Here is a 72,089-nt window from a genome sequence, read left to right as displayed (position 1 = left end):
TTGATCAAAGTATGCCTTGGTTATTCTCTGCAATCATATGAAATGAAGAAAAATGGGGATTATTGATATATTGGCTGATCATTGGTTTCGAGTGGTCATCTGATGACCCACCGAATTTTCGTCTGCATTTATATGCTAAAGCCCGATTCAAAGCAAATTTGGACGCATTCAAGTGATTATAACTCAAGAATTAAACAACATACACGGTTGATCAAAACGTCAAACAAAAGGGTATTTATTCAACTTTTAAACGATGTATAACAAGTTATTACATTTTACCGTTTCAAACGAACTGTCGCACTTTACTTGTGATCGATGCCATCATGATCTGCACAGTCGCTGGTGACACTGTACCGGCGAACTTAACCGCTTTAAACGCATTTGTTGTGCATTTGTCACTTCTTAACCGCAGTCTCAAAGTTTTCGCTTGACAATTGCACAATATTTTTCGATCGGTTTGAACTCAGGGCAATTCAGAGGATTAATCTCTTTGGCGACTAAATTAACATTGTTTGCAGCATACCATTCTAGTACCTCCTTAGAGTAGTGGCAGCTGGCTAGATCCGGCCAAAACATAACGTTGGTCTTGTGTTGCCGAATGAAGGGTAAAATCCGCATTTTCACACACTCTTTATTGTAAACCTTCGACGTCATTGTGTGAGATGTGATGAAAACCTTGGTTTTAAGGCCACAACTGCAGATTCCTTGCCAAATCATTAGTTTCCGAGCAAACTTATCAGCAAAAACAAATTTATACATGAAAGGGACATCCCCACGACCGGTTGCCAGGTAAAATTTTCGTCCGAGGATTTGTTTATAATCCATTTTGACATATGTTTCGTCATCCATTAAAATACAGCCAAATATCGTCAAAACTCGTTCGTATAGTAATCGTGCTGGCTTTTTGGCCACTAAATTTTGTTTCAGGGAGCTATTCGGGTGTTTACTGGCACAAAAAGACATATATCCTTCTCTTGAAAGGATGTTACTCACGGTGGAAAAGTTGGAGTCGTATTTCTTTGCCAAATCACGTATGGATACACCTGGGTTGCTTTTCACATACCTCAACACCTTTCTCCTCAGCTCTTTGTCCCTAGTGTCCCCACTTTCATGATAGATGCGCTGTGCTCTATCCACACTCAAGGCCGGCGCACAATAGATACGTTTTCAGGTTTTTTGACAGTTAGCCCATGCATTATCTGTCAAAAAACCCGAAAACGTATCTATTGTGCACCGGCCTTCAGAGTATCCTTGTAACGTTTGATTACAGGACTCACCGTTGACTTTGGAATTTTAACACTTTTGCTATTTTTGAGACAGACCACGAAAGGTTCTCTAGATGTTTGTGCACAATTAATTCTCTTTTCTCAAGTTCCATGATCCGTAATTTCGGGATACGACGATCAATCGAGAAAAACTTTTCACCAATTTTTTCGTCAATGAAACATCAACAAATGCCTGTCAAACGTTTTTTGTTTCAACCACCAGAGGCGCGGTGGTGTATTAAACCGTGCGTCCAGATTTACTTTGAATCGAGCTTTATTGTTTTTGAAAAAAAAAAGAAACAAACTAGCGTATTTCTATAAATTAGCTTTAACTTCATATTTGGAACAAAATTCTGAAATTTATATTATTAAATGCTACTCGTACAGCTGTTTTTCTAAAAGATAAGGACAGCGATACGCTCATTTTTTTAGATACACTGTACCTGGACACATAACATATGTGGAACTCGATCATCAATCAATCGACCCCATTTCAGTGACTTCAAGTGGTATAGAAGGACATCGATCTGTCAAATTAATTATACCAGCTGTGAAATGAGAAAAGGGTTCAAGGGGCTTGTCAATTCTTTTAAATGATTCTACCGTGGCTTATAATTTTATGTGTTCCTAGTACTCCTTAACATATGTCTTACTATTTCCTTAACCATTTATGTGCTTTATTGATAATTATATAGCTAACTTTACCAGATTCATCACCTTGATTCACACAACAAAACTGTGGTAAACTTAGAAGAAACATGTATGTAACATTTTCTTCTTTGAACACTTTCTAATTTTTTGGAACCAATTGCATCAAACTTTGATTTCATTAGGTTTCGTAGGAAGAAAAACACGACCGCGTAAGTTTGGATTTTGAAGTCCAGAGAGGAGCAGCAAAACAGCAAACAAGAGTCAGAAGTACCATTTGAAAAATATGCAGTGTTTTTAGCTAACTTTGCATGGTTCCATTCGCAAGAATTTTGCAAGCAGGACGATAAATGAATTCGGGCGCATATGGATACCTGCAATATCCAAGATTTCAACACTTCTTATGTTTCTCAATTGCCGTCAATTGAAAAATTCTTCAAAAAATTGTGTTGGGATTTACTCCAATTACTTTGTAACAAAAAACATGGTAAGGTTTATTCTTGTTGATCGAAAAGGCAAAAGAGGGGCTAAACACAATCATAACCAACTTTTTATCGACCACTATGGCTAAGGTTCCAGGGTGGGACTCCTAGCTAGCTGTATCAAAGTTAACCACTATTTACTAACGAAAATAATCGTTAATATGCATCAACTGGATATTTCGTGACGTAATTATAAGTTGACTCACTAAAAGCATAGTTAACAATATTTCAACATACCACAGACAAAATGACCTATTCGACGTAATCCTCAAATTTTCCATTGTTTGCATTAAATTATATTCAATTAACATAATTTCCGTCATGAATCCAATGCAAACCAATAAGATCGAAGAAATAATGCATCTGTAAATAGGCAATATTACTGAATACCAACGCTCTTGATTGGCTTCTGACCGGCTTGAAAATACTAATAAAAAATCCTTTGAAAAGCCCCCTGTGGAGCTAGTCGAAAAAAGAATGCCCACACGTCAAACTCCGTCAAGTCACCCTGTAGCTCTTCACTCCTATGGTAAAATCTCATAAGCAAACATCAGTCTGTGCGTGAACCTTGGTGAACATTTCCTTACCCTTGCACTCGTATGAAAATCCCATATGATTCTGTCAATCTCTGAGTGAAGAAACGGCAGCTTGCTGGAAGAATGAAAAGATAAGACAAAGTCTGCTAGATTTTATGCACAGATTATCAGATGCTTATGGGATTTTACCAGGAGTAAAGAGTTGCAGAGTCGTCGTCAACGTCAATGCTTACTTTCGTAAGGGCCAATGCTGTAAACGTAAACAATTACTTTTTGTGTGAATTTCTCGAAAATGAAAACTCCTTCAAGAAAAACCAACACCATGATTGTGCAGAGAAAGAGTCCTCCTATCCGATAAAATTAGTGGCTTATGCGAGGGCTTATGTTTGTTTTGATTCGCTTTGAAAGTTTGACAGATAAAATTAGGGGTTCGTGGATTTTCCTATGTTTCGAGGGGTGCATCGATTAGCTTGGGACCGAAGAGAGTACCAGAGCTGAACCAAAAAGTTGAGCACGTTTCTTCGGGACCTTCTGGTCTGAGAGTTACCTCTATGGTTATACCATTGAGACAAAACAAAAAAGGGGTCAGATTTGAGTCAGATTTTTGCATGAAGTTCCACATATCAGGCATAACATTTGATAACGGCACAAAAGCATTTGTTAACATAATTTCTAAGGCCCTTTACACGCGAACCAAAGTACGCCCACGCAAACTAACGACATCATCGGATAGGGACAACTATCACCTTTCCGAAAGTGGTATTGGTTTGCGTGGGCGTACTTTGGTTCGCGTGTAAAGGGCCTTAGAAAGTTTGTTTACAAATGCTTTTGTGCCGTTATCAAATGTTATGCCTGATATGTTATGTGATCTTGGGGAACAGTGTATTGAGCATGGTAGACCTTCTAACTTGGTTGACAATGCCAGTTGTCACGAAAATCTCGCTTTTCAGCCCACAGGTGCAAATTGGCTGCCAAACCTATTATTTTTCGGGAACTTTAACAACTTTTTCTGCTTAAACTTATGTCATGTGAGGTTCCTATTTATAGACTGGGACTATTATCCGAATAGCGACAGTTGGAAGCCTCCCTTAGATCAGTTGGTAAAGAGGCGGCTACAAAGCAAGACCATACTGGAGGTGGTTGCTGCAAATTATCGTTTAGTTTCTCCTCAAAATTCCATAGGAAAGATTTTTTCTATATTCAGAAAGTCGCCAAAGCTACAAGAGCGTAGTAGGTGGGACATATTGTAAGAATGCCAGATAACAATACCACAAAAACACTCACAGCCGGTCGGTACAAAATATCGAGCTAGGAGATAGCAAATAATGATTTAAATTATCGGCAAAATGTTGTAAAATTTCTACTTATGATGCTATTAGATCTAGTGATGCGTGGAATATTCGGCTGCCATAGTATTCGGCTTTGGGGCTTAAAAAATTTTGCTCGTGAACCCATTTGTTAGGTGGGAAATGACTGAATATCAGTTAACATTTTGGTGTAAACGTCGAATATCTGGCGGAATAGCAATATTCACCGCATCATTAATTAGATCCACCTTGGATGTTTCAACAGAATACGCCTTTTTAATAGACACTTAGCGATCAATTCGACCTCTGGTGATGAATAGGAGAACGTCAAAAAGAGTGTGGTGAGCAGAATTTGTTGCCGCGAGACACAGGAGGTGAAACACTTTTTAACTTTTCCTCATAAATATATTCATCCGAGATGCTTCAAAACTTGATCTGCAGTCGAAAAATGTAATTCAGTATCGTTTTTTCAAGGATCCTGCTCGCTTGTTCAAGAATATTTGTGTTGAGAAAAATGTAAAATTAGAATAGTAAATGTTAAATTAGAATGATCTTCCGGATTTCTAGTGTGTGAATAGTTGAAGCACAAATCAGTTCACATCGGTGTAAAATCGTAAAGTAAGACAATTATCGATGGAAATTGGCAAGATGTTCAATTTTTTTTTATATTAATTTATTTGTACAGGCTCAATCGAATAAACTTTACAGAGCCGAGTTATCATTTGCATTATACATGAATAATGTCTTAAATCTAGAGTTAAAGGAATTGAACCGATTACTCGCGGTCGTCTCGAGGTTAGTGGAGATTTACAATTTTTTGGATGGGGAAAGGGAGAAGGAGGTTTGAAATATGATTTATTAAACAAATATTTAATTAATCCTACAACATGAACTTATTTCTATTCATCTTGAAGACAAACATTAAAAAAAAACTACACGCACAATACACAAACTAAACACAAGGTTAATCAAACTTACAATCTAAGGTTAGTAATCTTAAAGTAAACATATATGAGTTTCATAAACTCCAGATCACGTCTAGCCAAAATATCCCGAACTGGAACATTAGGTTGTCTACCTCGAGCCCGAAGGGAATCGCACAGCTCAGATCTGACTCCACGATGCTCAGCACAAGACCAAAGGATGTGATCGGCGTCTTGGTAACCTTGTCCACATTCACAGAGATTGCTGTCTCCCAGCCCAACACGAAACAAGTGAGCGTTTAACGAATAGTGATTGGACATGAGGCGAGACATCAGACGAATGAAGTCTCGACCCACATCCAACCCCTTGAACCAAGGACTCTTCGACACCTTAGGGATGATCGAGAATAGCCATCGTCCCAAACTTCCTTCACTCCATTTATTTTGCCAGCTGGCGAGCGACTGTTGACGATAAATGAAGAAAAATTCATTGTAGGCGATTTGTCGATCGTAAATATCGCCTTGCATAGCGCCCACCTTAGCAAGTGAGTCCGCCTTCTCATTGCCCGGAATCGAGCAATGAGATGGGACCCATGCAAAGGTGATGACAAAAGATCTTAAAGATAAAGCACTCAGAAGCTCTCGTATTTTCATGAGAAAATACGAGGAGTGCTTTACAGGCCTCATGGATCGAATAGCCTCGACAGAACTGAGACTATCCGTAAAAATAAAATAGTGATCTGGTTCAAGTGAGGCGATCGTTTCTAGCGTATAGTGTATTGCCGCCAGTTCAGCAACATATACGGAACAAGGAGCTTGAAGCATTCGAGAGGCGCTATGAAATTCGTTAAAAATACCAAAACCAGCGGACGACTCTATTAGTGATCCATCTGTGAAGAACGATCTTGCGGAATCAACTTGGCCAAACTTTGCAGCGTAAATTGACGGAACAATCATGGAACGATGATGTTCTGGGATTCCACGAATCTCCCGCGTCATAGATAAATCAAAACTAACTGAATTGCCGAAGTCGGAGAAGCATACACGATGGGGATTATGCTGTGAAGGGCTGACATCCTGAGTTATGTACACGTAGTACAATGATATACAACGAGTTTGAGGGTTTAGCTCAAGAAGCTTCTCAAAGTTTTCGATTACCAGTGGGTTCATAACTTCACAACGGGTGAGGAGCCTGAGGGACAATTCCGAAAACCGATCCGATAGTGGCAACATGCCCGCCAACACTTCGAGACTCATCGTATGAGTCGAGTGCATGCATCCTAACGCGATACGAAGACAACGATACTGGATCCGTTCCAGTTTGATGATGTGAGTTTTAGCCGCCGACTGGAAGCAAAAACTACCGTACTCTAAAACCGATAAAATCGTTGTCCGGTACAACGTTAGAAGATCTTGCGGATGAGCTCCCCACCACGTTCCGGTAATTGTTCGGAGAAAATTGATCCTTTGTTGGCATTTTCGTCTCAGATACTCAATGTGGGATCTCCAGGTGCATTTGGAATCGAACCAGACCCCAAGATATTTGAAAGACATGGAATGAAAGATGTTCAATGAAAAATGCTTTAATTTGCGTTTTGAACAATTGATGTAAACAAACGGTTTGATGGCGGTTCCTCTTGAACTCGCCCGGCTCCCTCTAGTTGGTGGTGCATTAAAAGAGCCTATTAGTTTTAAGCTTCAATAGCATTTTTTTTTAATTTTCTTTAAAACTAACATAGAAATCATTTCAGAATTGCCTTGGCATTATTCTTAAGATTCACCAGGAATTAGCCAGCATTTCTTAGATTTCGCTTACAATTGGCTGTAGGACAAAAGGTAAAATGGACAAAAGTTTGAAATAGTTTTTGTCGAAGGGTCAAAAGGTCGAAATGTTCAAAAGTTCGAATTGAACTTAGATGGACACATTGTCTAATGAACAAAATGTCGAAATGGACAATTGGTCGACTGGATAAATGGTCGTTATGAACAAAACGTCGAAATATATAAACTGTTCAAATTTTTGGATTTTTAAAATGGGTGACTACTCTCAAATATTTTTCAATCTTTTTAATCATGAGCAGTTCTGTGGAAAATTAAGGTACCAAACAGTTTCAATTCAACGCTTTGCTTGCCTCTTTGCTTCTCTTCGCTCTCACTATGCCATCGGCATAACTAACTTATCAAGAATATTTCCAGTTCCAGTTTTTGGGGAGTATTTGCATAGTATTTTTTTAAAGTTCTTTTAAACACTTAGCAAAAATTGTCTAAAACATTTTGTCAATTTTGAGGTTGGTTTTATGAAGTTTTGTCCATTCGACATTTGTGCATTCGACCTATAGACCCTCTAAGTTAAATTTGACATTTTGTCCACTCGACCTTTTGTCCATTCGATCTTTTGTCCCTCTAAGTTCAATTCAACCTTTTGTTCATACGACCTTTTGTCCATTCAACTTTTTGTCCCTCTAAGTTCAATTCGACCTTTTATTCCTTCGACCCTTTATCCCTCTAGGTTTAATTCTTCCTTTTGTCCATTCGACCATTTATTCTTCAACTTTTTGTCCTTAGACCTTTTGTCCTTCGTCCTTATGTCTTCGACCTTTTATCCTTCAACCTTTTGTCCTTCGACTTTCTTTCCTTCGACCTGTTGTCGTTCGACCATTTGTCCTTCTCAGTTTAATTCGACCTTTTGTCCATTCGACCATTTATTCTTCAACTTTTTGTCCATTGACCTTTTGTTCATCGACCGTTCGACCCTTCGAACATTTGTTCTTCGACCTTTTGTCCTTCAACCTTTTGTCCTTTCACCTTGACCTTTTGTCCTTCGAATTTCTTTCCTTCGAATTTCTTTCCTTCGACCTTTTGTCGTTCGACTTTTTGTCCTTCTAAGTTTATTTCGACCTTTTGTCCATTCGACCATTCACTCTTCAATTTTTTTTGTCATTCGCCCTTTTGTTCTTCGACCTTTTTTTCTTCGACCTTTTGTCCTTCAACCTTTTGTTCATCGACCCTTGGTTCTCAGACCTTTTTGAAGTCCTCAGAAATAATATGGAATTTCACTAAGAACTCCTAAAAAATTCTGTGAATAGTCTGAGAAATTTTTTGATTTTTTTATGAAGAATTTCTAACCATAATTTTTTTTTATATTTACCCCAAAATTAATCATAAATATTCACTGTAGTTCCACAGTCTTAATGATTACACTTAATTAAAAATATCAAAAAATGATCCAAGAACACCATTAAATCAAGTTAAAAGTTTCTAAAATGGGTTAAAAGTTCATTATTTCTTCTTTTAAAATTCAACTTAAGGGCCAATTTATGATTATGTTACTTGATAAAATTTAAATCTATCTGAGACATAAAAATATCCAAATTTTACAACTCAAATAAAAGTCTAAGAAACCCTGCATGGCATGCAGTGGTCATATTAAAGTCTGGTCCATTTAGAATCCGTACACTTTATTTATTCTATAGCAGCGTCTCTAGTGGTAATATTAGGAATTTTATGACAGCGATTTGTTCAGACAGTACACGTGTTTCAGTGGTGAAAGTTTCGTCTGGAATTTCGTCACAATTAAAAAAGTTGTACTATATGGAAGACCAGAAAAGAAAATTGATCCTGCACATGGCTTTGTTGGTGATGAAAAGCTTGGTTTTGAGTCTGCAGCTGCAAATTCCTTACCAGATCATCAGTTTCCTGGTGAATTTATTGGCTGCAATTTTAATTTGCTGAGGACATCACCCAGTGCTGTACCCAGATAAAACTTTTGTCCGGGAACCTGCCATATTTGACATAGATTTCCTCGTCCATGAGAAGACATTACCAACCGGTAAAAACTAACGATTTTAAATTGGCTCACTACTTGACTAGCCTATTGGTCCCAAGCAAATCGATCAACCTACCCCATTCTAGTCGAAATTGTAGTCCTGCACTATGTTTGTTTTGATTCGCTATGAAAGTTTGACAGATGAAATGGGGGTTTCGTGGATTTTCCTATGCTTCCAGGGGTGCATCGATTAGCTTGGGACCGAAGAGAGAACCAGAGCTGAGCCGAAAAGTTGAGCACGTTTCTTCGGGACCATCTAGTCTTAGAGTTACCTCTATGGCATTACTTCGTCAGAACCCGGTCGTACAACTTCCGGGCGCGTGTTCTGGCCACTAGATTTTGTCTCTTCGTCCAATTCGGTTGCTTGGAGACACGGAATAGACAGTAACTTACTCGCAGACAGATCCTCCGGACGGTACTACCGCTGGTACCGTATTTTTTGGCGACATGCCGATCCGAGAATCTGTTCAGCTGTCGATCCAAATTTCCAGCACGACGTTTGCTTTGAACCTTTTATACCCTTGCGGTCACAGAACCGCTTGAGAACATCTCCCACGGTAGAGACGGCAGTTTTCATCTTTTTCACTATATTTCGTTTGCTTTTCGACGTGGCTGTGCAGGATCAATTTTCTTTTCTCATCTTCCATCTAGTACAACTTTTTTAATACTGCACGTATCGATACGAAACTTGCACCACTTAAAAACGTCTACATTCAAAATAAATCGCTGTCAAAACATTTCAAATCCAACCCCTAGAAGCACTGCTATAGAATAAATAAAATATTGTCCGGATTTTAAGTGGACCAGGCTTTATAATAGACAAATGGTGATTGTCATCAATGAAGTGAAAATTGTCATCACTATCAACAATAGAATGATTCATACGATATCGCGCATAAATTCGCATAAAATATCGTGAAAATTTACGCCAAATCCAACGTTGTCAACGTCAACGTGTGCGCTAGATATCGCAGAAATTTACATGATTTTTTTTCTTCAAACGGTGTAGACATGTTTAAAATCAGCTTAAATCATTTCTAATTTCTTTGCATCTCGATCACGTTTTTGCGGGCTTAAACCAACCGGTGAACACTCGTGTTTATTTCAGTTACCGTGAGGACGTAATTTGTGATGAGCCCCGTTCCCTTTCAAATTGTATCATTATTTATGTACAGTTCATATATTTGAAATGACGTTTCACATTAATCTAGTGATGGCCGATTTTCATTCGAATAATCGATTAATCGATTAATAAACCGAAAAGTAAAATATTTGTAATCGGTTATATCATGCCGATATAAGCATTAACTTCTCCAGAGATCATCACCGATCGTTTCAAACATGTGCTGCACTCTCATTGATGAAAATATGGTAGCACAGCGAACAAAAAAAAATCGATTAGTTGTTAATCGAGTAATTAAAAAATGGGACACCTCTGATTTTGGTGTGTTTGTTTTGATAAAAATGAGCGCAAAATTTCATCTCTGTCGAGGGGGCAGCAAAACCACAAAATTACCTTGAATACGGGGGGTATTCATTGGATGAAAGGGACCGTGAAAGAGGACACTAAGGCTGTGTTCCATTTGGCGAATTTTCACTTAAATTTGACACTTCGAAACTAAATTATAATGTTCGAAAATCCCTCTGTTGTTGATCGGCCAATTTTCGAGAAGGTGTGTGTCAAAGTTGATTCCTTGTCTGTCAGATATAAGTCTGCTGGAATAGCAGGTTAATTTGGAAATTTTCCATCTGTCAAGTTTAAGTGAAAATTCGCCAAATGGAACACAGCCTAAAATAGAAAGTTTTTCTTCCGACAGTTTCATCTTAGTATTCATCTTTGCTTAAACCACTGTACAGCGCGACAGCTGGAATGTTGATATAATGGCTTGGATGTTTATTCCAACTTTCAACCATACAGTATTGCAGTTTGACGACAGCTTCATGAAACTTAACGGCTACCACAGGATCAAAAAGGTTCTACGTTTAAATCTGGGCAATACATTTAATTTTTCAAACCTACCACTCCTAGATTCATGAATGCCCTTAACAATCATTTCCGCAAGCACTTATCAAAAAGATGGATTCAAATGGGTAGTTACAAGTGTCTCTCAGCACACTCCAGCCAGTGACCTAACTCAGTAACCATGCATAAACCTCCGTTGGTGGAGCAACTGCAGCAACATGCAGCACGTCCTCGAAAATTATTTTCGTATAAAATTTAAGTTGCCTCCCTTCAACAGTGAAAACTACGTAGCACTTATCTTTCTATTTTCATCTTTTTTTTTCCTTTCTCTATACCGTTCGGCTAAAATCGGGCAATCTTTAGGCGAAAAGCCAGCCGCTATGCAGCACGCCAACCGGAGTCAGCTGGAAGATGGCAAAGTGAAATCCGCTTCTAGCAGTGGCAGTGCAGTAGCACACTGCCGCAGCCATCAGCATCCGTTTATGGTACTTCCGGTGGTGTTGCTCCTGCTGTTTCTAGTGCAAATAAGGCATCTTTCTCCACTGCGGACGACCAACCCCTACCTGGTGAATAGGTGAAAGCGAAGAGCCGGATGCTGCCTCCAGCCAGCAACGGAGGACAAGGGCAACAACGCAACGGGAGGAGGCTACTCTCCGGTCAGCTAAATTAGGTTAAACGAGAGCAAAAATATAATATGTATCTCTGTGTTTGAATACAAGCCGGCATCCGTCGTCGTCGTCGGTGTCGGTCGGTGAAAAGCTGCTCCTTTGAGTTCAGCCAAGCTGAACCTCGGGTCTAGTGCAGAGTCGAATAGGCAAGCAACCCTTTTCCGCAACAATGCAAAATGGAAGAGTCAAAATAAAATGAAATGTAAATTTAATTTTAGGTTTCCTACCGCAGATAGTAGCATTTTATATATAAAAGGAGAATCTTTCTACGAAGACAGTATAATTTGATTTTGGGGTCGCTTTCCTGTTTCCCGTTTGGTTAAGGTGGGTAAACAGAGCCCAGCTCTCCAGATCGACAACCAATGTAAAAAGTGTATAACCATGCAGGGTTGCTTTCATTCACTTCGCTGTAACAAATTATTTTCGGAATTAATCATATTTTCGAGGAGTTTTTGAACGGCCTTCTACCAGCGATTTCAAGAAAATGATTCTAGATTTTTCAAGCTTAGCATAAATATGACACTATTTTCCTGAGGTTCTAGATGAAAAAATATGAAAGTATTGTCCCACGACAAAGTTCGAGTAGTGGGAAATGTTATTTCAAGCTGCTCGAATAATGCGATCCATTATGAAATCATTAGATGTTATAATTATATTTTGTTCTTGTAACTTACAAGTACAAACTATCATTATAACATCCAATGATAACATAATTTCGAAAAACTTTTTTAACAGCAATGTGAGTGAAAGCAACCCTGTAAATCATGTAAAGCAAAACGTATATTTCTCTCCACGTTGACTAACAAAATGTGAATTGTTTGAAGAGTGTATGAAAAAAAAAATACAAAATTGAAAAGTGTTATTCAATACTAGCTAGTGCAAATGTTTCAACAATCGAAGTCAATAACACATCTGGAAGAAGAAACGAATAAAGCAGATACCGACTAGTATTATTCATATACAAATGAAGAATTGAAGTTTGTTTTACTGCAATAGTACAATCCGAAATGCCTTCCACCAGGCCAACGTCATTTGTGCTGCGATTTATACTCATGACTACTATAATTTAAAAGGTAGGTAGCAACATTCCACAGTAAGGCAATAAAAATAAAGTGAGATAAGAAGACGACGCAATCGAACAAAAATTCAATTGAGCTTGAATATGAACAATCAAATTAGCGTTTTCGGCATCAGCTGAGACGGAAAACATTCTTATTATTATAATATTATGGGGTAAGATGATTTTTTTTATTAATTCGTTTATTTTTCCAGTCTCATTTGATCTAGCTTTGCGGGGCCGATATTCATTGTTTAGACAACATAATTACTTAAAACTAACGTTAGTAGAGCGGGGCCGATTACCCTCGGCTATCTCGTGGTTAGGGGTAACAAATTGTAACAAATGGATGGCAGGGTAGGGATTGTGAACACAAGGTTTGGAGAGCAATGTGCTCTTGATCTCGAACTAGGCGACACTCTGATGAAAAAGACAAACATGGGGGTACACCGATGGGCAGCTAACAACTTGGGAGAACACAAGATGACACTAACTACTAAATCCTCAAATCGATCCGTTTTAAAAACACATAAATTAAATTCAAATAGTCGAGGTCTCGGCTCGCCAAGACATCTCTAACGGGTATCACGGGTTGTTTTCCTCGGGCCCTGAGGGATATGGATAACTCAGATCTGGCAACACGGTGTAAGGTACATGACCAAACAACATGCTCGATATCGTGATAACCACTGCCACACGCACATAAATTGCTGCCTGAGAGCCCAATTCGATAGAAATGCGAGTCTAACGAGGAGCGATTGGACATAAGCCTTGATATAACGCGTATAAAGTCGCGGCTCATGTCCAACCCTTTGAACCATGGTTCGACACCTGTGGGAGAATAGAATGTAACCATCTTCCAAATTCACCATCATTCCATTTTTGTTGCCAACTGATGAGGACTTGCTGACGAGCAATGGAGAAAAATTCGTTGAAGGCGATTTGTCGCTCAAAAATATCGCCTTCCATAGCGCCCACCTTAGCCAATGAGTCCGCTTTCTCATTACCCGGAATGGGACCCAAGCTAAGGTGATAGTATAGGAGCAGTTAGATAAAGCACTCAGTTTAGATCGTATTTTAGACAGGAAATACGAGGAGTGCTTCATCGGCCTCATTGAACGAATAGCCTCCGATGAGCTAAGACTATCCGTAAAAATGAAATAATGGTCATAAGGTAGTGAGGCAATTCGCTCTAATGCGTAAAATATAGCTGCGAGTTCCGCAACGTATACTGAGCATGGTTTCTGCAGTTTATAAGAGGCGCTATGAAATTGATAAATACACCAAATCCAGTGGAAGCATCATGGTGGTACTTGATTGCCAAAATTGAGGGAACAACCATCGACCGATGGTGATCTGGTATTCCATGGATTTCTTGCATCATGGTCAGATCAAAATTTACAAAGGAACTATAGAAGGCTTGAAAGCAATCACGATTGGAGATTAATAAAGAAGGACCAACCTCCAGCGTCATGTACTCATAGTACAAACTCATGAATCTTGTTTGAGGATTTCGGTCGAGCAGCTTCTCAAAGTGTTCTATTACCAAAGGATTCATTACTTCATAACGGATGAGAAACCGGAAAGACAGCTCAGCGAAACGATCTGTCAGTGGGAGAACACCCGCGAGTACTTCGAGGCTCATCGTATGAGTCGAGTGCATACAGCCTAGCGCAATACGAAGGCAACGGTATTGAATCCTTTGCAGCTTAAGGATGTGTGTTTTTGCTGCGGATTGGAAGCAAAAGCTGCCGTACTCTAAAACCGAAAGGATAGTTGTTCGGTACAACCTGATCAGATCTTACGGGTGTGCTCCCCACCAAGTTCCGGTAATTGTACGAAGAAAATTGATTCTTTGTTGGCATTTTTGTTTCAGATACGCAATATGTTTTCCCCATGTGCATTTGGAATCGAACCAGACACCTAAATACTTGAAAGATATACTTTGAGTGATTGTTCTACCCTTTAGTTGAAGCTGTAACTGTGCAGGATGATGCTTCCTAGAAAAAACAACCAACTCAGTTTTCTCCAGAAAGAATTCGATACCCAGCTTCATAGCCCAAGTAGACAAATTGTCTAAGGTATCTTGCAATGGTCCTTGCAGGTCCGGTGCACTTGGCCCTATAACGGACACAACGCCGTCATCTGCAAGCTGCCTTAGCGAGCAATTTTCATCAAGACAACCATCAATGTCTTTTACATAAAAATTATAAAGAAGAGGGCTTAAACATGAGCCCTGGGGGAGACCCATGTAACTAATTCGTGAAGTTGTCGAGTTTCCATGAGAAAAGCTCATATATTTCTCAGACAACAAGTTGCTCAAATAGTTGTTCATAATTGGTGAAAACTCACTATCGTGGAGTTTGGGTAAGATGATCGCCATAAGGATTTTGATTAGTTTTGTTTTAAATAATTAAATACCGTACGTTGATAAGTATCACTATACTGATGGTTGAACACATAATTTAAAGTTAAATTAAAAGTCCAATAGAAACAGGAATCTTTGTAACACTTTAAAAATTCAAATTAGAGATGAATGAAAGTCCCAATAAAAACAAAAAAAAAAACATCAATCCGTAAATAAATGGTACCCACTACCGACGATTTATTTCTATTTTACATGCTCTTTCCGAAAGGCCAATAAGACCCAATGAAAAAAATGGGAATTTTAGGATAATTTAGCCCAAACTTTACCAGATTTTGTATAAAAATAGTTTTTAATATTTTAATTTTTCCCCGAGCCATTTGACCAATTTTAACCAAACTTGGCCAACTTAAACTAGAACTTATTAACTTATTCTGGCCCAAGAACAAATTTGGTTGCAATCTGGATTTCCGGTAGGGGATGACAGGGTAAGTTGGACACCCTTTGGATCATTGAAACAATCAACTCTTGAAAAAAATAAACGAATACACATTTTCGATTGATGACAGGTGAAACGTCAATATGTACAACAAAAACAAACATTGTGTATGACGGCGGCCGACACTTGTTATTTTGTGTTTACGGAATTTAATGTTTTAGAACTATTATATCATATTTATCATGTGAAGTTTATTGTTGATTTTACGAAACAATTTCATTCGATGTACTTACAGAGAAAAATAGCTTTCTTTAAACTATGAGGTATTACATAAGCTGTAACAGCTTGACTTGTGGCGGGGTGAAACGGCTACTTTTGCATGGGATGTGTTATACCCAGAGTTGCGACCTATCACAATCACGATCGTCAAACAGCTGATGGTAGTAACACTTGGTACATTCCTATCAATGTGCTTGTCGAAGCACTCTCCATGACCATCCATCAGCTTGACAAAAGAAGTAAAAAGCAACTGGTGAATGTTGTCTTCTGTGTTGATCCATCACCGTTCTGGTTATTCCCGACAATCACGACACTCATTTGTGCTCGTTTTGAAGCTGTTGTTGCTTTGCTTGCTTATGTGAGTGTGTTGGTGAGTGAGCCCAACAGTTTCCGTTTAATTTTGCCAGCTTTGTTTGTAACTCACACAGTCACGCGTGCCAAGTCGAATTAGGAATGCGTAAGCATTGTTTTCATTGTCTTCTGTCGTTTCCCTTTTTCTCATCATCGCCCAGCAGAAGTCTTCACTGTTTTCGTTATGCTTTACATCATCAGCAGCGAGTGTTACGTTTTGCCTGTGAGCATTGACCATTACTGGTGATTGTTACATTCTGTCAGCGATAGTCAGTTGATGCGTTCACGAGTGTCGAGTGAGTGTCATGATATTTTGCATCTCTGGTTATACCTCAACGTTGGAACAATGTCTCGTTTCTAAAAAAAACATCAGGCTTTTCGGAAATAATTGTAGATCTCTTGTCAGAATGTATTTGGAATACGGGGGCCCCGAGGGATCCACCGGAAAATCCAGAATATTTGTAATGTGGTCAATTCATGAAACTAGGATCTGAATTTCAACGAAGTTTCTGTTTCCAGCAATCAAAGCCTTCCAAATGTTTATGGTGAACAGGTAAATTTTGTATTCTCTCTCAACGCAACACTAGTGTACATGTATACTTCCTCTACCTATTAGCTATATTTTTATATCCTGACCATCGGCCAACTTATTCAAGTGATCTTTAGATGGTAGAAATATTTGTTCACATATAAAATATAAAAAAAATGAGTATCGATATAGTGTTAGGTTTTAACCGCTTATAACTTTTCCAGTTATTGATGCATTTAAATTCTTTTCACATCCTTTGATTCAAAATTGATGTAAGATTTGTTTGGTATAAAGGTTATAGTAATTAATGTTTAGCTGATAATTGATCAAACTTTTAGGCCACAATCAACCAATCACGTGTTCGCTTGCTATGACTATCGGGAAAACAGAGAGAGACGACCGGCTCCGAAGTTATAAAAGAGCTTAGCTGTACATTTCGCTTCAGATAGTCTGGGGATGTGACTGTTTTACTAAAGATTTTATTCTAACCACTGATGCGTCATATGTCGCTTGTGGTGCAATTCTTTCACAACAACATGGAAACAGCGATTTTCAAATTGCATTCGCTAGCAAAAAAATTTGAAAATGAATTTACCAAGAACTGAACCAATATATAATTAACATTTTTACCATTCACAAAAACAGGTTAATCAAAGCATAACATTTCGTTCGATGCTGTTGACACAAGCAGCTGTGTGTTTTTTTTTTCGGTGCGAGTTACGCGATAGTCTGTTTTTCGATAGCAGCTCATTGTTGCGGTGCTTGCTCATAGACTATGAGTCATAGTTGGAAGTTCATTAGCTTTTCCTGTTACCCCTTTGCAAGCAAACAACTAGTGAAGATGTCGGTGAAAATAAAACTGACGATCAGATGCAGCTTCCCACATGGATTGGTGAAACCATGAGTGGAAGACATTGCGAATTTTGTGAAATCGCTGGATGTGGATCCCACTCAGATGATCGCTACATCCCGCATAGCGGAGGAAAAATCTATGTTCATCAAATTCAAATCAGAGGATTCGATGCTTTATTGTTTGCTTAACAACCTTGAACAATTAATTTTCCATTATGCCGATGGGAAGTCAGTCCAGGTACGCATTTGGCCTGCTGGGGCACCGTTCACAACGTGAGAGTTTACTAACTACCACCAGAAGTCCCAGATAACGATCTAGCATTGCCAACTACCTTGGGCCTCGATATGCTTAGAGGTGTGCGAGGACTGTATATGGATGTAAAAAAGGAAATTCATAACTCGCTGCATTTCCTTAATCGGAAGGGGAACATATTCTACAAAGGGAACACAAATGTGTGTTTCCTTTATAAGACGGAGGGGCATCGCATGAATCCCTGCGCCGAACGTAAAGATCGAAAGCAGCCAGTAGAACAACGAACGGACAGCGGCACCGGTGGTGCAGTGATAAGCGTGATTGCCTCTCTCCACCAAAAAGCCTGGGTTCAATCCCAGTCAGCGCCACCGGGATTTTCTGAGGCATAAAATGTCTGATCACGCCTTCTTTCGGAAGGGAAGCTAAGCCGTTGGTCGCCGGACTATGAGTTAATGGATCGATAGGTAAGGTTCAGGTGTGTGGGAGCTGCCTCCATGGCGTCGGTAGTATTAGTACTCAGTACGGAAAACAAGATCGACGGAAAGCAAATCAAGGAAAAATAACAACGAACGGAAGAAGAAAGCCAACAACGGAATAAGGAAGAGACCAGTACGTACGCTGGTGTAGTGACTGGAGATGCATTGCCAAACGAGGAAGCGGTTGAGGTCCTGGAAGAAGAGGTGGTAGTGACGCATGTGACGTCCCCGGACGCCGAGAAGAACAATGGAGAAGAAGCAAGCGCTGCTGATAAACAGCAGCCACCTGTTTTCAAGTACAAAAACGATGCGTATTACTACTACAAATTCGGGATAGTGGACTATACCGAGAAGGAGCGGATAAAGGACGAATAGGAGGCTAAGTGACTGGCGCTGCTGAAGGAAAAACAATTGGCTGAAGCAAGGGAGCTGAGGGCACGGATGAAAGTGGAAGCTAAGCACAAGTCGCCTCCAAGGAAGAGTAAGAAGTACTCATAAGCTATTTCCCTCTTATTACTTTTATGTAATTATTAAATAATTTAATACTTCTCGGCTCCGACTCCTCAAGTCACTTCAGGAGTCTCACAAGGCTCTCATCTAGGGCCCTTTCGTTTATACCATTTATAAATGACATATCCTTCTTTCATAAAACATAAAAGTTTTAATTTATGTCGACGACATGGAACTCTTTCCTGAAATAAGGAACAAGGCAGTCATCAAGCAATGGACTCCTCTACCCCGATGCTACACACTCGACGTTTCACCGGTGCACGACTAGCAGACTAATCATGCTGTAGACGAGAACAACAGAAGCCTTGATTTATGTTTTGTTAGCTCCTGTGACAATGACCATAGCTATGTCTGAAGTCACTGTCAACAATGATGCGATTATGGCAGCTGCACGTAAACTAAAAGTGTCAACGTGCTTAGATCCCAATGGAATTCCGTCGGTGTTTTTGAAGAACTGCATTGACAACTTGCTCGAGCCACTTCAAGTGATCTTCAGCTTGTCGCTTTCATCCGGGGTGTTTCCGTCCTGCTGGAAATGTGCATACATGTTCCCTGTACACAAAAACGGCGATAGGAAGAATGTTGATAATTATTGCGGAATATCCTCGTTATGCACTGTATCCAAACCATTGGCGTGCACAAGGTGGGGCAAGGTGGGGCAATTGCCCTCCCTTTTATAAATAAATATATTGCCTGAAAATTGCACCACAAAGGTGCATGAAGGGACAAACTTCAATGAATTTTTTTGGTTAAAAAATTGCACCACATTCCTGGTGTAATTTTTTTTTTTTTCAATGTTTTTTATGGAGGGTTAAAAGAAAAGGGTAAATTTAAGGTTGATAAAATTCACCTTCGTGAAATAAATTCGAAGAAAAAGCTTTTAATTGAATATTTCTGGTGTAAAAATATCTAACTAATCAAAATGAATAACTCTGGTTCTAAAATTGAATCGCGCTAAAAATTTGGAGGCACACATTTATCTGAAAATTTCTGGTGGAAAGTTCGCAACACTGTGGTGAATGTAATAGCAAGATTTATTAATTTTTCTGGTGCATAATTTGCATCGTTCTGATGAATGCAAGCTTAATTGAAAATGTATGGTGGAAAATTAAAGAGGCAAAGCCTGAAGGTGCATGGTGAAACAAACTTCACTGACAATTTTTGGTGCACCGTTCTGGTGAATGGAGGAGCATGCTCTATTGAAAGTTTCTGGTGCATATTTGCATCGCTCTGATTAATGAAATGAACAGAAAATTTCTGGTGGAAAACTTGCACTAGCCTGGTAAATGAAGGCACAAGCTTTATTTAAAATTAAGCTAAATTATAAATTTCTGGTGGAAAATCTGCACCGTTCTGGTGAACGGGTGGGCAAGCTTTCCGGATTTTTTTGTTTTTGTTTTTAAATTTGCATTCTTTTGCTGAATAGAGAAACAAATTTCAATAATAATTTCTGGAGTAACACATGCATCATTCTGATAATTGGAGGGAAGCTGCTTTACAGAAAATTTATGTTTAAAAAAATCCGAAAATAGGGGCAAACTTTATTTGGTGGAAAACCTGCAACATTCTGATGATACGAGAAGCCAGCTATATTGAAAATGTTTGGTGGAAAATGGAAAAAGGAAATCTGCTCCAATCAGAAGATTGGAGAAGCAAATTTTGTTGAACATTAACGGTGGAAAATTTGCATCGTTCTGGTCAATTGAAATTTTCTGGTGTAAAATTTTCTGGTGGCAAGTTTGTATTGAAAATTTCTGGTGTAAGATTTGCAACATTCTTCTGCATGGAGGAGCAAGCTGAATTGAAAATTCCTGATGTAAAAATTGCACAGTTCTGGTGAATGGAAGGGCAAGCTATATTGAACATTTCTGGTAGAAAAACTACGACGTTTTGGTGAATTAACGAACAACTTAAATTGACTTCCGAGAAGAGCATCAATACATCAAGGGTATTGAATACGGAGGACAGTTCCAAAAGAAAAGATTTCTGGGGATGATTTCATGAAAATTCTGCGAATACTTTCTAGTGAATCCTGCATATAGTTCCAAGATAATTTCGAAAAGAATACCGAGAGAATCAAATTTTTTACTAAATTCCAAAGGGATGTTGAGGAAAATTTCAAGGGAATTCCGAGGATAATTTTAAGCTCATTCTGGGAAGAATTTCTAGAGAATACAGAGGAAATTCTTCTGAAAGTTTAGGGGAATTTTTGTTCCAAGGTGTTATGAGAAAAAAAAAATCTTAAATATTCAGAGAAGAACCTCAAGGATATTGAATTCTCAGGACAGTTCCAAAATATTTCTGGGAAGAAATCAAAGAAAATTCTACGGATAATTTCTAGTGCATCCTGCATATAGTTCCAAGATAATTTCGAAAATAATACCGAGAAAATAAAATTTTGAGTGAAATTCCAAAGGGATTTTACGAAAAAGCTCAAGCGAATTCCGAGGATAATTTCTAGTTCATTCCGGGAAAAAATTCTGAAACTCTAAAGAAATTTGAGTTAAGTGTTCTAAGAAAAAATCATGAAGAGTTCTAAGCGTAATTTCAGTGGACTTCTGAGATGAATTTCAAAAGAGCTCATAGAGTTCTAAAAATTTCGAAAAAAAAATCTGAGGATGGACTTTTTCGCAACTGTACAAAGATTAAACACAGCTTTTGGATTCCCTAATTGAAAAGTGGGTATTAGTTTGCCATTGAACCTTGGTCTATTTTTGTCTTACTAAGAATTAGTCTAAAAATCTTCTCTAAATTTTTTTGTCATTTGTTACCATTGTTAGAAAGCTACAGCTGTTTATGTGCAATCAATTCGGGATTGTCCTTTATATCATCTTTAAAACATGTTGAATGTTCGGCATCATTTCCTGTCACCCCGACTGGCGGTACTTTGGGACAGGGTTGACATGCTCAATCCTTCGCACAATTCGTCATTCCGTTAACAATCGTTCCAATCGTTACATATTTTTTAAACCTTTTTAATGAACCTATTAGCCTTGGCATTTAGGTCAAAATTTGAAAAAAAATTAGAACTAGGGTTAACTACCCCATTTCTGGTCTATTAAGCACAACTCGCTCTTAGTCTTTCTTAACCTAGCGCAGTTTAGCACCAAACGGAATGTAATTATTACTGATGGCTTCCAAATTTATTTACCTTTCCGTGTGTACCGTAAGATTTGATAAAAAATAAACCAATCGTTGAGATATTTTCAAAAGTCTAACACTACTTCTTGACGCCAAACTCGGCCTACGGATTCTAAACTCGGCCTAACGCATTGAAACACCAATGAAACGCCAATGAATTCACTTCGGCCTATAGGATGAAGATAAAAATTGATTCGGTCCGAGCGCTTCTTTTGTTTTTGGGAATAATGGATGCAAACCTTCATATCACGCGTTCTCATTGACTTCGTTCCGTAGTGTATTAACTAAAGTATCGTAAAAACGCATAATTGACTTGTTAACTCTAAAATCATGGATTTATTTGAAATTTTCTGCTCGATAGGCCCAAAACGGGCGATTAGGCCGAAGTAGTTCTCTACCCTACTATTTTTGCTGATGACCAAGTTCAACGTACTCGCAACGGTAATAGTAAAGTGTAACTACAACACATATAAAACTTCGTACAGACTATGGCTTACATCATGTAATAACCTTGCAATGTGCACTCATACATTGGATTTCCAGTGAAAACTATATGTATGAGTGCTCATTGCAAGACATGTATGAGTTGGCGATTGTCATCAGGTATATTGATCGACCGACGGAAACATTCGTGGGTGTGAGACGGGTGTTGAAAACAGACGCGACGACCATCTTCAATACTAAAGCTGACGTCCTAACAGCGATGCAGATTTCTTGGGAGCAGGTGATGGCAGTATATTTTGACGGTGCCAGCCCAATGGCTGGCAGCACTGCTGGAGTACAAGCCAAGTGCAAGGACGAAAACAGCAATATACTTTTATGAAGAGCTTTGAGTTGGTTTATTTCCTTTTAATTCCGTTATAATTGCTTAACTTTTGACAGATACGCGTATTTCGTCTACTACTTGCAGACTTCATCAGTGCCAAGTACTCAACACCACTGATCAAGATTGGATTTATCAAGAGCAATATACTGTTTGTTCACTGCTATGCGCACTGTTTGAATCATGTACTTGTCGACGCATTGTGTATACGAAAGAAGAATGCGAGTCTTATTGATCATTCACGTCGGTTTGGCGGTGCTATCACCACCATCTGACGTGACTTCAGCTCAATCCAACCACCAAGGCAACAACATTGCAGCAAATGTATCATTTCGGTTAAAGACCTACTATCACAACCATTTGACGAACCGATCATCATCGACATCATCTCTGGGATTAAATTGCCAATTTCCATTGGCTGTCTGAAAGCAATTTGCATTGAAGAAGATGAAGCACCACCGGAGTAAAAAATAAATAAAATTAGCTAAATTGAACAGTAGGGAAACAGTGGTGGGTGGACAGCACCATCTCCCACGCACTTTGGAGTACTCACCATCCCCATATTAAATGCACCATAAAACAAACAATTGCCCCTCCTTCACAAGATTCCTGTGCACGCTAGTGTTCCAAACCCTTTGAGCTTGTTGTGATGGACCAATTATTCTTTCATTTCAAGCAATTTTTAAGCCCATGGTTTCATTCCCGGTCGTTCAACCGCGTCAAACCTTTTATGTCTCACTTCTTACAAAACCGACAGTATGCTTGAACGAGCACAAAAAGATGTTCTATATTTGGACTTATCCGCAGCATTCGATAAGGTCAACCATCAAATTTCTGTAGCGAAGCTTGAAAAGCTTGGAATTCATGGAACTCTTTTGGATTGCTTCCAGTCCTACTTGAACGGTCGTCACTCGCAAGTAGTCATCGGCGAATCCACTTCAGCTTCATTTCCAATCACATCAAGGATTCCGCAGGGAAGTCATCTTGGACCACTCATCTTCCTTTTAAACTTCAACAATGTCAATGCAGTGCTGGATGGACCAAGGCTTTCGTTTGCTGATGACTTCAAGCTATATTTCAAGATTCGTTCTGAGGCTGACGCTCAGTTTCTACAACAACAACTTGATGCATTCGCTCATTGGTGCCAGATAAATCGTATGACCGTAAATCCTGCAAAATGCTCAGTTATTACGTTTTCTCAACTGAAAGATCCAAAAACCACTGGTAAGAGTGAACGAAATCAAGGACTTGAGAATTATCCTCGACTATCAGTTGACCTTCAAGCAGCACGTGTCGTTTGTAGTGAATAAAGCTTCAAAATCTCTAGGCTTTATCTTCCGGTTAACAAAAGAGTTCACGGACATTTACTGTCTAGGTGCTCGGTCGACATTGGAGTACTGTTCGACTGTTTGGAGCCCTCACTACCAAAATGGAATTGAGAGATTAAAATCAGTGCAACGGCGGTTTGTTCGATTCGCACTTCGTCGACTACCATGGCGGGATCCATTTCGTCTCCCAAACTACGAGCACCGATGTCAGCTAATTCGTCTGGATACACGAAGAGACGTTGCTAAGGCTATGCTTGTTTCTGATGTCTTGCTGGGTCAAGTTGATTGTCCTGAAATCCTACAACTAATCAACTTGTATGTGCGACCAAGATCTCTACGGAACAATCCGATGCTATGCCCTCAATCGCACCAATTACGGAATGAACAGTGCCATTACTGGGATACAGAGAGTGTTCAACCGGGTTGCCAGTCGATTTGATTTTAACGTTTCGCGTGACTTGCTACGTGCTAGATTTCTTAATGTTTTTATATAATTTGAAACATATGTGTAGCTTTCATGTACATTAATTTAGTTCATTGGCAACAACGTATCGATCATCAATAAATAAATGAATAAATAAATAAAGACATCAGCACATTTTAGAATGATATACACATGTTCTATATTTGGTGCAAAAAATCCTTTTAAAACTGAACGTAAAAAATGTTATTCAATAGCTATTAGTAGAAAACGAAGCACACCAGATCAGGGTTGCTTCCACTCACCTGCTATAAAAGAATATAATTCGGATTTATGCTATCATTAGATGCAATAATGCTATGTTGTACTTGTGAGTAACAAGAAGAGGTAGTTAAGTATGTGTTCGACTCATAAAATCTGTCAATTTCGCTTTGAGAGCGTCACAATTAGCGATCTTATGATTCGTGAGCGTTCACTCAGAGTGAGCGCTCACGAGTCGTAAAATCGCTGATTGTGACGCACTGAAAGCAATTTTGACAGATTTTATGTGTCAAACAAATACTTCATGACCTTTTCTTGTAACTTACAAGTACTAATTAGTATTATACTATATCATGATTTCATAATTCCGAAAAACATTTTTTTATAGCAAGTGAGTGGAAGTAACCCTGACCAGATATTACAATTAGGAATTCAGCAGTTAGAAAAGTGTGAAAGAGTTAGGGATTCATGAGTTATCATAGATTCCAAACTAACATTCAGTGATCATTTTAATACAATCATCAACAGAGCAACAACTTGGCTTTATTAAACGATTTACCTATAATTTACATGATCAGTGCACAATAAAAACGCTGTAAATTGCCTACGTGAGTTCAATAATGGAATATTGCAACATAGTCTGGTGTAATATGCAAAGACATGGACGTGATTCAAATAAGTAATTACGCTTTGGATATAAAAGCAATTCTTATTGTTTTTACTTCGTAAATTAGCTTGGAAAAGATTACCTCTTCCGTCTAATGAAGTACGGTGCATGTTCATCAATATTCAAATATTAAAAGAGCGTCGTGAATTACCAATGGTCCCATTTGTTAACGATATCGTTTCGAATAGTATTGATTCAGTTAAACTTATTAAAACTAAGTTTGTATGTACCTTCTCGACAACTACGCAATCGAAATATTTTATTTACAAACCTCCATCATACAAGCTATGCTAAATTTGGACCCTTATATAGAATTATGGCTACAACAAGAAATGCGAAACTATTGACTTAAGAATGACAAAAACCAAATTGAAAAAACACTATAACTCAAATCGTTATTTAACACATCAAAATAGAAAATTACTAAGATAAACCCTGCTTAATCTATTTTATGTCTTTTTAATTCATTATAATTTAAAAAAGAAAAACTCAGTAAATAATTATTATTTTAACAAAACGGTCTACATCTGATTGACGACAATAAATAAATAAATAAATAAATTCAAGACTATTGTGATTTGAATTTTGTTTTATGTAAAAGACCGTAGATATCGTAGTTGCAACCCCGATTCTGATCAGAACAAGTGGAATTGTACAGAGAACCCCATTGATGGGCGCTTGTGCAATGTTCAATTTCACTAATTCAAGCTATTTATAGATCAACACCGGCAAGGACCACGTCCACACGGTCTTTTAAAAAGGGGAAAGATGATAATTATGACAACCGTTGTTACAGATACCGTGTTTACCTCTGCGTCTCTACGATTGCCATTGGAAGGGAAGTTGTGTTAGTGTGTGTCATTGTGATAAGCGATTCGATCGTAAAGCAGATTTTTTTATTTAAATCTAATGGGGATAGAGGATTAGGCATAGTGACAAAGACGATGATAGGGACGGTTGAACTCCCGACCTTCTGTTAAGTAAGGAAATTCATGAGAACATTCCAAAGAAATTCCAATGCGTTGTATACGAAGTTTTAAGGTGGTAAATACCTAGACAAATTTTACTGTCATTGCTCTGAGTTATTTAACCAAGTGATCCAGTCGGCTTAATCACATTCTATTTATGCTTAATTTATATGCATACCTCACAACTGGGAAACTTTTCAAAATTCCGGGAAAACACTGGAAAAAAGGAAATCTTCTGATCGGGATTTGTCATCCTAAATCGAAACCTAGCTGCGCCCTTAAGCTGATTTATGATCATCGACCGGTGGTAGACTTCTTACAGTTCCTAGATTTTGAAAATCTGATTTTCAACCCAAAATTAGGAGCTGAAGAAAAATAGCATATTTGACATAACCTCAAAACATCAGGAACATCTCCTGTGTCTGGTATCCACTTTGAATTTCGGACAGATATGTTTTAACTATAAAATAAATCCCCTGTCGAATGCTTCCCAGTACATCAAAATCGGATTATTATTCACGGAACTGTGGCACTTTGAATTTGGACAAAATTATTTATTTTGATTACCCTCTGTAGAATTACGCTCATTAGACCCACTTCAACGTTTTCCAAAATTGGTCATCATGTTCTTTTCTTTGGACGTATAACAAACCTGCGAGCAGTGATAGGCTGATAGCTTCTGTTTGTACTTTCCGCTGATAGCACGCAGACAATCCCAATTTGTCGTGAGATTCAAGTTATTGCAAAAAAAGTCAAATTCTTTTTCACGCGTTTTAATCGTTTCATGAATGGAGTCGAACCCGTAGCAGTAAAAGTGATAAACCACCAGGGTTCAACCTACTATAAATTACGTTCGTTTCCTAATGGAAGATCATGATGTTAGTCGTCTTTTTACACTTGACTTGTGCGGTACATTGCCTTCCTGATCGTAAATGTGACCAATCATGTGGAAAATTGTAATCTTATTAATTGCCGTCTATTGGTGCAACTCTGTTGATTCGTTGTACGGATTTCCTCTATTAACGAAACCCAGTGAGTATCGCGATATCGCTTAAACAAGGTAATGGAGGTTTGAATAGACGGAAATATTTACAGAGGGAATATGGGGCCTCCTCAAAGGGAATTCGACCAGCCTCTGGAGGCAGAATCAGCATCAGGAGCCACGAGTGTACCCAGGCGGTGAATGTGATCGACCTTGTGGCGTTGATGAACCATCCAGAATCTGCTATTATCATTGGGTCTTGGAAAATTACTCCGCCATGGGATCGTAAGTACCACAAAAAAAAATGATTTAAGGGAGATTGGGAAAATATGGGTAGAATAATCAAAAAAGAAAATTAACGAAACATTCATGGAGTTTTCAAACTGAACAGTTGAATCTTTCTCATTTGAAGTGCGTGTATTGTGGGGCCTCTATTTGACTCAGCCAGTAAAGATACAGGTAAGATCAAAGCGGAGGTGGTGGGTTCGATTCCCGGTCCGATCGAGAATATTTTTCAGATTGGACATTTTCTCGACATCCCTGGGCATAGAGTATCATTTTGCTTGCCACACAATATACAAATAGGGAAAATGTCTCTAATTGTTGGCCTATGTATCGAATACTGGGCTCATCGCTAAAAATCTGCTATTTATCAATTTTATCTAGATGAACGCGTTATTGGGACGTTACTAAAGGATATTTTTGGTTGCTATTGAAAATTTAGTCGATTGCTGAATTTATGTATGGGCCCAAATTAGGGACACTTAGGCCGAACATTACCTGCATTTCCGCATTGGTTGGCATAGAAATCTCTCAAATATAAATCTCCAAGGAAGTTCTGGAAGAACACGAAGTTAAGAGCCGGTAAAATGATTGTAATCATAATGAATAGAATTTAAGGAAAAATCCAATATAAGTTTGAGCATATTGATTTATAAATAATTAGTAAATCATAGGAAATTTATGGATTGAGGAGAATTTATAACCTAAAAAATCTAATCAGATTTTGAAAACAGTAGTACCGTAGTAACGTTGAGTTCAATTTCAAAAAATAATAAATAAAAAAAATCCTGATGTATTTCACACATACTTCAACGAACCTCAACCTCCCCTATCACATATGCGTTATCTCTTCGGACGTCCGTCGCTCGCACAAGTCGTAAAAAAAACTATCATCATTCTTTCCAGAGCATGCTGGGACTGCCTGCGAGGCAACCGAGCTCACTGCTTCCATCCACAATGCGTCACAGCCAACGGCTTGGAGCGTGGCATTGTGACAATCAATCGAAAGATGCCCGGCCCGCCGATTTTCGTCTGCAAAGGCGATACCATAGTAGTGGACGTCACGAACGAGATGGAAGGTATGGCCGATACAATCCACTGGCACGGTTTTCATCAGATGAAGTCTCCGTGGATGGATGGAGTCCCGATGGTGACTCAGTGTCCGATAGCGCCCAGCACCAGCTTCCGATACATGTTCAAAGCGGAAGAACCAGGAACCCAGTGGTACCATTCCCATTCCGGGTTCCACATGGTCAACGGTCATCTTGGAGTGGCCGTAGTCAGAAACCCTCACGATGTCAACATAGAACTGTACGATCATGATCTATCGGAGCATGTGATATTGATATCTGACTGGAGCTTGGATTCCGTCGAACGGTGGATTCCGGGGCAGCAAAGTTCACAGATGAAAGTTGACTCCATTCTGATCAATGGCCGAGGGCGATATTCTAATGTAAGACCATTGATAATACCCCATGGGGCACATTAATTAGTGATTAACTTTCAGGAAATAACAGGAGCCAAAGTGGATTACACTCCTTTAACCGTATTCCGAGTTCAGTCTGGTAAACGATATCGATTTCGGTTGGTTAGCGGTGGCAGTCAGTATTGCCCATTTCAGCTACAGGTGAATTCAAGGAAAATCATTCATTTGAAAAGCAATAAATCACTGATATACAAATTCAAACGACTATATTTAGATCGAAAAACATCAAATGACGGTTATTTCCACGGATGGCGGAGCAGTTAAGCCGCATACAGTTGATACATTAATTTCGATTTCCGGTGAGAGGTACGATTTTGTGCTTCATGCGGATCAACCATCAGGTACGTGCTTTTATTGTGAATGCAATGAAATACTTCAAAGATCGTTCAATGGGAAATTCCAAGGGATTTTTAAACCGAATTCTGACCACAGTTCAATTACCACGTTTGGAGGTAAAATGGTAAATAGTATTCAGGTGAACTTAGGGAATATGCCGGTATTATTTTTGAATCCGTTTATTGTGTTGCAAGCATAATAAAATGTATACGGAATTATGGTGTGAGATGGCCATACGGGGACAATTTGTGATGATATTTTCGTGTGTTCCTAAGGTGTTCTGTGGGATTGTTAGTATTTTGCATTGTTATAAATCATCCTCTATACTAGGAATATTTTGAAAAAGTGGGTTGATGCCCATAAACCAGGGTGCTGCCTTTTTTTCAGACACACGGAGAACAAATTCGTTAAGTTAAGATAACAATCCTAATAGTTACTTCCACATGAAAAAATATTGTTGTTTGAAAGAAACCTATAGTTATTCCAACACTAATTTGACCGTCAACTCAACCTAATAGATTCAACTGTTCATCTTACACACAATTCAACTATAACTTTGATCAATTATAACAACCGTCAAATGTAATTTATTTATATAATTTGATTTGAAGTGATCATCATAAATCCACATACTTATAACTTATGAGCGTAGAGCAGGCGATAAGATATATGGCTATCACGCAGATGAACACGTTTCAAATCTAAGTTGAATGTTCCTGTTCACTTTTTTATGATTTTACATTTGTGTTTTTGAGATCGATAAAGAAGCAACACAAGCTTCCTTAATATGTCGATAATGAAGAGCAGTTCGTTTAATAAACATTGTAAATTTTGCTTTCCTAACAAAAGTTTTCTTGAATCAACTAAAGCATAGTTGTATTTTGAAGTTTGACGTTTGTTCATCTACTGAAAAATATAGTTGAGCCAACCTCGGAGCCAACTATGGACTATAGTTGTTGCCCTCTATATATAGTCAAATGAACTATAGTTTCGGGTTATCTCTAAAACAATTGAACAATATAGTTATTTTGACCGGAGAAATAATTGCGTCTGCTATAATTTGTACTCCGTGGCTAAGGGAGGCCCACAAACGCAACAAGTATACGCATTGAAACATTTCACTCGACAGGAAACTACTGGGTACGGGTCAGGGGCATCGGATTTTGCAACCAAATGCGTGTGGAAGGAGTCGCCATTCTTTCCTATGCTGATCCTAGCATTCCCACCGAGAAGCTCGTGTTTCCCGAAGGTGATCTACCAAAGTATGACAGCCCATACCCAGTGGGTCGCACATTGAACCATCACATGACTGCATGCTACACTCCCGGAGATGACTTCACCTGTGCAGCAGACCTTCAGTCTCACGAAGTTCACCGGGATGATGAGCTGATAGACGTGGAACCAGATGTAAAATTGTTCCTCGGTTTCAAAGTACTCCGTGTCAACAATAGTATGCTATTTACGCCCCCGTACAGGCGATTTGCTAGTAAGAATCAACAAGCAGTATGTAAAGTACTCATAAACTTATCTATTCATTTTTTGCAGCCGTTCGTGATGAGTTCAACACTATCGCAATGGCCAACAATATAAGTTTTATTTCTCCCAGCTTCCCTTTACTCATCCAGCCGGAGCTCATCGTTGACGAGAGCAAACAATTTTGCAACAACTCTCACCTGCCGGACGGCTGTGACAAATATCACCTCTGCTTCTGCACCCATCGAATGAAGGCCAAACTGAACGATATCGTCGAATGGACCCTGTACGACACAGCATTCTGTAAGTGATAATAACTATACACAGAAAATGACGGCGCGATTAATAAACCTTAAATCCCCATTTACAGCAGAACAAGACTTCTACCATCCCTTCCACATACACGGCCATCGGTTCATCATCACTGACATGGGTAAGCTGCCGGAAGATGCTAAGGCCTCTCGGCTAAAATTCCTTCAGGAACGGCAGTTCGCTCGGAGACCCAACAGTCACAATCCACCCTACAAAGACACGATATCGATTCCGAACGAAGGCTACGTGAAGATACGTTTCAGGGCTAACAATCCAGGTATTACCACATAACTCTTTTCATTATAAGCTCGTCATTAGGCTTCACACGCATGATTTTTGATAGATGTGATCTATTGTTAAGTGCAGCTACGAAAATGTACGTCTTTTTTCGATGACATGCTCGCTAAACTTTTTAAAACTCTGTGTGCGTAGCTACTCAAATTTTACTGTCCTGACCGTGTGTGTGAGGACAAAAGCATCTAGAAGAACATGAACATGTCAAACAGCACACTGCCTGGTGAAAGAATTATAAACTGCACTGTACACCATCCAGTAGGTTTTGTCCATCTGAACAACTTTGTTGAACACAGCAATTTTCTAAAGGCTGACTAAAAGTTAATTGGTACGCTCAAAAAGACCTGTAATTCGTAATTCAATAAGTTTAAAAAGTCCATTAATAGTTGCTTTACAGTACTTTTATTAAAACTTCAAAGTTGCAGCATTAGATGGTTAAATTTCTCCAGTTCGAACGAAATCTCGAACCTTCCTCTTGATGGAGCTCATCAGCGCCCGCACAGTGGAAACGGACACGGAATCAGTGAATTTGTTCCATTTTGCTCGCATTTGCTGGATGTCCTTGACTGCCCCGCCGCTTCGTCGAAGTCGCTGCTTTGAAATTACCCAGTACTTTTCGATTGGTCGAAATTCCGGGTAATTCGGAGGATTCATTAGCTTGGGGACAAAATCGCTCTTGTTGGCAGCATACCACTCCAGAAACACCTTGGAGTAGTGGCAGCTGGCCAAATCGGGCCAAATGATGACTTTGCCTCTATGCTTGCGGATGAACGGCTTTTTCAGGCATTCTTCGATGTAAACTTGGGATGTCATCGTTGAGGATGTGACGAATGGTTCCGTTTTCAGGCCACAACTGCAATTCGCTTGCCAAATCATGGCCTTCTGCGCGAACTTGTCGACAAACACGAACTTGAATCTTCCCGGCACAAGCCCACGTCCTGTCGAGATGTAAAATTTTTACCGGGAAGCTGCTTAAAATCGAGTTTGACGTATGTTTCGTCATCGATCAAAGTGCAACCCTTGTGTTTCGTCAAAACACGGTCGTACAAGAGCCATACACGCTTTTTGGCCACGGAATTCTGCTTCATGTGCCGGTTCGGATGTTTACTGGCTTTGTACGACTTGTATCCTTCCCTGGCAAGGATATTCCACACCGTTTGAAAGTTGGCGTTGTACCTTCTGGCCACATCTCGGTTCGAAAGACCGGGGTTGGCTTTAACGCACCTGCGCAGCTGACGATCCCTAGTTCCAGTTTTTTCGTAGGTCCGCTGATTCCTTTCAACACTCAGGGTTTCCTTGTAGGTTTTGAGCACTCGAAAAACTGTTGTTTTCGGCATCTTCAGTAAATTTTATACTACACGCAAACCAAATATCTATTACAATGAATGTTAGTTCCATTTCCTATCATCCTCTGTTCGTGAACATCGCAGCGAATGTTAGAAGTTGACCTTGCAGGCGATGTAATGGTTTTTGCCTTTTTTATTTCGTGTTCTGTCTGTGCTTTCACCTACACAAGCAATCATTTGCCTTGATTTTTATGTATAACATGGTAGAAGGACGCACACCCTTCTTTTTTTCCTTTGGTTTGTTTTTTCCGTCGACCTTGTTTTCCGTGCTGAGCACCAATGCTACCGACGTGCCAGGAAGGCAGCTCTCACACCTGGACCCTACCACCTATCGACCCATCACAACTCATGAACCGGGGACCAACGGCTTTACTTCCCATCCGAAGGAAGGCGTGATCAGAGATGTTATGCCTCAGAACATCCCGGCGGCGCCGACTGGGATTGAACCCAGGCCTGCTGGGGTGAGAGGTAATCACGCTTACCACTACACCACCGGCACCTTTTGACGCACACCCTTGCCTCGAATCTCTCCAGCAGAAAAAGCATGCGAAGTCGAGTGTGAGAGGAAATGAGCGCTTCTTGTTTGCTTTTAGGCTATCCTTATTTAGAAGCATGGAGAGAGCAGTGGAGAAAGCACAGGTCTGATAATCGCAACGTTCGTTGTTCGAGTCCAGTCGGCAACCTTTTTCCTATTTTTTTTTCGACATAATTAATTTACCTCACTAATACACTCTACATTTTTCGGTCTCCAATTTTCTTGGATTTGACCACAGCTAGGTATATCGCATCCTCGGTTCATGCGGTCTCCACTTACATCCTCTGATGATGAATCCCACATAATTGTAAGCGAATCTTACATCCACCGGTTGGGTGTAGCAATAAGAAGTTAAATCTTATAATAGTGTGGTGTACACCATTTAATAAGTCTGTTGACGCCCTTGGATAACTTTTTCAAAGACAGAAATCTTCTATCTAGTCAAGGTGTCAAGTTAAGCAAATAATTTGAAAACAAATCAGTGTCAATATTTAAAAGGGGCATAATTGATTTTGTAAACAGTGGCTTTAACCGTCACTAAACTGTTCGCCTTCCAATAGGCCTTATTCTCGGCCTTATCCTCAGCCTCATCCATCTGAACAGCTTTGATGAAGACCGCAACCCAGTGATGTCATGGTTAATTTGGAATAGGTTACTCATTCAGAATTACAATTTGCGCCCTTGTAGTAAATAAAGATATGTTTATTTGCAATAACTGGTTACCCTGGAGGGTCACCAATGCTAACCACCATGACATCATTGAATATTTGACTTAAAATCGTAGAAAATGGGGCTACTCACTGAGTGACTAAAATTTGATTAAAAAATCTGCTCGAATATGACGAAAATCGAGAAAAAAAACCCAATCAACACGGTCGAAAAAGAACCTGGGTCGAATTAAACTTAAAATTGCATTGCATTGCGTAGCGCCATTGGGCACTGTAGAGGTGCTTGTAAAACAAATTCAAAGTAAGCGCCGTTTAAATATAATTTTAGCTATATGAACTAAACGGGGTTCTACGGTATTCAAGAAGTGTTACCTGAAAAATCGAGGAGAACAATAGTCATTCACTAAGTAGCTCTATTTTCTGCAATGTCGAGTCAAATTTGACTCAACTTTGAGTAACTCTCATTGGCCGTGTACTAGAATACTTTCACCAACCAATTAACGTGGTGCCTTTATTGATAATCTGGTGAAATTTTCATCAATAGCTCTACCTATTCTACCGTAGACACATCTTACAGTTTTTGTATCAGAGTTGGGAGAAAATTTTATCAACATGAAGCTTTGTAGCGAAAATTTATTATCTATAGAAAGTTCTAAAGAGAATAGATTGATAGTTCCATTAGAATACGGCAGTGTGAAAATTGAACAGAAATTGAAATTGAGTACTCTTTTATCTAACTCATATTTTGGTGGATGAGGGGATTTGAGGTATGTCCAGAGATATGAACATAACACATTTGTATGTTTTTTTTTTTTTTGGTGACCGCAAACTTATGATCAGGAGTGCATAAAACCGAAAATTTTATTTAGTTGGGAAAGAATGCCCCAACATAATGTAAATATTATTGCTGAATTGAGCAAATATATTTTTTGAACTTTAAGTTGAACCTGTGCTTCCAGAATCATCAATATATGTAAATCAATATTCGAATTAAATCCACACCAATCTCAAACTCATCCACCTGAACCTATATCTGCAAAAAAACGTTATTATACCCATTTTATTCTCCATTTCCATTCCTTCCCAACAGGTTTCTGGCTTGTACACTGTCACTTTGAATGGCACCTGGGTACCGGCATGGGATTGGTCCTGCAGGTCGGCGAGGTGGATCAAATGTTGAAAGCACCATCGGATTTCCCTCGATGTGGGGACTATAAATCGAAACTACGCGGGCTGAACTGAACTGACAAACTCACGGATGCTCGATGAAGGACGATGAAAACAGCGTAGAAAATGTTTCGAATATTTCAGAAGAATACATTGTGACTGTGATTGTCAAATTGATGATATTATGCAAAGCGTAGATGGAAAAAATGTGTTTCATTGGCGATTTCACTGATGATGACAGTCATAGGAAATTAATTTCGAGAATACCTACACCGTTTATGTACCGTACAATGGAGCCTTAACAATTGAAGGAATTTAAAAAAAATCCAACGCCGTTTAAAAAATTCATGTAATTTTACATGTTAATCCATCTCAATTTAAACGAAATTTCGCGTTAAATGGACAATTGTGTACTCAAGCTTGTTATCAATTGTGCTATAGGTATATGCCAGGTTTTGCTCCAAATTGCAAGTTTCAATTTTGCCTATGTAGTCTTCTTTGTATGCCGTTATCGTTCATAAACTCCCACTTAATGAGCGCAGCATGTGTCCGAACGCCAAATAAGAAACCAACTGCAACGAGCGTCTTCGCCTCACAAAGTATCAAAGTCAAACCGCCGTCCGATTAACGGTGGATGATTGTTCTTCGTACAAAGAAGAAAACAATCCAACTTGTTGATGGATTAAAATTATTGGAAAACAGTAACAAACAATCCCTATCACGTGCGTGGATTTATGAATAGAGAAGGCGGATTCAATCAAATCAGTAAAACTGATAAATCGTTGGGGGGTCAACCTTTTAAAAGTTGTCAGGAAAAATACTGTTTAGTATTAGTTTATAACTTGATGCGACTAGAAGTGCGCTATTAAAACCGTTCCAAATTAAAAAATAAGTCAACAACTTTCGCAAAATAGTTAAGTCAAATTGAATGTGAATCAATCATGTGGAAAATTGCATCCATGTTGGTTGCTATTTATTGGTGCAATTCTGCCAATTCATTCTACGGATTCCCTTTGATAACGGAACCCAGTAAGTATTGCGATGTTATGCAGTTATACAGGGCCATGGAGATTTGATAGGACGGAAATATTTGCAGAAATAGTATGGGACATTCTGAAGGCCAATTCGAGCAGTCTCCGGAGGCAGAATCAGCATCAGGAGCCACGTGTGTACCCGGGTGAGGAATGTGATCGACTGTGTGACGTTGATGAACCTTCCAGAATCTGCTACTATCATTGGGTGCTGGAAAATTACTCCGCCATGGGATCGTAAGTAGTGGCGATAAGGAATGTTGGGCTGTGTTGTTTTCAAATGGAGTATGGAAAATTTGTTATTTTTCTTTAACAATTTGATAGAATTTTTAGACTTCGTTTGATCACTGACCTAAACATATAGGGAAGGTGAGCCAGTTTTGGTTCTAGTTTCAGTATTAAGCCCTAGTGGGAATTAAAGCTAATTGTAAGATAACATACACTGAGGCAAATAGACTTAAGAATTGCATAAGGCTCGACTTATGAACGACACATCTGAATTTCATAAGCACGACTTATGAAAGATTTCGTCCAACAATCAGGAGGTAGCTCTTTTACGCCATTAGCCATTCCATTTTTCCAAGCGCTGACAGACGAGTGGTCCAGACACAGGACCCGTAATCTCAATGTCCATAGTTAGGTTCCAGTCAGCTAAGTTTTATTAGTTTTCAAAACTCATAAGTGGTTCTTTTGGAATTCTTACGTTATTTTGCCTCAGTGTCGATTAAGTGAGCTTTGGGCGGTTGTCGATCAAAAATGCAACTTGTAATATTAGGCGGACGGTTAACACTCCGAATACGATGCCTCCGAAAAACGTACATCGACGAATTTCAAAAATTGAGGTACTTCTGAAATTCCTAGGGTCTGTAGGTTATTTTGATTCTAAGAAAATTAAAAATAGGGTCGTCCACTTTATTCAAAGGCAAAAAGAGTTACTAAACTTTTTTTTTCTTAAGCAGTGTTTATGGGTTTTGTAAGTTGCCTAAGATCCATAAATTAGATTAATGAGCTTAAATGTTCATAATTAGCCAGAATACAGTCATGGTTCCTATAAATGGATCCTGGAGGCAACCGAACGGTTCTCTGGAAGATTCTGAACATCCGTAAAATTGGTCAATCCACGAAACTGATCCTAGAGTTCCGCGGTTTTTTGAAAACATTAGAATTTGGATTCATGACATAAACCCGGTCCGGATGGCCATGGGAGCGTGCTCAGGAAGATCCGAAACATCTGTAAAAGTGGTGAATCCATGAAACTCGTCCTAGAGCTCCGCGGTTTTTTTTTTTCGTAAACACTTGGAACTGTGATATAAGAAAGAATTTGAGGTCGTGGCATAAACATGGACCCGGATGGCTATGGAACCGTCCTTTGGAAGATTCGGAGCATCGGTAAAATTGGTTCATCCATGAAACTGATTCTAGAGCTCAGTAGTTTTTGTTTATCTCTTGGAATTGGATGGACATGAGACCGTCCTCTGGAAGATCTGGAACATCCTTAAAAGTGGTAAATCCATGAAACTGATTCTAGAGCTCCGCAGTTTATTTAAAAAATATTAGGAATTGTGCTATAAGAATGAATTTGTGGTCGTGACATAAACAAGAACCTGGACTAAAAGTGTTTCATACATGCAACTGTGAAAAACCGGGATTTTCGGCAACTTAATGGGGGTGCAATTTCTAAAATCAACCGCGCTACGAAAAGTGGTATGGTTTTGACCATTTATAACTCTGTCAATAGCGAATGGATATTAATTCTAAACAAGCCAATCGATTGGAATGTCATCTACGAATCTGTTAAAATGAACACTTTATCAAAAGGTCACTATTGAAAATTGCCCGTGTATGCAACTGTTGCTATAATAATAAAAATTATCACCGATTGAATGCGAAAAGCGCTTTCCCAAAAACAAATTAAGAAATAGAATTCACTCCGGTCTCACCTCTCTAATACATATTTCATTTCCGCACCAAGAACATCGAGGAAAAATTTCCACAGTATTGTTCTTAACTAGCTTCCAAGCTTCCAACCCATCGGTCCTTTTCAGGACCACAAATGACTGATAAGAGTTAACTAAAGAGTAAGAACTTGAATCCAAGACGTATCGTCCAGGATTGGCTTGTACTACATGGACATTGACAGATCACCTCAAAAACAGAACTCTCAAAATGCTTCCGAATTTCAATCCATCGAAATTTTTCACTGATAACGGGTTAAGAAATCAATTTAATATATTCTATAATTTTGCTGTGACATTGTAACTACCTTTCGTAATCCTACGTTTAATCTACGGTCGTGTCTTGGGTACAACCTCTTACTTTTTTTCGAAAACTTCACAGTTCGAAGTGTTTTCGAGAAAACCGCGAAGTTCTAGATTAGTATCATCGATGCACCACTTTTACGGATCTTCCGGAAGACAGTTTCATGGTCATTCGGGTCCATGTTTATGTTACGACCCAAAATTATTTCTTATATCACAGTTCCACGTGTTTTCGAAAAAAAAAACCGTGGAACTCATGGATCAGTTTTATGGATTGACCATTTTACGGATGTTTCAGATCTTCCAGACGACGATCCAATGGCCATGCAGGTACATGTTTATACCATGACCAAAAATTATTTCTTATACCGTGGAGGCACCATATTCAAAGCGGTTCCTAAATCGACGCACTCAATAATGTTCGACTATTTTAAATCATTTTTTTTTAAATGTTACTTCTGTAAATGTTAGTTCCAGTGCTCTAACGATGATGGTGTAACAAAGGTTTTAAAAATATCTTGTCAAAATCGAGATGCGACCAAAAATAGACGAGTGCGTCATCATTAGGAACGCGTCAAATATGGTGCTGGCACGGTATCACAGTTCCTAATATTTTAGAAAAAAAACTTGGAGTCCTAGGATTAGTTTCATTGAATGACCTCTTTTACGGATGTTCTGGACCTACCAGAGGACGGCCCCATGGCCATCCGAATCCATGTTTATGTCATGACCACAAATTCTTTATTATATCACAGTTTCCAAAGCTTTCGAAAAAAACGTAGAACTCTAGGATCACGTTTATGGATAGACCCCTTTTACGGATGTTCCGGATCTTTCGAGGACCGTTCCGTTATCTCCAGGTTCCGAATATAGGAACCATGGCTGTATTGTGGCTAATTATTAACATTTGTGCTCAATAACCTAAATTATAAAAAAGTGTATCGACTCTTTTCGCTTTTGAAAAAAAAGTAGACGACCTTATTTTCAATCTATCTGAAATTAAAATAATCTACAGTGCCTAGGAATTCCACAATTTTTGAAATTCATCATTAAATGACTAAGCTATGTCATTGCAAACATGCTGTTACACGTTTTTCGGAGGCTGCGTAGTCGGCGTAAAGTATTTTACCCACCGTATTCGGAGTGTTAATTGACAAAATTTCAGTGTATAATTCTTCAATTACAATTGCAAATCATGTTTCCTAAAACGGGTTGCTTTCTTAGCCTTAAATCTAAAAATCGGATATTTCGATTCACGATATTTTCAGCAAAATGCGCAAAATGTTTAAAATCTTTATTCTCAAATGTGTCAATACAACTTGAAATATGAATTATAACGCTTTTCAACCTTATTCCATGATTTTAAAGTGCAGCCAAAAACTGGTGCATCTAATCGTAGTGTGCTCTAATTGGCACTAGTTTTGAATGTGATAATTTTGACAGTTTCAGGTCTGTGTTTTCAATGAAAAGAAAATGAAACTATTAAGCCAGTAGAACGGTTTCTCACATGAACAAAACCGAAAAGGATGAAGTGCAGAGCTTGCTGGATCCCCAGATCCGTGAAAATAATAGTGGATTGAAAGATTGATGTTTGTGCAAGGGGTACTCAACTCTGCACATCTCAATCTTTGCCAAGTACTTTATTTACGCCGACAGCTGTGCCCAGTGTTGCGACGAACGTGCCTTTCTCAGCACCCCATGAGTTTGGCAACCCTGCAGTTATGACTTTTGAGATTGTTTGTTTACAACTTCAACCTCTCATGGATGGTTCATTGAAAAACGGAAACGAATGTTATTTTTTCTTAAATTTACTCCCTAATTTCAAAAGATAGTAAGGTCATTATCGATCATGTTGATAATGCTGATGATGATGGTGTTGTTTCTATTAAATAATATATCTGAACAAGAAATAATTACATTAGAAGCTGTGTTTAAGATTTATCTTTTATAAATAATGTTCGCAAATAGACTAGGGCGTTGCTTAACAAAAATAAATCTTTTTCGGTGACTCTATAAGTGAAATTGCTTGTCGATGAATATCATTTAGTAAGGTAAGTTCTTCAGTTGACGCAATGGTGTAAAAGTTACCCAAAACCATGATGCCTCTAGGGTTTTTGTCTTCAAGGCATAGTAAAGGAACAGATGTGAGTGGACAAGATTATAATTAAGTCTAAGTCCTGGAGATAATAATTATTATGGTTTATGATATTAATATCTCCTTTAAACTTCATTTGCAACGGGCCGGAGTCGGTATCGGTCTTGCCGGAAACATCACACCAACCAGATGAAGCTTAGCGCCGCAATGTTCTGTCTTCTCTGGTGAAGCCGCTGCCATCTTTATCGCTGCTACGACGCCCTCGGACCGACCGATCCTGGTCCTCACGGATTTGCACAACGTCAAACAAGCCCTGAAATCCGAGGCCCCAACTCATCCTGGGTATAGGCGACGATGAAGTCCGCACCACCAAACACCTCTTCATCAGACGGATCAAAGGGACGACGAGGAAGTGGACAAAACCGTTGAACCACTGGGATCAGAAGATAGCGTCGCGTTTGAGGATCGGTTACAGCAAGATCTCGCACAATTTCGATGGAACGCCGCTCCACAGGACTTGCGTTGGTTGTAGAACCCCAGCCTCAATCGAGCACATTCTATGCGTATGTCCTCAGTATCAGAACCTGTGGGAGCTCCACGGGCTACCAAATAGCATACGCGACATGCTGGGTGATGATCCCTCCACACTGGCAGCAGTAATGCGCTTTTTAAAGGATGCCCCAGACAACCAGAATGCACGTATATTCAAAGTTGTTTTCGTGATATATAAACATATATACAAACAAACAAATCGTATAGAATACAAAGAAATGGGTTATACGTACAAAAGTGGAGGCCATATACGTGCAAATTTTAATTTAATTTTAAACGAGTTGATTTAACATCATATACGATTTAATCTGTAATAACAAATTCAATTTGAAAAGTCATACGATGTAATCCGATTTGATTTGTGATACAGTACGACGAAAAAAATAATCATCGTCGGAAATTTGCATTCAATAGATTTAACTTAAACATAATGCGATGCATGCCATTCTTATATGCGATTTTGACTTAAACTATAGCACTTAACGATACTGTCTGCACATTGTTATACGACTTCTGGTTGTCTGGGGCTGCATTGTATTTTAAAGTTTAGTATTTTTTAAATACCTTTCGGCTGTTGGGACATCTCTGCCTGATGGCCCTCCCGGTTCCCCCGGTGTAGAGCTCTGTCTTATTCAGCCTTTAATGTATGTGTTCTTAATATGCTTGATATGGATATTTATTTGGCCATACTCCAGCTCCAACTGTTTCCAAAAGTAAAGCTAAAAGCAGAGTTTGTATATTATATTTAATAGTTTTTCAATCGAGCAGAACTTTTGACAATACTTACCTCATCCCATGCCTATTCTATTTTAAAAACGGCACCAAACTTGGTACAGTTCAATAAACTTTTATAATTCTAAAATTAATCACTGTTACACCAGTATTGACGGATATTTTCATTTGGTGTAAACAAACCTTAGCAACAGGTAAACCGATTAGAAAAACTTCAACGATCAACAGTGTTGCCGTTTTATAGAATATTGTTCGTGTCAGCGTGTGCCTAAACGTGCCATACTGTGTTTCGGCACAGTGTGCAGAGTTGATTCCCCCGTGGGTTGGTGCCTACGCTGATAAGTGAAAACCACCACTGATTCAACATTTTAATTGATTAGCCTACCTGGCTCTTCATCTTTGTTTCATTGGATATTCTAATTTAATATTTGCGTTTTTCAACTAGTTTACAGAATACCCCTTGGCGGGTGTGGTTTGTTTGAATTGAAAAATGTGATAGCCCTCCTATCTACGAGTATAACTTAACCTAACGTGCTAGATCACGTATGATCTGTTGATCTGATCTCAGACAGGTGTCTCTGAACCTTTCCAGGATGAATACTCTCCGTTCTTCTGATGTCCGAATTCCAGACAGGAGGTGGATCTCAGAGTTTGGAGTTCGCGGGGGACTGTTCAGGATCATCCTAAGGATCTTGTTCTGGATCCCTTGCGGTTTAAGAAGATGACATTTGGAACAACCCTCCCAGATTGGCTTACCATACTCAATAACAGGTAGGATTAGTTGTCTATAGACAGTAAGCTTATTTTTCAGGGATAAGGTGGACTTCCTGTTGATAAGCGGATATAGTGATCTTATAAAGATATTGCACTTGGTGTTAGTTTTATCAATATGCGCCCTGAAAAGATGCTTGCTGTCTAGTGTTAGTCGGAGGTACACAACCTTTTTGGACCATACCACCACTGAGCCGTTCAAGCAGATCTTATTATTTTCAGACGGAACAAGTCTTGATGATTGAGAATGTGGAAATATGATGACCTGGGTTTTGCCGCGTTGATACGGATCTTCCAGTCTCTCTGAAGTTTGAGACTTGAGTTTGAGTTTCCCTTGTAAACGATGGATATGTCATCTGCAAGACAACGTCCCAACGTCAGAAGTGATGCCATTGAGAAAGACTTGGAATGTCCTGTCTTAAAAGGTAGTTTTGGATGATCTCACAAGGAAGATTGGATGACCGTATCGTTGTAGTTTGTACACGAACCTATCATGCCAGACATTGTCGAACGCCTTTTAACGTCCTACAATGCCATGGAAGATGTTTTAGATACAGACTTGTTCCGTCTAAGAATATTACTTACTCAAGTCAGCTGGTGAGGAGTCGACCGACCTTGTCGGAAACCAAACTGCTCCTCAAGTAAGATATTATTTTCGTCGGCAGATTTTAGAAGGCGCTGGTATATCGTTTTTTCAAGAAGCTTCGATAACCCTGAGAGAAGGCTGATACGTCTTTAGCTGGAAGGAGAGGAAGGATCCTTCCCAGGTTTAAGGATGGTTATGACTTTAGCGAACTTCCAGCACGATGGAAAGTAGCCAAGCCTAAGCCTGTAAATCAGTGCCAGGTAATCATAGAATCTAGAACACATATGTTTGAGCTCTAAATTCAAGATGTAATCGAAACCTGGGGCCTTCCTGTTTTTGGAAGCTTTGATATAGGCCAACAGTTCGTCAGCTAAAATCTCTGAGACTTCGGGGAAGTTGTTGGGAATCAAATGGAGGTTGGCTGCATTTTCAGCAACAGCAGCCTCATGTGGACTTATCATGGACTAATTTTGTCCGAGATTATGGCAGCTGACGAAGTGCAGGTCAATCACAGCAGCCTTCTCAACAGAAGTTATCAGATGAACCACTGAATCATCGGGACGATCCAGTGGAACCGTTGCACAGTGGGGATTTTGGCAGCAAAAAGGCTTGAAATTGTCTGCCGCTCAAACCTCTCATTGTAACATATGACTTCCTTTGGAAAAAATGTCAAGAATTTTATTCTGCATATTTTCAATTGGCGCACACGGTGATAAGTGCATGTTTGAAGCCTATTTTGCCCCAAAATCTCATATTTTCTGTAGTTCTTTCCCATTATGATACTTCACTGATTCAAATAGTCAGTACCTTTTATCAGAAGTAGCCAATTTATCTTTTAGTAGTCAGCTTGTGCCTTTTAAAAACTATTGATAACATTTATAGGAGAGCACGGGGTCAAATAAGCCAGATTTTGTAATACAGTATAAAAGTTTTCCGAATTTAAAATAAAGATTAAAAAAAATAAAAAAAAGAGATGCTCAGAAAGTGGATTACAAACGTCTAAAGGACAAAACTGATTCAAATGCATGTTATGAGCGTATTTTGCTCCGGTATCTCATATCAAAACAAATAACTTTTTTTGAAAGATTTCTGATGACTGAACAGTTTCTGCCGCTGAAATGCTAACACGAGATTTAGGTTTTCTTGCGGTAAAAAGGAATCTAAGCATCAATGTGCTTGTTTTCATACTGTGTACGGACAAATATATACATGTTTGGCGCCTGATTTACCCCAAAATCCTCTATCAATTGAAAGCATTTAAACTGGTTTATTGGCTTAAATAGACAATAACCTTCTTTGGAAATTTCCAAATATAGAAATATAAAATGGCTGGTGTCTGCTCTAGTAAAACGGCCGTAATGTTGACTTGTTAAATTTTCGAACCAAATCGGACCAAAAGAATGGTCGACATTTTTCCCAAAGGAAGTTATATGTTACAATGTGTGGTTTGCGCGGCAGACAATTTCAAGCCTTTTTGCTGCAAAAATCCCCACTGTGCATTGGTGGGATGGGTCTGGGCTTATTTTTTAAGATTCTGGTTTACTTCCAGAAAGGCGTCGCACAATTTGGGAGAGAATGGATATTATTGGCAGAATCGTTATTTCTGAGATCCACCTGGCCTGAATGATCTTTGTTATCGACTACAATTGGTCTTCAAGTAAGTATTACGGAGTCTAATGAGGTATTTAGTAGGGCTGTCAAGGTTCAGAGTGTTACTCACCTGTGTGGATACTGGAACGTGTTGTTCCCTGACCCGGAATATCGCCAGTCAACATTTTCGGACGTCTTCGGTTAGACATCGTAGTCGATGGTTGTGTCGACACAGTGTTGATATTGAGCCCAGTTGACACGATGGTAGTTGCGCCGGGAAGCTTCGAATTGGTTCACCGAGGAACCAACTTTGGCCACCACCGGATAGTGGTCCGAGCTGAGTTCTTGGTAGACAACCGGTTACGAGATGTTGACCATGTTGTTGATGTAGATGTCGATAGTGGCGTGAGCTCCAGACCGACTCAACTGGGTGGGATGTTGTACTGCGCTTTCTGTAGGTTTTTGTTCAGGATGGTGCCGTTTTGATAGAGCCGGTTGTTGCCCCAAGCTTATTGTTTGGCGTTCAGGTCACCAGCAATAGTGAAATTTTCCCGCCGTGTCGTGATAGCTTGACAATATCTCGTTGCAGCTCTGCTGCCGACCCGTCCCTGATGTTAACTTTTTTGGGGCAGTAGCCACCGACAGGAGCAGAAACATCCACCCCTACGGCTTCGATGATTTTCAGCTGAAAGCTCGGAAGTAGCCGACAGCTAATGTTTCTCCTTAGCGCAATAGCCACTTCTCCTCCTCCAGAGTTGGTTCGATCAAGCCTCACGAACCGGAAATCAAAAAGGTAGACCTTATTGTCGAGCTGCAGGTAGGTTTCAGTTATGATGGCAATGTCGATGTTTCGTTAATTGAGAAACTCAACCGTAGCCTGGCTCTTGAGCAAGCGTTCCAGTTGACTAGCTTCAACGCTTCAGAGGCCATACTCGATGACGAAATAGCCCAGAGTGTAAATCTGGTCGTAACGGGTTTTGAAACTGCGCAAACGTCTCGCAAGCTGGGTGAATACGGGGATCAGTTGCTCCGCTGTGAACAGTGCATCTGTGTTTTCGTTCGGTGGTGGTGCATCATCGTGACGCCTTGATAGTCCCGGAGGGAGGAGGTACTGCGGGATGCGTTTGTCGACTCGAATTTGACGAAGGGTTGACCACAGTTGGCCCATATGGGATCAGCTTCCTACATCATCTCGCAAGCGCCGGAGTTGTGTTTTTGCCACATTTGTTGCAGCGACTGGCCATGTGGCAATTTTTGGTTCCATGGCCAAACAGTAAACATTTCGTGCATTGAGTGACGTCACGATGGACTGGCTTGTGCAATTCCTAATTCACCACGATGTGGGATAGGGCTCGATCATTGTGCAGACCCTTCATGCACATTGAGTTCTTCTCGAGGAGGACCACATACAGCTGATCACGATTCTTATGAGTCATGTCATGACGAGCCATATTGAAAATTTGCACCAGTTTGAGTCCGTTCACCTTCAATTCATCCGACAGTGCGTCGGTATCCATGTCCGGTAGGCCACGCAGCACTACCTTGAGCGGCTTGTTGACTTCGATATAGTGGGAGAAATATTCCACCTTCAGTTTGCCCAGCATGGCTTGAACCGCCTTGTAATGTTTCATCGCCGGGACCATCAGCCAGCGCTGCAAAATTTCGACAAAACACAGTGATATTCAAAATTCTGCTTTGGTAACTCATTTGAGCTAACAGTCATCGTCAAGGCAAACCATGTCAATTGTCAATGACAATGCTGTCAGTGACGAACATGTGTATATTTTTTTGTTAAATAAATTTGTAATGAAATTAAATGACTTGAGCAATCACATGAAGCCCTTAAAGTGAACAAGCATCTACGTCCTAAGCTGCTTGGATAACAATAATGTGACACAGAATGCACGAAATTATATTTTTTGTTACCAGGTGAATCTTTGCCATTGACGAAAAAATTAATGAGATTATGACGAAGGTTTTTTTTGAGGATCAAGTCTGTCAGTGACTATGTGAAGAACAATTTTGTCAATATTGCGCAAAAGTATGTCAATGACAATGACAAATCTCAGCACTGCCATCAGCTTGTATCGCTCAATGAACAAGCGGATGGTAATTTGGAGGCCTCTACTAATGTAAAAATCTATATTCTCCCGCAAGCTGTCCGGGAATCTCTTTACGAAGGACGGGGGAAGTTTCATCAGTCCTTTCCACCTTCAGTTCATCGCCATTTTCCAATATGGCGTAACGGTTGTTCGCGAGCAGCTTCTTCGATGCCAGTTGAACATCTGTGGCGTCTGATCGGGTTCATTTCCCGGTTGGAATTGCGGCCGCGTCACCACGTGGCGGTTTCCCCAGTCGTTCACCAAACACCGCGAAAGAGAGACCGCGAACACTATCGCCACGAACTTTTCGAACAACTCGAGAGAGCGAGCTAGAACCGAACTGAACTGCTTGACGGTCAAGCAGAGAAGGACCGCTTATCAGATACTGTTTTGGGTTTATATGATCGATATGTTCGGGGTATGTGGTTGAGGGTGGCATAACTATTTGTATAAATGTAACTATTGTAAATTATTGTAGCTTTCAATAAATGTTTCTGTTTAAGGGGTTACGCCACCCTAGAATACAGAAAAATGCACCAACTTCATTAATTTTTTTTTTGTTATTTAATAAAGTCACATACTAAATTAACTTATATGGGTTTATAGTACACATAATTAGGGGTGCTTACAGGTTTTTTTTTATAAGGGGAAACCATGTGTGGCAGTTGGCAGCACTGCGAGTTCCTGGCACTGCTTCCCGTGTAGTGTTACGCGGCCCACACTTTCTTCGTCGTAAATATGAACCTAGAACAAAAACGAGTGGTTTTTCTTATTTTATATGAGAATACCTAGAGAAGTACATACGGAGATGAAAAAAATTTGAATTTTACGCAAATGGGACTTGTTTTTGCAAAAAATCAGTTTTTTCGCCTGAAATTTGTTTCTAAAATTGTTTACCACAATTGCATTTTTTGATCAATTGAAAAGTTCGTATGTACTTCTCTAGATAATTAATCAGAGAATGCAATCGTCAAAGTCTAGATCAAATTGAGTCAAAATTGCAGATGCTATCGTGTAGGCCGCGGAGAGAAATGTTGTATCGAAAAAAACGCGGTTGAAGTTTGAGGTACAGATTCAGGTGCGTGATGCAAAGTTTTGTAATTTCGATTATAACTTTCGGAATTTTAATTTGTTCGACATGGAACCAATTGTTCCTCATTCTTGACACTTCGATTTTTTGAAAATCCTAGAGTGGCGTAACCCCTTAAGTGTAGTTGTATTAAAATCAGTTATACTACTCATTTTTTTTGTAGTTCTTTAAATTTATGAGTAAATTGGTTGAATTCCCAAGTAGCCATAGGCACGTTATTTCGCCTTTTTCTCTATATACAGCTGAACAACGGCTACACCAGTGTTTGCCACTTCTGATGAGGCCCGTATATAGCCAAAAAGACGAAGTAATGTGCTTATGGCTACTTGGATTTGTTTCAAAACTAGTGCGATTCTATTGCACCTTTTAGTTATAGAAGAAAGTTTTGTTGAAATAATCACTACGGCCAAAAACTGGGGCACACATACGGCCAATAAATGAACAACTGATGTCAACACTGACGCCAGAAGTTTAAAATCAATTATTGTGATTCAAATTTAATAGATTTCACATCGTTTTAATATTCAGAATGGTGTAAACTTCTCTTCAATGGTGGAAGCCACTTTACAAAATTAGGGCTTCTATTTTATAAAATATGAAAACTTGCACTATCCGTACTAACTACTGCCAAAACTGGCTCACCTACCCTAGTAAATATTTAATTTAATTGAAGAGCATGCTGGGACTGCATCCGAGGGAACCGAGCTCACTGCTTCCATCCGCAATGCGTCACAGCCAACGGATTGGAGCGTAGCATTGTGGCAATCAACCGAAAGATGCCTGGACCACCGATTTTTGTCTGCCGAGGAGATACCATTGTGATTGACGTTACGAACGCGATGGAAGGTATGTCCGCCACAATACACTGGCACGGTTTCCATCAGGTTGAATCACCCTGGATGGACGGCGTCCCGATGGTGACTCAGTGTCCGATAGCACCTAGTACAAATTTCCGGTACATGTTCAAAGCGGAAGAACCAGGAACTCAGTGGTACCATTCCCATTCCGGTTTGCACATGGTCAACGGTCACCTTGGAGTGGCCGTAGTCAGAAACCCCCATGATATCAACATTGAACTGTACGACCATGATCTATCGGAGCATGTGATTTTGATATCTGACTGGGCGCTCGATTCCGCCAATCGGTGGTTTCCGGGATTGCAGAGCTCACAGATGAAGGTTGACTCCATTCTGATCAATGGTCGAGGAAGATATAGCAACGTAAGGCAATTGATAACACTCCGTCTGGCACAATAATAACTTATCAACTTGCAGGAAACAACAGGAGCCATAGTGGATTATGCTCCTTTAACCGTATTCCGAGTTCAGTCTGGTAAACGATATCGATTTCGGTTGGTTAGCGGTGGCAGTCAGTATTGCCCATTTCAACTACAGGTGAGTTCTAGCAAAACCATTAATTTGGAAAGCGAGAATTCACTGATGTATTACAAAATTAAACAACCACAGATCGAGAAACATCAAACGTTGGTTATTTCCACGGATGGCGGACCAGTGAAGCCGCATACAGTTGATACGTTAATTTCGATTTCCGGTGAAAGATACGATTTTGTGCTTAATGCGGATCAACCACCAGGTAGGCATTCATCGAAATTATGTGTATGTGGAAAACATGCACAAAAACCACCATTAACGCTTCTTAATCAAGTTTAATCATAACCAATTTAACCATAAAATAATTGTTTGACTTTTTCAAACGTAACCTTTATCAGGAAACTACTGGATACGTGTCCGGGGCATCGCATTTTGCAACCAAATGCGTGTGGAGGGACTCGCTATTCTGTCCTACGCTGATCCTGTCGTTCCTACCGAGAAGCTCATGTTTCCGGATCATGATCCACCAAACTACGACAGCCCATATCCGATGGGACACACACTGAACCATCAAATGGCTGCATGTTACACTCCCGGAGATGACTTTACCTGTGCGGCAGACCTTGAAACCCACGAAGATCTCCGAGACGACGACCTAATAGACGCCGAACCGGATATACGACTATTACTCGGGTTCAAAATGATAAATGCAAATAATAGTTTGCTATTTTCACCACCGTACCACCGGTTTGTTAGTAAGAATCATTCAAAGAAAAGTATGCAAAACCAATAAGAATCAATCAATTCAAACTGTTGCAGCCGTTCGCGAAGATTTCAATACTGTAGCAACCGCAAACAATATTAGTTTCATTTCTCCCAGCTTCCCATTACTGGTCCAACCGGAACTCATCATCAATGAGGACAAACAATTTTGCAACAACTCACATCTGCCACCCGGCTGTGACAGGTATCACCTTTGCTTCTGCACTCACCGAATCAAAGTTAAGCTGAACGCAATCGTCGAATGGACACTTTACGACACAGCGCTGGGTGAGATCTGCTCACAGATTACAGAAGAAAAGACATGACCCGCGGGCTTTATTCCCTTTTACAGTTGAGCAAGATTTCTATCATCCTTTTCACATCCACGGCCATCGGTTCATCATCACCGATATGGGCAAACTTCCGGAGAGAGCCAAGAGCTCACGGTTGAAGTACCTACAGGAACGTCAATTCACACGAAGACCCAACGGTCACAATCCGCCCTATAAGGATACGATATCGATCCCGAACGAGGGCTTCGTGAGGACACGGTTCAGGACCAACAATCCAGGTATGTAGGGCCACCCTTTTGATTATTGAATCAATCAACTCTTGACAAAAATAAATGATGCAGAGCTCATTGTTATAGTATAGTTGATGCTGTACCAAAACACATTTTAGTTTGATAACAGGTGAAACGCCAAAATGAACAACCGGTACTTGTTATTTTGTGTTTACGGAATTTAATGTCTTAGAGCTATTACAGTAGTTTTGTCAGCCCCACCGCGCATCAGAGTTTGATCTTTCAATAATTTCAGCGTAATTCCACATCTTTATCATCTATCTTCAAGATGGATGTTTAAGGTGTACTTTGGTACAATAAGACCACTAAAAAAGCGCATGGGTTTCGTAGAACATTAGAAAAGATTTTCAAAAAGGGTACTGGCAAAATCGGGTCATTGCTGTACATCATTTATCATGTAAAAGTAATGTTGCAAATAGGAAAGCACAAGTCTGTTCGATGTACTTACAGAGAAAAGTAGCAAGTTTTCTTTAACCCTTTATAAGGCCGAGAAAACCAAGCATGGAATCAACTCGTACTCGAATGCTTGGAGATGTATTATTTTATATCGATGTAGGAAAATTTGCGTATTTTCGTCAATCTACGCAGCATCCTTAACAATTTCACAGCGTCACGCACACATATGACGTGTCGTGTTTGTTTGCTTACATTTATCTGCTTATTGCTTTTGTTTTGCTTATTTATATATGGGCCCAAATAAGGGGCATTTAGGCATTTAGGCAATTACATCCATTTCCCCTATATAATGAAATGGGCTCAATAAACAATGTTGTCCAGAAAAAAGTCATGTAAGGTCACTAAAAAACACGGAAAATATTTGTGAAAATTTTAACTCTTTAAAAAATAATATAGCATTCAAATTAAAGCTGGTTTTACCCCATTTACCTTAATATTGAAAAATAAATGATCGTTTCAGCGAGCAATCTATTGCGTCCAGGGCGTAATAATATCAGATTCAATCGACATAATCGATGCGACGATGCTAGCTTTCTTTTTCTGTTGAATTCGAACCGCTTCACAGCATTCTAGCAGTTCAGCCGACAACTGTTCATTCTGCCTTGTCTCTCTTTCTTCCGTTGCTTCATTTATCTTTCTTTCAAGCTACGATGAAGCGGACGAGTGAAAGAGCGCTCGACTTTCATAGTTTTGTCTTTCATGACCACTTACAGCCGAGGTTTCATGACGTACGGAAACGCCTCGTTTTCTGGTGACAAAATTGCGCATTTGCGTGCACAAAACGATCGGAATTTGGGTTTATTCTATATATAAAAAAAGGGAAAATAGATTGGAAGAATTCTTGCTAAAATTTTCCAATCGCGAGATATTTGCGTTCAATCATATAAATTCAAGATTTGTTGCTTTTTCTAGCGTTCTGGAGAAAAGCTTACCTTAATTAGAAGTGTTTCTGGTTAATTGACAAGGTCATGTGGTATTCGGTCATTGCGAGAATTTGTATGCACCACTCAATACTGTTACGCATTAGACCACATTAGACGCGCTTGGCATAGATGCCCCAAAGCAGCTCACGACGTGCAACTGAATCCGATCAGTAGCGGTGCGGCTTCCTCCTTCTTCGGTGAATGGACGCTCATGTGGGCTGCAGCTCATTGCTTCCGGGCAGCCTTTAGTTGTGTACTACAGAACAATGTTCAACGCCACGTGCCGAAAGCACTGCTTCTGCTGCTGCTGCTGATGATGACAACCGACTGGACACCATCACACACGGTGATTGAATAAGCACCGTTCGGTAAAACCGGATGAATTTCGATTTTGCACATTTGTGTAATTTTTAAAAGTGACCTATTGAAAATTAATAGTGTTCATTTTAGCAGATTCGTAGAAAAATTTCCAATCGATTGACTTGTTTGGAATTTAAAAACTACCGCTATTGACAGAGTTATAAGTGGTCAAAACTTGACAACTTTTCGTAACGCGGTCGGTTTTGGTTTTTTGAAATTGCACCCTCAATATGTAATCCTACGTCAGAAGTGATTATCTGTCCTGAGGAACAAAATGTTGTTTCAAACTTTGACCCGAATTCCAAATTGTTTATTCTAATGTGATGATTGCGTTTAGCGCTAATTTACAGGATACCCTTTTAAGGGCTTGTTTCCATTTGAATTTAAAAATTTGATAACCTACCTACTTGAGCACAGAAACCTACCTAACTACTTGAACTAGGTTGCCAAATCACAAATAATCTGGTGGTTTGATCGCAGACAGGCGACTCTGTACCTTTCCAGCGTGGACGTTTTGCGCTCATCGAGTGTTTGAAGACCGGTGGTGAATCTCAGAATTTCGAGTTCGCGGTGGACTGTTAAGGATACTTCTGAGGATCTTGTTTTGGATCCTCTGAAGCTTTAGGTGGTGGCACTTAGCACAACTCTCCCAGATTGGCATACCATACTCAATAGCCGGTAGAATGATCTGCTTGTGGACAGCAACATTTTTTTTTCTAGGGACAGGGTGGACTTCCTGTTTATCAGAGGGTAGAGCGACCTGATGAAGATGTTACACTTGGTGGATGTCTTGTCCACATGGGATCGGAATAGCAATTTGCTATCGATGGTGAAACCAAAGTAGACTACTTCACTCGACCATCCAATGGGAGTGCTATCAAGATGAACCTTGACGTTAGCAGGTGGAACAAGCCAAGGTGAACTCGAGTGTGGAAACTGAATGGTTTGTGTTTAGCTGCATTGATACAAATCTTCCAGCTCTTGAAATAGTCGGACAGAACAGTAAGCAGGCTACCCATTTGAAAACACCAGCAGACGGCTGAGTATCAACTTTTCGAATAGCTTCGAGATGGAGGACAAGAGGCTGATGGGGCGATAGCTGATAGGCACTGATAGGATCTTTGCCAGGCTTGCGTATTGCAATAACTTTGGCAAACTTCCAGCATGCAGGGAAGTAGCCAAGCTCCAAACATTTGTTGAAGATAAAGGTAAGATGGTTGAAGAAGTCAATACTCAAGTTTTTCAACTCAAAGTTGACTACACCATCCATACCCGCAGCCTTCATGTTTTTAGTGCTTCTAATAGCGCTATCACCTCATGAGCTGATATTCTACTAACATCATGCACCACTACATTGCCTCTAGTACGGCAGGCTCATGGGGGCTCACCATGGTTTGGCCAAGATTATGTGAAATCACAAAATTTTGGCCAAGAGCATTGGCCTTTTCAACTGGAGTTATGAGTAGGGATGGGTCCAAGTTCTGGTCAACAGAGGAAAGCGGAGGGATCGGTCTCGACTTATTTTTCAAAATTTTGGTCATCTTCCAAAATGGTTTTGCACAATCTGGGAGAGAGCAAATGTTGACAAAATGGTTATTTCTAAGTTCCACCATCCTGGCCTGCATAATTTTGGTTAGCTTATTGACATTGGTCTTCAAGTGGGGCAGCCCAGAACGCTGGAAATGCCTACGAATGGTGTTACGGAGCCTGATAAGATCTTTGGTTGGGCTGTCAAGGTTCAGAGTATGACACACCTGTCTGGATGCTGGTACGTGTTGCTCCCTGGCACGGGATATCGCCTCTTCGATGGTTTGCAGACATTGATCGACTTCTTCAAACGATTCCGGTAGGACGTCGTAATCGATTTCTGTGTTCACACAGCGCTGATACTGCTGCCAGTTGACACGATGGTAATTTCACCGAAACTTGAAACCTATTGGCCAAGGAACTTACTTGGACCACCACCGGATAGTGGTCCGAGTTCAGTTCCTGATAGACGATAGGTTGAGAGATGTCATCGCCAATGTTGCTGATGAAGATGTCGATGGTGGCATGAGCTCCGGATCGACTCAGCCGGATGGGAGTGTCCGGACACCGGATGTTTGTAGTGGGCTTCCTGCAGATCGTTGTACAAGATTGTGCCGTTCTGGTTTCGCCGACTATTGCCCCAGGCTTGATGCTTGGTGTTCAGGTCGCCAGTGATGATGACATTTTGCCGCCGTCGTGTTAGCTTGATGATGTCTCTTCGGAGATCTGCGGCCGAGCCGTCCCTTGTTGGTTGTTGGTTTACTTGGACAGTAGACCGCGATGTGCTCACCTCAACTCCGATGGCTTCGATAGTTTTCAGCCGGAAGCTTGGCTGTAGCCGGCAGCTGATGTTCCGTCTCGCAGCGATGGCCACTCCCCCTCCGCCGGAGCTGGTGCGGTCAAGCCTTACGAGCCGAAAGTCGGGAAGGAAGACGTTCAACTCGGGCTTCAAGTGAGTCTCGGTGATGACAGCTATGTCGATGTGCCGTTCGTTGAGAAGTCAACAAACTCGATGTTTTTGCTCTTCAAGGACCAAACACTCCAATTTACGATCTTGATGGCTTCACGGTCCATACTTAGTGACAAGGGACAGGGCAGCATGTAGCTGTTCATATCAAGCCTTGCAGGTGCGCATGATGATGATGACCCCGGCCACGAGCGTCACAAATTCCTCCGAGGTGAACGGAGAATCGTCGACAGGCTCACCTGAGACAGCACCAGCGTATGATAAACCAGGGGCTAGGTTCGTAACATGTCGACGGGACTGGAGAGCTGGGTACTGGACTACCGCGCTACTGTCAAACTCTGTGATGGTAAAATCAACCAACAACTTCCCTTACTTGTCACCAATCTCGATCATTATTAGCAGGTAACTAAATATTCATTTTAATCAATTAGTATATTATATTGTCATCACTGTTTATACTATCATTGTCACTAATTCATTTAGGCATATTCAGTTGACCTGCATTGAGTTATTATTTTGCATGCAATGATATGGGAAAGGGGAGGACTCACGATTCAGCATGGAGATTATATGGGAGCCGTTCTAGGAGTTGTGTGGGGCATGTGGTTCATTTTAGACATTATAGTTTGACGTGATCACCATGATCCACTCACGTTGTAGAATGTGGCCTTGAGACTTGAGATTTGGTCTTCAAGACCCCCTTCTGTCTCGCAAAATCAAAATCAAAATGTGCAGTATTCATCAGTATCATTCCTACCCCCTTATTGTAGAAACTGAAGCATAGTTTTCCGGGATATATTGCAGTTTGTTTATCACATTCCCGACACACTGGTGGTGTTGCCATTTATGTCAAAGAATCAATTCAATTCGACCTTCGTATCAACGAAGTTATCGATGGTAACTGGTTACTGGGCATTACAGTTGTGATGATGGGTAATTATGGTGTTTTGTATCATTTTCCCAGTTCTAGTGACCAGCCTTTTGCTGAAGTTTTAGAGAACTGGCTCGAGACATTCCTTGATTCTAGTAAATTCAATATATAAGCTGGTGATTTTCATTGACGTGACAACTATAATTTAAATTATTTGAAGCGTTTAGCTGATTTTTCCAGATGAATATACGCGTATGCCCAGGCACAGTAAAACTTTAATTGACACGTTTATTCCAATTTTGTTTCTTTTTGTTCAGTTACGGATACTGATTTGAAAATAATCGGTCATGAGACCTTAATGATTAATGTATTAGATAAAATCAATAATAACGGTGATTTAGTAAAATTAAAGTGCTGGAGGAAACAGACTGTTTCGAATCTTGTTGAGAAAATCGTGGATGTTCCATTCGCCGCCGGTAATTTAGATTAATCTACAGCTGTACTAACTAACACTTTGAAAACATGTACCAATCAAGTAGTTGAGCAAAAAACTCGAACAACTGGTACAATTTGGATCAATTGCGTCTTAAACGTAAGAGGGACAAATGGTACAAACAATTTTGTAGATCAAATAGTGATAATCATTGGAATAGACACACGTAATAAATATTCACAATCGATAAAAAATAACTCGTTGTGAAAATGTCCAGAGGAAGATTGATCAGCATCAAAATAACAATAAAGAGTTATGAAAAATTTGGAAATCTTTATTAAAGGTTAGTAATTGCAAACCGCGGTCAATAACTTTTAATGGCACATTTGAACAGTCAGAACAAGTAATTTCATCTAAATTTAATGATTATTTTGTCGACAGTGTTTCATTGATTAATCAATCCATTGAATTATTCGATGAACCTGATGAAATAAAGCAGCCAGTTAATAGTAGTTGTAAACTGGTAAGTTTTCACCCAATTAGATGAACTTTGAGTTATTTGCTTTTCGTTAGGAATCTCGGCTGGAGTAGATAATGTTACTGCTAGAGTTATTCAAGATTGCTTTCATGCCATTGGTCACAACTTGCTGGAACTTATTAATGAATTATTGCAGACTGCACATGTGCCACACATTTTTTCGAATAAACTTTACAGAGCCAAGTTATCATTTTCTTTATACATTATAAATGTCTTAAATCTAAAATTAGAGGATTTGACAGATTACTCGCGGTCTTCTCGAGGTTAGTGGATGACAAATGTTTGGATCGGGAGAGGGAAAAGGAGATTTGGAATATGATTTATGATTCAAAAATTTCACTATTTCTAAAATGTGTACTTAATCCTATAGACGTTATATCAACTCTGTAATTATACAATTATTACAGAAACAAATTTACAAAAAAAAACATTCACACAAAATACAAACTAAACACATGTTCCACACATTTGCAATGAATCTTTAAAGGTTCATATTCAAGAAGTTGCTGGAAAGATTAAAGCCGAACATTAGAAGAAAAAATAGAACTTGTTGTGAATGGCCAGCTGCTGGAGTATTTAAATGGTAATAGTTTGTTGATACCAGAAAAATCGGGATATCGGGTAGGTCAATCTTCTGAAACCGCGTTGAATTTGGTATTAGCGAAGTAGAACGATAACTTGGGGCATAAAGATACGACTGTTGCTGTTTATTTGGATCTGAAACGCACTTTTGTAACAATTGTTAGGCCTTTTTTCTACGATCAATCAACCGATCATTCCACGAGTACTGCATATAAATGGTTTGAAAGCTATTTATCTGACAGAACTCAACGAACTGTTTTTAATTATTCTATTTCCTGTCCCGCGGGGAATAAGCTTGGAGTGCCCGAGGGAAGTGTATTAAGGCCCCTTTTATTTACTATGTATATTAACGACATTAATCTATTTACAGATGATACTGTATTATTAATTACAGCTCACATTTGAATAAAGATTTACGAGCTCTAGGTAGATGATTGTAGTGTAAGCAGTTGAAATTTAGTACAAGTAAAACTAAATTCATGGTAATTTCGCGGAATCAAGTAAATCATAACGTCTCTGTTTTAATGGATGATGCAACTGTTGATCGCGATCTGGAGATTAAATATCTTGGCGTGATTATTGATGACAAGTTCAACTCTCACATTGACAATGTTATCAAAGAAAATTTATTGCATTCTTTCCTCATCTAAACTTTTGCCCTTCCATTTTATTTCTCACCAATGAAACACAAATATCGACATTACAGCACATGTAGAATAAAATAATGAGTTTGATTTTGCAATGCAATATATTCACTTCCTCAACTTTGATGCTGGACGCCTTACAATGGTTGTCGGTGAAGCAAAGAATTGTATATTTGACTATGGTGTATATTTTTAAGGTATTCAACGGTTTGCTGCCTTGATATTTGTGTGATCGAATTAAAAGAGGAAGTGATGTTCATAGATATAATACTAGAAACGCGGATGAAATATGAACACCACATTTCTTGACGTGTACTTCATGGATTTCATTATATGTTATAGGAAAAAATGTTTTCAATTCGATGCCTAGACTTATTAAATGTGCAACAACAGAATTTAAGAGACATTGCAGAATTTAAGAGACATTGCATTTCACACATTAAAACTGTGTTTTGAAAAGTTATCCAGTGATTATTTCCATGAATTGACAAATTATGTATCTTGACGAAGTTATCTCCAACGGATTATTTTGTATGGATAGCTGTCATAACGACTTTTCAATAATTATTGTGGCACTGCAAAAACTATTTTGTTTGCCATGATGGTGATGAAGGATTTTTGATATTTTATTTAATAGTAGTAGTTAAAACAAAAAGTCAGTCCTTTGGAGTACACAGAAATCGTCTCCCTAATTTTCGGATATGATTTTAATTTCATTGGTTTGTCGATATCTTCTTTTGTGAAAATTGAACGTTTCGGTACTTTTGATGAAAAGTGATCGATTTTCACCCTACCTACGTGCCAAGTGATAAGTATAGCGAACACCTTTTAATTAATTCAACGAATTGATCACCCATAAACGAACGCGGAAAATATACAAACATAAAAAAAATCACACTCTTCGCTGTTAATTATTAATTTCCTTTTCGTCCTTCCGAAACAGGATTCTGGTTTGTACACTGTCATTTTGAATGGCACCTCGGTACCGGCATGGGACTGGTCCTGCAGGTAGGTGAGATGGACCAAATGTTGAAAGCACCATCGGATTTCCCGCGATGCGGTGATTACACAACGAAAATACGGGGGTTGAACTGACAACTGACCCATGCACGCACGTAGGACGACGAAAATGTTTCGAGTGAGTGGATTTCGTTTGCAGCTACCATTATAATAAGAATTACGTACCCATATGGTCGTTCGCCGGAAAGGGATCCGTAATTAGTAATAAAAGCTGGTTTTTGGGCAATTGAATGATTGGTATTTAATTCCACTGTTGATGACGACAAAGTACCATCTATTTAGGGTAAACGCTCCTATAGTTGTGGTACGTTAGGTTCCTATAGTTGTGTATTGAGTCTTCATGCTATAGAAAAATAACGATTCTAACGTACCACAACTAGAGGAGCGTTTCCCCTATATGCTATCCAATGTGAACTCAAACGCAGTAAAACATCAATTTTAAAGACTACTTGCAAAGTTTACCGATGTATTTTTTCATGTATGAGTGTTAAAATGGTGAAGCATGACGTTGAACTTCTTTAAGATGACAACAAAAGCGAACAATAATACATTGATTACAAATCAAGCACCATTTCAGATGTGCTTCATCGCACATAAAATTACACACCAACCAAATTACAGAGAGCTCATAGTAAAACCACCATAACAAAACTCATTGCTCCCTAGAGAGGAGCTTGTTTTGAATTTTAACTTCCTTTCCACCGCAAGCAAATTAAACCCTCAGCCATTAAATCTAGGGCGTTGTAAAATTTCCCCCTCCCATGGCATCTGCACCCTTAATTGACAAGCCGAGTCTAATTTGCTCAATCTAATTCCCCTTTTATTGTGACTGCCTACCAAGCGCGTACAAGCACCCTGTCCTGGCCGAAATCCTACAATGCGGGAAAATTTAACCGACATATCTAATCTCCAGCGGATCCTTGCACTGTAAGACCGGGGCTCCAGAGTGTTCAGTGTGGATATCTCTCGGGGGTAATCAAATATGTAATAAGACGCTCTGCTTTCAAAACATCATCATCGTCATCATCGCCCATCGGCGACAAGCTTGCTGCCGTTGTTCCTTCTTCAGGTCGTTGCGTTCAACGAGAAAGTAGCTAGCAGGAAAACAACAGCACATGTGTTAATTGCGGTTTCATAACTACCCAACCGGAGTCAACCCCCACACCCAACACCACCCTCAGAGGCAACGCGGAACGACATATGACTTTCGGCTCTTTACAGGAATTTGCCAACAGTCCTTCGCTCTGCCTTTCTGAGGGCTGGCTGACGTCTGCGTAGGTAATTGTTGATTTTGCTTGTTACGGTCTGAAGATTTTGTATTTCGCCCTAGGCGAGGTACCTTTTTCCTGTCGGTATAAGTTATATTGCATAACTAAATTTTTGGGTTAGAAATATTCTCAACTTTCCTTGTCACACAGCACAGCATGCCACACAATATAGGAATGCAAAAAGTTACAGACTTAGAAAGTTCGCTTTCTTCAACTGTGAAAGTTTTCAAGGAACACCATATTGAGTTCCAGACTGGGATCGAGACAGTTGGGATCTAGCAGTAAAGATGAATACTGCTTAGTCCGTTGAAGTTACGAAGTGAAATCCCCATGTAAATATTTGAAAAGTCATAGTAAATTAATTGATATTATTTTCAAGTTGAAACCAACAATCCAATTGTAGGATGGAACTGATATACGATTACGTTGCTTAAGGGGGGAAATACAAGTAACACGTCAAAAACTCGACGATTTTCGGAATTGTTTTGTGAGCAAAAGAAACAACGCAAACGTTTGGGGTTTTTGCATTAAATTGCTTAAATCTTCCTCTACATTTGAGATTTTTTTCATTGGTGTGTGATCTCTGTGGCTCCTTGGGGTCACATCGGAAGGAGGTCGCCTCCGGTGGGGATTGGTAATTGGCGGGCGTTCTAGAGACCTGAAAATGGACAAAACTTACTTTTATCAATTGGACCTTATTCAGAAAAGATTTTTGTTCTATGTAAACCTCTGAAACCAAAAAAAAAAGATTTAAAAATTTAGAAAAAAATATCTGAAAAAAAAGTTGATTTTTCACTGTTTTTTTCCACTTTAGGCGGATGTGAAAATTATGTATTGATATCAGTGGTTCACATAGAATAAAAATCTATTTTCTTTAAGATGCGCCAGGTTTCAAGTCATTTGGATGAGAACTTTTTGAGTTATCTTTCCCGTCAGTTTGGAAAACACCGTTTCGAGAAACACGCGTTTAAAGTTTTGGGTTGTGTAAGAACATGATTTCTGGAACTTACGGTTAATCGGTGATACCGGGGCCATAGATCACTCCTTTTTCGTGCTCGTAGTATTTAAAAAAAAATTAAAGTAAAATATAAAAAATCGATAAAAACAAAATTTTTACTTGTATTTCCACCCTTAATGGGACAAACTGACTTGATGTTGATTTCACATTTTCAATTATCAAAGTCAGTAGTTTTAACTAGAGATGCATTGAGCTGCTCTGAATTTTCCATTAAACTGAACTAGTTTTCCTGAACCGCTCATTCACTCACTTTGTAGCACTTGACGAATATGGATCAGAATCGTAAAGTCAGTAAAACTATTGCGTAATTTTTTATTCAAATATGAGATCTATTCAGAAAAGAAAACATCGACAAGTAATACTGTATTGCACTTAATGAACATGTAACGAAATTACGAAAGATTTTGAACGTTAATAACTCAGCTGCCCCTGGACCAATTTCAATAAATTTAATCACCAATCGATCATAAATATTTCTACGCATCGGTAGCAATGCTTCCGACTGTTGATTTTAACTAACAAATTGATTTTGTTGATAACTAACAAATCCACCAATTACGTACATGCATATGCTGCTTTCTCAACACAGTCATCAGAGAATCGTTTGTAGACGAAACATGTCGATTTGCATTGCTGCTTTCCCAACACTGTCATTAGAGAGCCGTTAGTAGACGAAACAAGTCGAAGTGGCATTCGCCTCCGATCTTCGGGCGTGTGCGAGTAGGGAGGATTCATTTGTGTAACATTTTGCACACTCAATACCATATTCAGAACCACACGCCCCCAACGACCCCACGAAATGCTCTCCAGAGTTGTAATCTTGTAACCAAACCTGCTTCCAGGGGTGCTAGTGATTTTGATCGATTCTCTTCATCGACTTTCTGTTTCGTTAATAACTCGACGGCAAACACATTCATTGATACGTTTGTTGTTCTGGATGATAAAAGAGCATATGCAGAAATAGTTCGAAATAGGTTAGTGAAGCCATGGTCATCAAAAGAGGAAATCGATGAAGAGAATTGACTTTCACTCCTCTGCTTTTAAGCCGCTTAAGGTTCTACAAAGGGTGAGTAATTTTGTGTTCTTCTTATTATTATTTTTTTAATGTCATGCAATCATCAAAAAAAACATAATCACTGTATTTACTTACTTGTGTTCTTCGAAGTATAGCACAATTACACGCAATCGAATACACGAAACGCAAAACGACTGCATCACAAAACTCTTGGTGAACAAAATTTAACACAAAGAAAACCACTTAAACTTTACTGCTTTGCTAGCAATCGTGAGAATATCATCGAAACAGCGGTGCCAGATGTATTGCCTCTAGCAATGAACTTAAATTTATTAAAACAAGTAATGGCAAAGTTTGACTCATTAACATTGATGAGCGGATATATTTAATGGTGAATAAATATCAAAAATTGAATAAATAAAACAAAAACGACCATTTTAGACATTTTACCGGTCCAATTAAAAAGTAACAGAAGATTTAATTTAAACACTAACATGAAAGATGGCAGCAGTGCACGTAACCTGTGATTCGCTTTCACTCTCATGGCGGTAAGCTCCTACTCGGATCAACATTTCAAGAGCAAATTTTCATTACGTCGAATGTAACTAAGGTAAACAAAGTCGAGCTATCAGTATCAATCGATGCTCCTGCTATTACCACTGGCGTGCACAGGGTGGGGCAAGGTGGGGCAATTGCCCCACCTTTTATAAATAAGATTTTTATTTCCACATTTACTAAATTATGATATAAAATAACATGATTTCTTGATAACTTGATTTGAAGGTAAAATAACTTCATTTCATAATATAAGAGCACTGAAAACCTTTGAGATTATGCCTGAAAATAGCACCACAAAGGTGCATGAAGGGACAAACTTCAATGAAATTTTTTGGTCAAAAAATTGCACCACAGTGGAGTGGTGCATTCAAAAAAAATTCTGGTGTAATTTTTGTTTTTCAAGATAGTTCATGGAGGGTTAAAAGAAGAGGGTAAATTTAAGGTTGAAAAAATTCGGCTTCGTGATGGTAAATCAAAGAAATAGCTTTTTATTGAATATTTCTTGTGTTAAAATATCATCAAGTTGGTACATGAAGGAACTAATCAAAATGAATAAAAATAGTGGAAAAATTGAATCACGCCAAAAATTTAGAGGTGCACATTTAACTGAAAATTTTTGGTGAAAAGTTCGCATAACTGTAGTGAATGTAAAATCAAGGTTAATTCATTTTTCTGGTGCATAATTTGCATCGTTCTGATGAATGCAAGCTTCATTGACAATTTATGGTGGAAAATTTGCACCATTCTGGTGCATGAAGAGGCGAAGTCTGAAAATTGCACCACAAAGGTGCATGGTGAAACAAACTTCACTGACAATTTTTGGTGCCTCGTTGTGGTGAATGGAGGAGCATGCTTTAATGAAAATTTATGATGCAAAATTTGAATCGCTCTGATAAATGAAATGAACAGAAAATGTCTGGTGGAAAACTTGCACTGGTCAGGTAAATAAAGGCACAGGCTTTATTTAAAGTTAAGCTATATTGAAAATTTCTGGTGGATAATCTGCACCGTTCTGGTGAACGGATGGGAAAGCTTTTCTGAAAATTTATGGTTTTTAATTTCCATCCTTCTGCTGAATAGAGAAACAAATTTCAAAAATAATTTCTGGTGGAAAATCTGCACCATTTTGATGATTGGAGGGCAGCTGCTTTACTGAAAATTTATGATGAAAAATCTGAAATAGGGGCAATCTTTATTTGGTGGCAAACCTGCAACATTCTGATGATAGGAGAAGCAATCTACCAGGCATGGAAAATGAAAAAAAATGTGCACCAATCAGAAGATTGGAGACGCAATTTTTATTGAAAATTAACGGTGGAAATTTGCATCGTTCTGGTCAATTGAAATTTTCTTGTGTAGAATTACCTGGGGACAAGTTTGTATTGAAAATTTCTGGTGTAACATTTGCAACAAACTGCTGCATGGAGGGGCTGAATTGAAAATTCCTGATGTAAAAATTGCACAGTTCTGGTGAATGGAGGGGCTAGCTTTATTGAACATTTCTGGTAGAAAAACTACAACGTTTTGGTGAATGAACGGACAACTTAAACTTGACTTCCGAGAAGAACCTCAAGGGTATTTAATTCTGAAGACAGTTCCAAAAGAAAAAAAAATCTGAGATTGATAATGTCTAGTGAATCCTGCAGATAGGTTCAAGATAATTTCGAAAATAATACCGAGAGAATCAAATTTTGGATGAAATTCCAAAGGGATGTTGAGGAAAATTTCAAGGGAATTCCGAGGGTAATTTCAAGCTCATTCTGGAAATAATTTCTGGAGAATACACAGGAAGTTCTTCTGAAACTTTACGGGAATTTCAATTCCAAGGTGTTATGAGAAAAAAAAGTCCAGAAATATTCCGAGAAGAACCTCAAGGATTTTGAATTTTTAGGACCGTTCCAAAATATTTCTGGGGAGAATTCAAAGAAAATTCTGCAGATAGTTCCAAGATAATTTTGAAAAGAATACCGAGAAAATCAAATTTTGAGTGAAATTCCAAAGGGGTTTTAAAGCAAAATTTTAAGCGAATTCCGCGGATAAGTTCTAGCTCATTCCGGGAAAATTTTCTGAAACTCTAATGGAATTTCAGCTCCAAGGTGTTCTGAGAAAAAATCATGAAGAGTTCTACGTATAATTCCAGTGGACTTCTGAGAAAAATTTCAAAAGAGCTCTTAAAAGAGATCTAAACATATCCGAGAAGAACGTCAAGGATATTGAATTCTGAGGACAATTCCAAAGGATTTGTGGGGAGTATTCCAAGAAAGTTCTGCGAATAATTTCTAGTGAATCTTGCAGATAGTTTCAAGATAATTCCGAAAAGAATACCGAGAAAATTAATTTCTGAGTGAATTTCCGAAGGGATTTTGAGATAAGGGAGTACCGATAAGTTCTAGCTCATTCCGGGAATAATTTCCGGATAATACTTAGGTAATTCTTCTGAAATTCTAAGGGAATTTCAGTTTCAAGGTGTTTTGAGTAAAAGTCAAGAAGAGTTCTAAAAATAACTCCAGAGGATTTCTGAGAAGAATTTTAAAAGAGCTCATAGAGTTCTAAAAATTTCGAAAGGAACCTCAAGGAATTCTGAGGATAGACTTTTTCGCAATTATGCAAAGTTTAAAGACAGTTTTTGGATTCCCTAATTGAAAAGTGAGTATTAGTTTGCCATTGAACCTTGGTCTATTGTTGTCTTACTAAGAATTCGTCTAAGTATCATTTCGGTTAAAGCCCTACTATTGCAACCATTTGACGAACCGATCATCATCGACATCGTCAATGAGATTAAATTGCCAATTCCATTGGCTGTCTGAAAACAGTTTGCATTGCAGAAGATGAACCACCACCGGAGCAAAAATTAAATAAAATTAGCTAAATTGAACACTAAGGAAACAGTGGTGGGTGGACAGCAGCATCCACCACGCACTTTGGAGTACTCTCCATCACCAGATTAAATGCACCATAGAAAAAAAAAATTGCCCCTCCTTAACAAGATTCCTGTGCACGCTAGTGGCTATTACACTATAATACTGTCCGAAAATAGGATCCCATCCCATTTTTAAATTTATTTACCAGTCGAATTGCTTTTTGACGTAATCACCTTCCGATCAAAATAGTTTTCGATGTTACTTAAGTCACCCGATTTCTATGGAGATGCCGTTTGCCTTAAGTAACAGCACTGAGAAACCCGTGAAAAGTGTAGTTTCGTCGTTTCGCTTTCCCATTATTAAAGTGAATAAATCGAACTGTTTGTTGCTAAGATGATTTCGGTGGTTCTAAAATGATGAATGAGCTGCACGTAAGGAGACGTAATTGATAATTCTCCCGAATATCCTGGTAAATACACTTTGACTTAAGTAACAATAGGGGCCACCAAACGACGTATAATAACTTTTGACTCAAAAACCAGTATTTTTTAGCATGAAAGCTAGCGATTTGCCTTTGTATGATTAAAACCCGGCTAAATATGTTAAACATTGCTATCACTATGAGATTATATGTGTTTAATTGGAAATAGGAATAACTTTTCGGTCATCAAAACAAAATTTTATTTTTCTCGGATCGGTGCGAATGTTGCTTACGACATAATGAAACTTTGCTCTTGATTTCATACCGGTCCTGATTGAAGAATGTGCCAAATGTTTGTTAAGTATCGACGATAATACCGATTGGAGCTTATCACCATCAGGGGTGTAAACTTAGTTTCATACAGTGAGGTCCGGCAATGTGATTTTTTTTTGTCTACCTGTCCTTCTGCACTAGGTAAGCCCTGGGAATGCGACAAATGCTTCTATGATGGCTCTGTTTTACACCGCATTCCATCGACAGATGCTCAAATTCCCTGCATATCATTCTAATCCGTACGTCCTTCTGAATTATAAATGAGTTCCATTTATTAAGTGCATGGATAAAAATTTGTTCTTTAAAAGGCATGTGTTAACTTTTGATGATTTACCACTAATCCATCGCTTAGATCACACGCCCATCGAATCATGTTTATGGTGATCATGGTTCATATTTCATCTTGCTGTACCTACTTGATTTTTGTCATATCAAGTCTTAATATGGCGATGTGACAGCATTCCCAGCGGAATCCCAGTGAAGGGTGTTAGGATTTTCTGAAAAATCTCTGGTCACATCTTCCTTCGGAAGGGGAGGAACACCGTTGTTCTCGGCCCATGTGTTTATTGGTTCGATGTATAAGATCCATGCGTGGAGTGAGGAACAGACCCTGGCGTAAAGTAAACATGAAAAGAGCTCTAAATCTATTACAAGTCAATTATCATTGTACATCGTTTTGGTTTCAACGGAAAACGGTGACATTGAAAATTTCCTATCAGTCAATCAGAATGAACTGCGTGACAAGGGCGGTCAAAACAAGTTGATTATCTGTATTCACGTCATTATGCCAGTCATTTAAATTTTTCAAAGCACTATCATCTACATCATTAAACATGAATCTAGGATGGATTGAAGCGCTGTACTACCCTCAGACAACACGGACGGACAACACACATATTTACGACAGATAGTCAGACAAATAACAATATATATTTCAGCACCGACATTTCCCCCTTGCTGCTGGGTTGCCTTTTTGTATTTTTTGTTTCCATCACTTTATAACCGAACGGGATCATTTGAAGCTTGGATATACCGATAGAGAGGAATGGACTATGATGCTTTTTCCAAAGCGCATAAAGTTTCAGCTACTATATACAAATTGTCCAACTTGTTGCTTGGAAGCATGCGATGTCTCTTTTTAGCAACGATATACGGGCTGGGTGGAAGGGAAAATAAAAAATACATAAATTATTCGATTTGGCGGCTCTGATCGGGTGAAAAATGAACGAATTTGGCTAATGGTCCGTTAAACTGTTGAGACTGATGATGTGTTTCGTCGCGTGTCGATATCGATTCCTTGCTAGAAAATATGCTGAATGTTGGTGTAATAAGTAGTGTACTGATTTCAGCGAATTGCAATAATCAGTGCTGCTAGAAGTGGGTGGGAAGCAAGGACATGTCTTGCGCTCAAAAATGCCCGGGTAGGAGGACAGTCAAACAATGTCCTACCGATGATTGTATAGAGTTTCTAGACAAAAATTAACGAACCGTTTGAATATTTCTATAAGCTCATATTCATAGTTTCAGTTCAACCCACTGCAGTCGTCAATCTCATAAGAAATCCAGTAATTTGAAATATTACAGCCTCATCTGTGTTTAACACCGTAATAGCTCAGCATTACTCTACCATCACGACAAAACGATCCTTTTCAGGACCAGCATAAATTTATAAAAGAGTATTTTTTGGACATTTGTCAAGGTCATCAATCGGATGTCAGTTCCCATATCAAGATAGAGCTGGAATTAGGGCGTAACAGCTTTTGTAAACAATCCCCCTTATTCTGCGAGTCACGTGACTCTCTGTCACCGGTGAGGTGACAATTGTCACCTCGTGTGAGGTGACTCTCCATGTAAATCAAATGGAGAGTCACCTCACACGAGATGACTTTTGTCACCTCACCGGTGAGAGAGAGTCACGTGACTCGCAGAATAGGGGGGAATGACTTCTTTCGATGATGTCAAGGCTCGCCCACGCAAATCAACATCACCCTCAGGTAGGGTAAGACTTCCTCTAGTCGACGGTAATGTTGGTTTGCATGGGCGTGCCTTAGAGTTCTAAAACTTTTCGAGTGAAGTCATTGTTTACAAAAGCTGTTACTCTTAATTCCAGCTCTATCTAGGTACGTTTAAATCTAAAATACCATGTACTATAAGGCAACATTGGGGGATGTGCTTTCAAAAACCAAAGTCGGTCGCGGCATGTAAGTGGTCTGATTTTGATCCAGAGATGATGGATTTTAATTCTTAATATACCAATCGACAGGAATGTTATTCTACGAATCTATTAAAAATAAGACTTTATCATTTTTCAAAATGTCACCATTGAAAATTGCCCGAATGTTGCTATGATGATTAAAATTATCACCAATTGCCTGCGAAAAGCGATTTCCCTAACACAGATTTCAAAGTTGAATTCCATCGGGTGGTGTTCTCCAGTACATAACGAAAGACTGCCTGCAAGCAGCGAACTGCTGCCCAGATGAGCATCCATAGAAGAAGGAAAAAGCCGCACCGCTATCGATGAGTTGCTGTGGGCCATCTATGTCAAGAGCGTCATACTAGAGAGTATAAACAGAGAGAACACCGCACAAATTCCTATTCCTACACAAAATACAAGCTCCTGCTGCAGATAACAAATAAGATTTATTGTACAAGATCACGTTAACCTACGTCACCATTGCGTACAACCCCATAGGGCTGTCCCTTGTATTTTTTCTAAATAATTGAGTCTAATGGCTGCAAAATTTTTTATTTGGTTCAAAACTTTTGGAATGCGACATCACACAGGATCGAGTGGCGGTTTTCTTTTCTTTAGATCAAGACGATGAAGTTTTGAAGAAGACAACGATTTTAACTACATGCACGCTGGATCAACATATAGGCAGATAGAGGGATAGAACATCATTTTATTTTCATACAAATCAGGATCATCAGGAAAGCCCTTTAGTATGGGATCCCGGAGAAGAAGAAAATTGGAAGACCAGCGCAAGGCACGATGTAGAAGGAAGCGGTCGATCGGCGGATTATTGGCAAAATGTGGCTAATAACTAAAGCGAGTTTAAAACAGCCACGACAAGATTGTTCACAGAAATGGTGGAATCAGAATACGAAGACTCGGAAGATACTCTCAGCAATTTAAGTAGCGATGATCAACTGAACATCCTAGATTTCAGAGGTTTCCCTAACAACGAGGATGATGCTTTCCCAGGATTCCTCTAATCAGCATCATAATAATATACTATCGCGCTATTGTCAAACTCTTTGATGGTAAAATCAACTAACAACTTCTCTTACTTTTCACCAACCTCGATCATTATTAACAGGTAAATATTTAATTTATTCAATTAGTTTATTATACTGTATCACTGTTGCAACTCATTCATTTAGGCATATTAAATTGATCTGCATTGGGTTATTATGTGGCATGCAATGATATGGGAAAAGGGGGACTCGCGGTTCAGCATGGATAGTGTATGGGAGCCGTTCTAGGGGATGTTTGGGGCATGTGGTTTTTTTTAGACATTATAGTTTGACGTGATCACCATGATCCACTCACATTCTGGAATGTGGCCTTGAGACTTGAGATTTGGCCTTCATAAGACTCCCTTCTGTCTAGCAAAATCAAAATGAAAAATCAAAGTTCGTGAAAAGCTGAAATTCGTATTTTGCTTCAAAAGGGTCAAACTCAAATATCAAGTAATATGAGTTAGGCCTATTTTTCAATTTATTTTTATGTGTTTTTATGTGTTCTTAGTATTTTTTTAAATAAATTAATCATGCTGCGATCGATGCTTAACTCATCGTGCGAAATACACTAAAATAAAGTTAGTTTGCATTTTCGAGATAGGCCCTTTTGACATATTGCTCTTGAATTTTAAGTTTCCTAAGACCAATACATGTAAGCGACTCAAATGACATACAATAACGACCATTGGTATTTTTACACAACGTAAAATGAAACAAGATTGTAATATTACACGTTCAAGTTTGTTGACATGAAAAATTATAATGAGGCGTATTTGTCAGCAGTCTACGGAATGTTCCGTCGAAGTCTATAGGAAAAGAGATTCACATTACATATTTAACCAAATCCGCAATTTGGTGTAGGTGAATTCTGGCACAACATGTGAAAATATCCCATGAATCAAATGTGAACAATTACTTTAAACGTCGATTATTCGTGACAGGGCTGCAAAATCTCGACAATACACGGTGATATTGAAAATTCTGCTTTGGTCACTCATTTGAGCAACAGTCATCATCAAGGCAAACCATGTCAATTGTCAGTGACAATGATGTGAGTGATGAGCATGTGCAGATTTTTTTATTAGCTAAATTTGTAACGAAACTAAATGACTTGAGCAAAACAATTACATGAAGCCGTTAAAGAGAACAAGCATCTGCGTCCTGAACTGCTTGGATAACAATAATGTGACACAGAATGCACGAAATTAAACGTTTTGTTGCCAGGTGAATCTTTGTCATTGGCGAAAAAATGAATGAGATTTTGACAAAGATTTTTTTGATTATCAAGTTTATCAGTGACTAAGTGATAAACAATTTTGTCAATATCGTGCGAAAGTCTGTCAATCTCAGGACTGCCCACATCACTATGGTTCAAAACGAAAAATTTCACGACAAAAATTGATATCTCGAAAACAATACACTCAAAAGATTTGATATCTTGGAACAAGTTACGTACAAGAAAAGATCTAGGTAGTGACTAGGGTGGTCCTCTTTTATCAATTTATTTTTTTATCTTTTTATTTTTAAGGTTAAGAGGAATACTTTCATGTACAAAGGTGTAGATAACTTAATTTCAAGCAACTTTGCTGAAAAAATCAACATTCTATTTCATTCTAGCAATTTAGGTAGGGTGGCTCTGATAAAACTATTTTTTTTTTGCTTTTATTTGAGAACCATCTTAGAAGTTTTTCTCATCAAGGGTACGAAAGAAAGCAAATAATATTCCATGTGTTATGATCTTTCACCCAAGGGGGTGGTCACTCTACACAGTGTGCCAAAAACAGGTTTGGCACAGCTCTGGCACCAGTATTGGGATTGTTGGGCACCCTATTCAGAAATGTATGTAATATTTTAAAAAAACTGGCAACACCGCACTGTTTCTGAGTACGCCTCAAATCATTGTTTACATCCTTATGTTTCGTGAAAAAAAAATCTCCATGGCAACGGCAACCGATAGACATGGACTCCGGTATCGATCAGGTGAAATTTCATAAATTTTATGATTTATCATAAATTAATTCAACCAATAATTGCAGAATACCTCTTTTCAATATGGATATATCTGAAGGGTTGGTGTTGATTTTTTTCCGTTTTAACTAATGAAGGATTTTATTTCAACTAATTGATTTTTAATTCTACTGTATAATAGTTCTAGTATAAAGTGCATTGTTTTATGAAATGTTTTTTTTTTCTATAGGATATTGTCATAGAACTGCTGATAGATTGATCACTGGATTTGCAGTCCCAGTGCTCCTTGATGTTCGTAGAGTAATTTGATATGCTAATGAACTCATCACCGCAGACGTTTCAGATCCTTGAACACAAACCAGATTGAGTCCATTTACC

At 39.1% G+C, this 72,089-nt stretch overlaps 3 protein-coding genes across 3 annotated transcripts in view; all 3 read left to right on the top strand.

Annotated features, from left to right (window-relative positions):
• The window catches only part of LOC135703878 (uncharacterized), a 325,488-nt gene extending 312,951 nt beyond the window's left edge, over window positions 1-12,537 (top strand). The window contains exon 8 of the mRNA XM_065225239.1: window positions 11,314-12,537. Within this exon, the coding sequence (XP_065081311.1) occupies window positions 11,314-11,528 (215 nt within the window). The 3' untranslated portion in view covers window positions 11,529-12,537. The remainder of the gene's footprint in view (window positions 1-11,313) is intronic.
• Window positions 12,538-27,282: 14,745 nt separating this feature from the next.
• LOC135703922 (uncharacterized) lies at window positions 27,283-35,303 on the top strand. Its single transcript, XM_065225292.1, has 9 exons — window positions 27,283-27,370; window positions 27,434-27,605; window positions 28,509-29,055; window positions 29,110-29,229; window positions 29,303-29,429; window positions 30,554-30,910; window positions 30,970-31,200; window positions 31,268-31,486; window positions 35,143-35,303. The coding sequence occupies exons 1-9, from the start codon at window positions 27,283-27,285 to the stop codon at window positions 35,292-35,294; spliced, it is 2,013 nt and encodes a 670-aa protein (XP_065081364.1). The 3' UTR covers window positions 35,295-35,303.
• An 857-nt stretch (window positions 35,304-36,160) lies between these two features.
• Window positions 36,161-59,156, top strand: LOC135703864 (uncharacterized). The gene is made up of 9 exons (XM_065225216.1): window positions 36,161-36,248; window positions 36,316-36,487; window positions 48,700-49,246; window positions 49,301-49,420; window positions 49,493-49,619; window positions 49,756-50,112; window positions 50,177-50,407; window positions 50,472-50,690; window positions 58,947-59,156. The coding sequence occupies exons 1-9, from the start codon at window positions 36,161-36,163 to the stop codon at window positions 59,096-59,098; spliced, it is 2,013 nt and encodes a 670-aa protein (XP_065081288.1). The 3' UTR covers window positions 59,099-59,156.
• The last annotated feature ends 12,933 nt before the right edge of the window (window positions 59,157-72,089 follow it).

Source organism: Ochlerotatus camptorhynchus, unplaced genomic scaffold, assembly GCF_037179485.1.
Source record: "Ochlerotatus camptorhynchus isolate MF236.1 unplaced genomic scaffold, CSIRO-AGI_Acam_v1.1 ptg000222l, whole genome shotgun sequence".
NCBI classification, from domain to species: Eukaryota; Metazoa; Arthropoda; class Insecta; order Diptera; family Culicidae; genus Ochlerotatus; species Ochlerotatus camptorhynchus.
The sequence above is the reverse complement of the archived record's forward strand: the minus strand, read 5'-3'. Positions and strand labels throughout refer to the sequence as shown.

Excerpts from the sequence above, each read along its gene's own strand:
- LOC135703864 (XM_065225216.1), top strand. The coding sequence starts at position 36,161 with ATGTGGAAAATTGCATCCATGTTGGTTGCTATTTATTGGTGCAATTCT. Across the intron at positions 49,421-49,492 it reads ATTGCCCATTTCAACTACAG|ATCGAGAAACATCAAACGTT; the intron begins GTGAGTTCTAGC and ends AAACAACCACAG. Across the intron at positions 50,408-50,471 it reads ACTTTACGACACAGCGCTGG|TTGAGCAAGATTTCTATCAT; the intron begins GTGAGATCTGCT and ends TCCCTTTTACAG.
- LOC135703922 (XM_065225292.1), top strand. The coding sequence starts at position 27,283 with ATGTGGAAAATTGTAATCTTATTAATTGCCGTCTATTGGTGCAACTCT. Across the intron at positions 27,606-28,508 it reads AATTACTCCGCCATGGGATC|AGCATGCTGGGACTGCCTGC; the intron begins GTAAGTACCACA and ends CATTCTTTCCAG. Across the intron at positions 29,430-30,553 it reads TCATGCGGATCAACCATCAG|GAAACTACTGGGTACGGGTC; the intron begins GTACGTGCTTTT and ends TTCACTCGACAG.